The sequence below is a fragment of the Dendrobates tinctorius genome, unplaced genomic scaffold, assembly GCF_039654945.1.
Source record: "Dendrobates tinctorius isolate UK_male_01 unplaced genomic scaffold, ASM3965494v1 ptg000477l, whole genome shotgun sequence".
Classification (NCBI taxonomy): domain Eukaryota; kingdom Metazoa; phylum Chordata; class Amphibia; order Anura; family Dendrobatidae; genus Dendrobates; species Dendrobates tinctorius.
The window spans coordinates 159,499-221,775 of NW_027362139.1; the positions used below are offsets into that span (position 1 = coordinate 159,499).

The following is a 62,277-nucleotide window of genomic DNA, read 5'->3' on the forward strand; positions in this document are numbered from 1 at the left end:
ACAAGATGAACCATCTTAGAGAACCTATCACAAATCACCCAAATAACAGTCATCCTTTGAGAGACAGGCATATCAGGGATGAAATCCATTGAAATATGGGTCCATGGCCTCTTGGGGACAGGCAAAGGCATCAACAACTCACTAGAGCGAGAACACGATTTAGACCGGGAGCACGTCCCACAGGACTGCACAAAACTCCTGACATCACGAGACAAGGAGGGCCACCAAAAAGACTGACTCACCAGATCTCTAGTACCAAAAATACCTGGATGACCAGCCAAAGCAGAGCAATGAACTTCAGACATCACTCTCTTCTTCCACTGGTCAGGAACATACAACTTTCCACTGGAACAACGCTCAGGATTGTCCTCCTGGAACTCTTCCAGAGCACGTCTCAAATCGGGCGAGATGGCAGAAAGAACTACCCCTTCGCCTAAGATGGTAGCAGGCTTGGTCACCACAGGAGAATCAGCAAAGAAGCTCCTAGAGAGGGCATCAGCCTTGACATTCTTAGTTCCAGGAAGAAAAGAAACCACAAAATCAAAACGTGTAAAAAACAAGGCCCACCTAGCCTGTCTAGGGTTCAAGCGCTTTGCCGACTCTAGGTAAATCAAATTCTTGTGGTCAGTGAGGACCACGACTTGATGCTTAGCTCCCTCCAACCAATGTCTCCACTCCTCAAATGCCCATTTCATGGCTAACAGTTCCCGATTCCCCACATCATAGTTACGTTCAGATGGAGAGAACTTTCGGGAAAAGAAAGCACAGGGATTCATTTTAGATGTTACAGGATCCTTTTGGGACAAAACAGCTCCTGCACCAATCTCAGAAGCATCCACCTCTACCTGGAATGGAAGTGAGACATCAGGTTGCCGCAAAACCGGGGCGGAGGTGAATCTTCGCTTCAGCTCCTGAAAGGAAGAAACAGCCTCCGGAGACCAATTTAACACATCAGCACCCTTCTTAGTCAAATCAGTCAATGGCTTGGCAATACTAGAAAATTTTGCTATAAATTTCCGATAAAAATTAGCAAAACCCAAAAACTTCTGGAGGGCCTTCAAAGAAGTGGGCTGAACCCAATCGTAAATGGCCTGTACCTTGGCCGGGTCCATTTCAATAGTTGACGGAGACAAAATAAATCCCAAAAAAGAAATCCTCTGTACTCCAAAAAGGCATTTAGATCCTTTGACATACAGGGAATTCTCCCTCAAGATCCGGAACACAGTCCGAATATGTTCCACATGAGAATCCCAATCCTTGGAGAAGATCAAAATATCATCCAGATAGATAATCAAAAATTTATTGACAAAATCTCGGAAAATATCGTTCATGAAGCACTGGAAGACAGAAGGGGCATTAGTGAGCCCAAAAGGCATCACCAGGTACTCAAAATGTCCCTCCGGAGTATTAAACGCCGTCTTCCATTCATCCCCATGCTTAATGCGAATAAGATTATACGCCCCCCTGAGGTCAAGCTTGGTAAACCAGCAAGCACCTTTAACTCTGGAGAATAGATCAGAAATCAGGGGTACCGGATACTGATATTTAACAGTAATTTTGTTGAGAGCACGATAATCAATACAAGGTTTTAATGATCCATCCTTTTTGGCTACAAAAAAAACCCGGCACCTAAGGGTGACGAGGATGGTCTAATATGACCCTTCTCCAACGCCTCCTTAATATAGGACCGCATAGCCTCGTGCTCGGGTACAGATAAATTGAAGAGCCGACCTTTGGGAAATTTACACCCTGGGCTCAGTTCAATTGCACAGTCATAACTCCTATGAGGAAGCAGAGACGCAGACTCATTCTCACTAAATACATCATAAAAGTCCGCCAAATAATCAGGAACATCATGCGACTGAGGAGAGGTGGAAAACACCGGAGCCTCACTAAAGGCACACCGACAACCCCAACTCACCACAGACACAGATTTCCAATCCCAAACTGGATTATGAATTTGTAACCAGTTAAACCCCAGAACAATAGTATCATGCAGATTATGTAACACCAAAAACCTGCAATTTTCTTGATGGTCTGGGGCGACCCGCATTACCACCTGGGTCCAAAACTGAGGTTTATTTTTAGCCAAAGGAGTAGCATCAATCCCCCTCAAAGGGATAGGCGTCTGCAGAGGTGTCATCGGAAATCCACAACGTTTAGCAAAATCCAAGTCCATTAGGTTTAGAGCTGCTCCCGAATCCACAAAAGCCTTGGCGGAAATTGTGGATAGGGAGCAGATCAGAGTAATAGCCAGAAGAAACTTAGGTTGAACACCACCAACAGAAAACGTGTGTGCAAAGTGTTTCTCGCGTTTAGGACAGACAGAAATAATATGCGAGGCATCTCCACAGAAAAAACACAACTTATTACGCCTTCTGAACTCCTGACGCTGCTCTCCGGAAAAAACTCTATCACATTGCATAGGTTCAGACATCTGTTCAACAGGTGGCAACACCTCTCGTGCAGCTCTGCGTTCGCGCAAACGCCGATCAACCTGAATGGCTAAAGACATAGAATCGTCAAGACCAGAGGGAACAGGAAATCCCACCATAGTATCTTTTACGGCTTCTGACAACCCCTTCCGAAAGAGAGCAGCCAAGGCATTATCATTCCAGGTAGTAATTACTGCCCACTTTCGGAATTTTTGACAGTACAATTCTGCAGAATCACGACCCTGGTTCAATGCCAGCAGGGTCTTTTCAGCCTGATCAATGGCATTAGGTTCGTCATACAACAACCCAAAGGCCTGAAAAAATGCGTTCACATTAGTCAGAATAGGATCATCTGGTTTCAAAGAAAACGCCCAATCCTGGGGATCGCCACGCAGCAAAGAGATGACAATTTTAACCTGCTGCGCGGAGCTCCCTGACGAGTTAGGCTTCAAGGCAAAAAATAATTTACAATTATTTTTGAAATTCAAAAATTTAGACCGATCCCCAAAACATACATCAGGTGTAGGAATCTTTGGTTCAGCAGCATGTGAATGAGCAAGTTAGGCGGAAATTCCCCGCACTTCCGCAGCGAGCTGCTCCACACGATCAGACAATTGCTTTATCTCCATTGAGAGAAAAAAAATTCCCCCTACGGCCTCAGAGATATAGAGGAAAAAATATACACACTTTTTTTTTTTTTTTGTACAATTCTTTCCTGCAGTTGAGTACCCTAGGATCTGCGGTATGGCGGGTGATTCTGTTATGATTGAGTCACCGTAGGAGGCAAAAATAGAAATGCTAGCTAAGTCCAGAAAACCAGAGAAGTTGGCAGCTATCGGATTGCAGACCCCTGAACCTATCAACACAACTAGCAGTAGCCGTGGGGGGCTCCTACGATGCCCTAGGCCCCTCGATCACAGCCGGAGGACTAAATAGCCTAAAGACAGAAAGGGAAATCTAAACTGCCCCAGAGCAGACCCCAAAGCAAAAGGCAGCCCCCCACATATAATGACGGTGAAGCAAGAAGAAAGAACAAAACACAGACAGAAAGATAGACTGAGCAAAGATGGGGCCCAAGCTAGCTTAGATAGGAAAGGACAGGAAGGCTGCTGTCTGCAATCCGTGAAAAACCCTATGGAAATAAGAGCCAACAAACTGACAGTAAAAAAGGCCCTGAAGACGCTAGGCTTCAAAAAAGGCTATGTCAGTACTCAGGAATATTCTGAAGACAGAGCAACAGGCAAAAGGAGATTCAGCTCACCCCAGCAGGGAATGGCAGAATCCAGAAAAGCAAGGAAAACAAAACACAAATGCAAAAAGGCAAAGCAGAAATCTTAGCTTTAGATGAGCAGGAATCAGACTGGTTTCCTAGAAGTCCACAGAGAAATCACCCGCAGGCCAGAAGGGCGTCGGCAGCCTTATATCCAGTCATTAACTCCACTCAGCCAGTCATCATCATCAGCCCCAGGTGTTTGACAATCAGGCTCACTACCTTTCTTCACCAGAAGAGGGAGTTCCTCGGGCCTCAGTAGTGAAGGGGAAAATGAACTCACAACACCCATGGCCTTTGCTGCCAGAATATAAGTTTCATATGTGTGTCCTTCCACTGTTCTCAGATCTTCGAATGATGTAGCACCTGTAAACAACATAAAGAAAATAATTAAAAATTATAAAAAAGTCAGGATGATCTAATAACGTACAATTAGATGAATATAACTTACCCTTGCTATGCATTAGGTGTAGGCGCAGGGAAAATCTTTCCATATCTTGTGGAGAGACAGAGTACATTCTTGGAATGATCTTGTCAGCACCTCTTTTTCTTGTCTTCCAAAACTTATTTGTCCAGACATAATGGTAGGGTATTTCACAATATAAATACTGACGAGTTGATGGATCAGTTTGGTTTAGAACAAACCATTTCGCAAGTTTTGTTTTGTGCCATTACGCTGAGCTTTTTCCACAGAAAGCTGCTCCGTTCCATCCTCAAAGTAAACTGATTGTTGGAAAGGTAGGTGTACCGGAAGTCTTTCTACAGCATGGGAACGTGCAGACATCTCAAATTTTCACAGCCGCCACATTGCTTCAGGCGTTGCCAAATATCATGTATCGATGTAAGTCTTAATCTCGTCCCAGTGGTAGGTGCCGGTGTTGCTGACTTCGTTCACTTGAACAATGGCTGCATCATGTCCTTTGTACATTTACTTGAAAATATATTTGACGGTCTGGATGGAAGAGCAGATTTCCACATTTATGTGTGCGTTGTATTTCTGAGAGAGGTAGGGGTTGTATGGTACAACCCAACGGCTGTCAGCTTCCACATCCCTAATCTTGAGCTTAATGCCATCTTTTTCTCTGCAGTATACTGGATAACCATCCACATTAATATTTGTTTCTTCGCTGAAGTCTTTGGGAAACTTTTTGGAGCATGTCCGGATTCCTTTTACATCTTCCATACACGGTGAATTTCTATTTTGTTCTCCACAGAGCTCATGAATCATGCAGCTGGTGACAACATCATAAAGCTCCTTGTTAATATCCGGGTCAGGAATTTCTGCACAAACAGCATTGTCACAATCGATAGCTTCTCGAAACTTGTCTTCGTCGTCCAGAATTAAGAGCATATGGCAATGAGGAAGACCTGAAACAATAAAAGGATGCATTAAATGTGCATTATTAATCATTCCATTCTTAACATTACTGTTACGAACATTCAGATGAATGTACGTAATACCTCTTTTTTGAAATTCAATGACGTAGGTGTATGCCTTTACTTGTCCCATCACTCCTCATTTTTTTGCAGTCAAGTCATTTAGTAACTCTTGTAGCTTTAAGTGGAATATGGTAGATACCAAATCTGGGCAGTCTATTGCTGTTTCATGTTGTAAAAGGCCAGACTGAATTTCTTCCCACTTTAGGGGTCAAGTGATTGTAATAAATAAATCCGGCTTTCCAAATTTTGCTACCAAAGTCATCGCATCTTGGTAATTCTGTGTCATGGCACGTTTTCCACTGGTAAAAGAAGAGGGAAGTATGACGATGCGACCCGGTCTCAGATCTTGTTGTTCAGCCCTACTGTTGATATAATCTATAAGCCTGACATATAATTCTACTCTGAGCTTCTTTTGGTTTTGTATGTTCCAGTCCAGTTGCTGCGCTTCAACCTTTAGGTAGGCATCAATTATGTATTGTGTCAGTTTGCCAGAATGTGACAGCGGGCTGAAGGATTGTCGATCCTGAAGGTGGTACGCATAGAATTCCCTCATCGACACATTTATGTTTATTTTTTTTCTTGTTCCCCTGCATCGTGACTGATATCTTCCTGTCCTTCATCGTCACCTTCCTCCATTTCATGACTTCCTTTTTGCAGTTCTCCCTTGCTTCCATATTCCAGGTTGCCATTCGTGTTCACCATACAGAAAGAGGAGTGGATAGACCATTGGATCACAGTTTGGGCTATGGTACACAATATTCTGTAGTCCTCGCTGCCCAATGGGATGAACGGTAATGTCTCTTTTGATCAGCGGCTCTCCATCATCAGAGACAAACACAGCTGCAACTTCATTGGCTGTTGGCAAGTTGTATCGGTGAGGGTCGTGTTGTCTATCCTTGGTTATCCACATTTTGATTTTATGCTGGTCGTAGCCACCCTGATCAATCAAATCCTTCATCATCTTGAAAGCCTGAGCAAATGGGTTGATATCTCTGAGTAAACAGTCAATATTATTCATTATGTCCCTCTTGCATCCTTCATTTTGCTCGTTATTTAATCGTTGAATGTTTATATACTCAGGGTCCAATATGTAGAGTTGTGAATATGAAGGAATATCAGATCTAAAGAAAGCACAAATATATATTTTTAATTATTAAAAAAAGAGTAGGAATGAATTAAAAACGTATATTTAATTGTATTCAGGTCTTTTACCTTAGAGAAGTTGATGTACAGTGGTACACTTGTCCATGAATGACTAAAACGGGTGGGCCACTGGAAAATTTCATTGACTGAAATCCAAAGGATGCAAAGGCAAAAGCACTGTTGTACTTTCTGATGTTCTTTCAAAATTTTTTTGCCTCGTACGTATCTTCAGTTAACCATGCTTGAAACTGCTGAGGATATGCATTTACTTCACGTAAGTGTATGGTACCACTTCTGCAGCATGACGCAAACTTTGCACTGTGTAATTTTTCTTTCCAAAAGTGAGATGCACCGCAATCACTACACGTAACGTCTTGCTTTCCCACGTGGTGTTCACTGGGTATATTCTATGGATTTCTTGCTGAAAACCTCGAAGGTGGTGGCAGTTTACGTCGACGGGCATTGTTGTTTTCAACTTCCGCAGGTGTCAAATTCCTTCTTCGATGACGCTGGTTATATATATCAGCTTCCCTATTTTCTGTCACTCGGTTGATATAAACCTTGTGATATCTCTCTCTGTCCTTATCAGTCTGCTCAGGTGTTCGTTGTTGATAACCAATCCTACGATTTTGTCGATGTTGTTGTGGAGTAGCGACTGCATCATTGTCCGGATTTTCCTGCGGCCTGTGAGATGGACCTGGCGTCTCTTCTTGGCTCATTTTGTTTGGGAGAATGCGGATGCAATTAAATGTACGTTTACCTTGGCTGAAGTGGTTGAATTACATTGAAAGGAAGTGCTGCGTGTGGTAATGTGGGGGGGCGGAGCCTCATGTGGTAATGTGTGGGGACGGAGCCTCATTTGGTAATGTGTGGGGACGGAGCCTCATGTGGTAATGTGTGGGGACGGAGCCTCATGTGGTAATGTGTGGGGACGGAGCCTCGTGTGGTGATGTGTGGGGACAGAGCCTTGTGTGGTGATGTGTGGGGACGCAGCCTCGTGTGGTAATGTGTGGGGACGGAGCCTCGTGTGGTAATGTGTGGGGACGGAGCCTCGTGTCGTAATGTGTGGGGATGGAGCCTCATGTGGTAATGTGTGGGGACGGAGCCTTGTGTGGTAATGTGGGGGGATGGAGCCTTGTGTGGTAATGTGGGGGGACGGAGCCTCGTGTGTTAATGTGGGGGTATGCATCCTCGTGTGGTAATGTGGTGGGGGTGGGATTATGTGTGGTAATGTGGTGGGGGGCGGGATTATGTGTAGCAATGTGGTGGGGAGCGGGATTATGTGTGGTAATGTGGTGGGGGTGGGATTATGTGTGGTAATGTGGTAGATAGATATATAGATATATATTATATATATTCTTTATTACATATATAAATATATATATTATATGTTTCTAATATATATATATATATATAATTATACAGTATACATTACATATATTATATATAATGTATATATTTTATATATATATGTGTGTGTCACTGACATATGAATGCATATGAATGTACTCTGAGTATATATCTAGTGTTTTGTGAGCTCAGTGTTATTTTACTAAATCCGACAAATGAATTATCACCTATTCTGCTATGTATCGCTCTAATATATATATATATTCACCTATTCTATGTGTATACATGTAGTATATCTTTTGTATTAGAACATGTCAGTGTGATTTTAATGTCTAGCCGCATATGAATTACCAGCTTATCTATCTATCTAACAAAAATACATACATACATGTCAGTGACGCAAACAAACATATATATGTATTAGATAGATCGATAGATAAGCCGGCAATTCATATGCAGCTAGACAGTAAAATCACACTGACAGCTCAAAAAAGAATAGACAGAATAGATATATACACATAGAATACATATATATACACACACGTCAGTGACACACACATATATACAGTTGTGGCCAAAAGTATTGACACCCCTGCAATTCTGTCAGATAATACTCAGTTTCTTTCTGAAAATGATTGCAATCACAAATTCTTTGGTATTATTATCTTCATTTAATTTGTCTTAAATGAAAAAACACAAGAGAATGAAGCAAAAAGCAAAACATTGATCATTTCACACAAAACTCCAAAAATGGGCCAAACAAAAGTATTGGCACCCTCAGCCTAATACTTAGTTGCACAACCTTTAGCCAAAATAACTGCGATCAACCGCTTCCGGTAACCATCAATGAGTTTCTTACAATGCTCTGCTGGAATTTTAGACCATTCTTCTTTGGCAAACTGCTCCAGGTCCCTGATATTTGAAGGGTGCCTTCTCCAAACTGCCATTTTTAGATCTTTCCACAGGTATTCATGTCTGGACTCATTGCTGGCCACCTTAGAAGTCTCCAGTGCTTTCTCTCAAACCATTTTCTAGTGCTTTTTGAAGAGTGTTTTGGGTCATTGTCCTGCTAGAAGACCCATGACCTCTGAGGGAGACCCAGCTTTCTCACACTGGGCCCTACATTATGCTGCAAAATTTGTTGGTAGTCTTCAGACTTCATAATGCCATGCACATGGTCAAGCAGTCCAGTGCCAGAGGCAGCAAAGCAACCCCAAAACATCAGGGAACCTCCACCATGTTTGACTGTAGGGACCGTGTTCTTTTCTTTGAATGCCTCTTTTTTTCTCCTGTAAACTCTATGTTGATGCCTTTGCCCAAAAAGCTCTACTTTTGTCTCATCTGACCAGAGAACATTGTTCCAAAACGTTTTAGGCTTTTCAGGTAAGTTTTGGCAAACTTCAGCCTGGCTTTTTTATGTCTCGGGGTAAGAAGTGGGGTCTTCCTTGGTCTCCTACCATACAGTCCCTTTTCATTCAGACGCCGATGGATAGTACGGGTTGACACTGTTGTACCCTCGGACTGTAGGGCAGCTTGAACTTGTTTGGATGTTAGTCGAGGTTCTTTATCCAACATCCGCACAATCTTGAGTTGAAATCTCTTGTCAATTTTTCTTTTCTGTCCACATCTAGGGAGGTTAGCCACAGTGCCATGGGCTTTAAACTTCTTGATGACACTGCGCACGGTAGACACAGGAACATTCAGGTCTTTGGAGATGGACTTGTAGCCTTGAGATTGCTCATGCTTCCTCACAATTTGGTTTCTCAAGTCCTCAGACAGTTCTTTGGTCTTCTTTCTTTTCTCCATGCTCAATGTGGTACACACAAGGAAAACAGGACAGAGGTTGAGTCAACTTTAATCCATGTCAACTGGCTGCAAGTGTGATTTAGTTATTACCAACACCTGTTAGGTGCCACAGGTAAGTTACAGGTGCTGTTAATTACACAAATTAGAGAAGCATCACATGATTTTTCGAACAGTGCCAATACTTTTGTCCACCTTCTTTTTTATGTTTGGTGTGGAATTATATCCAATTTGGCTTTAGGACAATTCTTTTTGTGTTTTTTCATTTAAGACAAATTAAATGAAGATAATAATACCAAAGAATTTGTGTTTGCAATCATTTTCAGGAAGAAACTGAGTATTATCTGACAGAATTGCAGGGGTGTCAATACTTTTGGCCACAACTGTATCTGTGTATTCTATGTGTATATATCTATTCTAACATGTCAGTGTGATTGTACAGTAGCCGCATATGAATTGTCTGCTTTTTCAAAGGACACCGGTGCGTATCAATCGGACAGCACTCGCATGGTGTGAGTGCTGTCAGATTTTTTATCGCACCCATTGACTTGCATTGGCGATTTTCACCTGAAAATCGCAGCAAATCGCAGCATGCTGCGATTTTTTTTCTCAATCCGATTTCAGCTGAGAAAAAAAAAAATTGGTCAGAGTGCAATACGATTTTTAATCAGATTACACTCATCCGATTTTCGCACCAGTGAGTATGAGCCCTTAAAGGGCCATTATTAAACAGTGGGTCTACTAAACTGATATAGCCTATGCAGTGAGTGGATGGGCTGCCAAGAATTACGACGCACCCCTTGGGGATGTACATGTTTTTTGTATTTTGGTGATGGGCATCATAACACCCTTGCCAAAACATAGAGTGGCCGGAGCATGTCTGAATACGTTCACCCAGGTGTTCAAGTGGTGGTGGACGGTGAGGATAAGGAGGAGGAGGACGACGACAAACAGACAAAATCAGGAAGCGTATACCCATGTTTGGTTGTGAAGAGGTGCATGGGAATACACCTCCGAAAAAAACACTACATTGGAGTTTATGCTTCGCTGTCATCATTTGGTGGTGTCGAGAAAAGTCAGGCCCAATCCATCCCTTGTTCATTTTTATAAGAGCCAGCCTGTCTGCATTTTCCATAGAAAGGCAAATGCGCTTATCTGTGGTAATGCCACCAGCAGCACTAAAAACCCTCTCAGCCAAAACACTAGCGGTAGGGTAGGCCAGAACCTCCAAGGCGTAGAGAGCCAGCACATGCCACGTGTTCAGCTTGGATACTCAATAATTAAAAGGTGCAGAGGAATCACGGAGGATGTTGGTATGGTCAGCAAGGTACTCCCTCAGCATCTTAGAAAACATTGCATTCCTTGTGAGATTACCCCACGCCACAGTGCATGGGCGATGGGAGGGTCTTAGAAAACTGTCCGAGAACTTTGCCAGTGCTCCCCTGCCTCTGCTGGAGTGAATTTGTGTCTGCTTCGCCTGTCCTGCTTGGTTGGCCAATGAACTGTCATCTCTGCCGCCAGCATTTTGACAAGGGAATTTTTTTTAATAATTCTGCAACAATGACCCTATGGTACTGCACCATTTTGGTACACCTGTCTGCCTCTGAAACAAGAGATTGAAAGTTATCCTTGTAGCGTGGGTCTACAACTGTCACTAGCCAGTAATGACTGGTACCCATTATTTTGACATTATGAGGGTCACGGGAAAGGCAGCACAACATAAAGTCAGCTGTTGTGGGTTCATTTTCCCCTTCATTACTGAGGCCCGAGGAACTCCCTCTTCTGGTAAAGAAAGGTAGTGAGCCTGATTGTCAAACACCTGAGGCTGATGATTGTGACTGGCTGAGTGGAGTTACGGACTGGATATAATGCTGCCGACGCCCTTCTGCCCTGCGGGTGATTTCTCTTTGGGATCCTTGGAGACCAGTCTGAATTCCTGCTCCTCCAAAGCTAAGTTTGCTGCTCGACCTTTTGCTTTTGTGCTTTGACTTTGTTTTTCTGGATTTCTGCCATTCCCTGCTGGGGTGTGCTGAATTCATTTAGCTCTGTCTTCTGAAAATACCTGAGTGCTGATTCAGTTTTTGAAGCCTAGCTGCTTCAGGGCCTTTTTCATATCAGCTGGTTGGCTTATGTCTTTGATAGGGTTTTGGCAGATTGCAGACAGCAGCCTTCCTGTCCTTTCCTGTCTAGGTAGTTTTGGGGCCCCGTCTTTGCTCAGTCTATCTTTCTGTCTGTGTTAGTATTTTCATCTTGCTTCACCGTCATTATATGTTGGGGGCTGCCTATTGCTTTGGGGTCTGCTCTGGGGCAGTTTAGATTTCCCCTTTCTTTCTTTAGGCCTATGTATTTCTCCGGCTGTGATCGAGGGGTCTAGGGCATCGTAGGAACCCCCCACGGCTACTGCTAGTTGTGTTGATAGGTTCAGGGGTCTGCAATCTGATAGTTGCCAACTTCTCTGGTTTTCTGGACTTAGCTTGTGTTTCTGCTTTTGCCTCCAACGGTGACTCATTCATAACAGAATCACCCGCCATACCGCAGATTCTAGGGTACTCAATAGCAGGAAAGAATTGTAAAAAAAAAAAAAAGTGTGTATATTTTTTCCTCTATATCTCTGAGGCTGTATGGGGAATTTTTTTTTTTCTCTCAATGGAAATAAAGCAATTGTCTGATCGTGTGGAGCAGCTCGCTGCTGAAGTGCGGGGAATTTCCGCCTACCTTGCTCATTCACATGCTGCTGAACCAAAGATTCCTACACCTGATGTATTTTTTGGGGATCGGTCTAAATTTTTGAATTTCAAAAATAATTCTAAATTATTTTTTGCCTTGAAGCCTAACTCGTCAGGGAGCTCCGCGCAGCAGGTTAAAATTGTCATCTCTTTGCTGCGTGGCGATCCCCAGGATTGGGCGTTTTCTTTGAAACCAGATGATCCTATTCTGACTAATGTGAATGCATTCTTTCAAGCTTTGGGGTTGTTGTATGACAAACCTAATGCCATTGATCAGGCTGAAAAGACCCTGCTGGCATTGAGCCAGGGTCGTGATTCTGCAGAATTGTACTGTCAAAAATTCCGAAAGTGGGCAGTACTTACTACCTGGAATGATAATGCCTTGGCTGCTCTCTTTCGGAAGGGGTTGTCAGAAGCCGTAAAAGATACTATGGTGGGATTTCCTGTTCCCTCTGGTCTTGACGATTCTATATCATTAGCCATTCAGGTTGATCGGCGTTTGCGCGAACGCAGAGCTGCACGAGAGGTGTTGCCACCTGTTGAACAAATGTCTGAACCTATGCAATGTGATAAAGTTTTTTCCGGAGAGCAGCGTCAGGAGTTCAGAAGGCGTAATAAGTTGTGTTTTTTCTGTGGAGATGCCTCGCATATTATTTCTGTCTGTCCCAAACAAGAGAAACGCTTTGCACACACGTTTTCTGTTGGGGGTGTTCAACCTAAGTTTCTTCTGGCTATTACTCTGATCTGCTCCCTGTCCACATTTTCCGCCAAGGCGTTTGTGGATTCGGGAGCAGCTCTAAACCTAATGGACTTGGATTTTGCTAAACATTGTGGATTTCCGATGACACCTCTGCAGACGCCTATCCCTTTGAGGGGAATTGATGCTACTCCTTTGGCTAAAAATAAACCCCAGTTTTGGACCCAGGTGGTAATGCGGGTCGCCCCAGACCATCAAGAAAATTGCAGATTTCTGGTGTTGCATAATCTGCATGATACTGTTGTTCTGGGGTTTCCCTGGTTACAGATTCATAATCCAGTTTTGGATTGGAAATCTGTGTCTGTGGTGAGTTGGGGTTGTCGGTGTGCCTTTAGTGAGGCTCCGGTGTTTTCCACCTCTCCTCAGTCGCATGATGTTCCTGATTATTTGGCGGACTTTTATGATGTATTTAGTGAGAATGAGTCTGCGTCTCTGCCTCCTCATAGGAGTTATGACTGTGCAATTGAACTGAGCCCGGGGTGTAAATTTCCCAAGGGTCGGCTCTTCAATTTATCTGTACCCGAGCACGAGGCAATGCGATCCTATATTAAGGAGGCATTGGAGAAGGGTCATATTTGACCATCCTCGTCACCCTTGGGTGCCGGTTTCTTTTTTGTAGCCAAAATGGATGGATCATTAAGACCTTGTATTGATTATCGTGCCCTCAACAAAATTACTGTTAAATATCAGTATCCATTACCCCTGATTTCTGATCTATTCTCCAGAGTTAAAGGTACTTGCTGGTTTACCAAGCTTGACCTCAGGGGGCGTATAATCTTATTCGCATTAAGCATGGGGATGAATGGAAGACGGCATTTAATACTCCGGAGGGACATTTTGAGTACCTGGTGATGCCTTTTGGGCTCACTAATGCCCCTTCTGTCTTCCAGTGCTTCATGAACGATATTTTCCGAGATTTTGTCGATAAATTTTTGATTATCTATCTGGATGATATTTTGATCTTCTCCAAGGATTGGGATTCTCATGTGGAACATATTCGGACTGTGTTCCGGATCTTGAGAGAGAATTCCCTGTATGTCAAGGGATCTAAATGCCTTTTTGGAGTACAGAGGATTTCTTTTTTGGGATTTATTTTGTCCCCGTCAACTACTGAAATGGATCCGGCCAAGGTACAGGCCATTCACGATTGGGTTCAGCCCACTTCTTTGAAGGCCCTCCAGAAGTTTTTGGGTTTTGCTAATTTTTATCGGAAATTTATAGCAAAATTTTCTAGTATTGCCAAGCCATTGACTGATTTGACTAAAAAGGGTGCTGATGTGTTAAATTGGTCTCCAGAGGCTGTTTCTTCCTTTCAGGAGTTGAAGCGAAGATTCACCTCCGCCCCGGTTTTGCGCCAACCTGATGTCTCACTTCCATTCCAGGTAGAGGTGGATGCTTCTGAGATTGGTGCAGGAGCTGTTTTGTCCCAAAAGGATCCTGTAACATCTAAAATGAATCCCTGTGCTTTCTTTTCCCGATAGTTCTCTCCATCTGAACGTAACTATGATGTGGGGAATAGGGAACTGTTGGCCATGAAATGGGCATTTGAGGAGTGGAGACATTGGTTGGAGGGAGCTAAGCATCAAGTTGTGGTCCTCACTGACCACAAGAATTTAATTTACCTAGAGTCGGCTAAGCGCTTGAACCCTAGACAGGCTAGGTGGGCCTTGTTTTTTTACACGTTTTGATTTTGTGGTTTCTTTTCTTCCTGGAACAAAGAATGTCAAGGCAGACGCCCTCTCTAGGAGCTTCCTTGCTGATTCTCCTGTGGTGACCAAGCCTGCTACCATCTTAGTCGAAGGGGTAGTTCTTTCTGCCATGTCGCCCGATTTGAGACGTGCTCTGGAAGAGTTCCAGGAGGATAAACCTGAGCGTTGTCCCAGTGGAAAGTTGTATGTTCCTGACCAGTGGAAGAAGAGAGTGATGTCTGAAGTTCATTGCTCTGCTTTGGCTGGTCATCCAGGTATTTTTGGTACTAGAGATCTGGTGAGTCGGTTTTTTGGTGGCCCTCCTTGTCTCGTGATGTCAGGAATTTTGTGCAGTCCTGTGGGACGTGCTCCCGGTCTAAATCGTGTTCTCGCTCTAGTGGGTTGTTGATGCCTTTGCCTGTCCCCAAGAGGCCATGGACCCATACTTCATTGGATTTCATCTCTGATATGCCTGTCTCTCAGAGGATGACTGTTATTTGGGTGATTTGTGATAGGTTCTCCAAGATGGTTCATCTTGTACCACTCCCTAAGTTGCCGTCTTCCTCTGAGTTGGTGCCCCTGTTTTTACAACAGGTGGTTCGTTTGCACGGGATTCCTGAGAACATTGTATCTGACAGAGGAGTGCAGTTTGTGTCTAGATTTTGGAGAACTTTCTGTTCCAAGCTGGGAATTCAGTTGTCCTTCTCCTCTGCTTTTCACCCTCAGACCAATGGGCAGACAGAGAGAACAAACCAGACCTTGGAGTCATATTTGAGATGTTTTATTTCTGCTGATCAGGATGATTGGGTTTAATTTTTGCCCTTGGCCGAATTTGCTTTGAATAATAGAGCTAGTTCTGCCACTTTGATGTCACCTTTTTTTTGTAACTTTGGGTTTCATCCTCGATTTTCTTCAGGGCAGGTGTAGCCCTCTGCCTGCCCAGGTGTTGACACTGTGGTGGAGAGAATGCACCAGATCTGGGACCAAGTGGTGGATAAGTTATCTCTCTCCCAGGAGAAGGCCCAGCGGTTTTCCAACCGACATAGGACCATTGGTCCCCAGTTTAAGGTTGGTGATATGGTGTGGTTATCATCAAAAAATATTGCTATGAAGGTGGCTTCTCCTAAGTTTAAGCCTAGATTTATTGGACCTTACAAGATTGTGGAGATTATTAATCCGGTCTCTTTTCGTTTGGCTCTTCCTGTCACATTTAAAATCCATAATGTGTTCCATAAATCTTTGTTGAAGAGGTTTGTTGAACCTGTTGTTCCGGGGTTGGCACCTCCAGACCCTGTATTGGTTGAAGGTAACATGGAGTATGAGGTAGAGAAAGTACTGGATTCCCGTCTGGCTAGACGGAGACTCCAGTATTTGGTTAAGTGGAAGGGTTATGGTCAGGAGGATAATTCCTGGGTCTCCGCCTTTGATATTCATGCCAAACGATTGGTGCGTGCCTTTCATCGGGCTCACCCTGATCGCCCTGGTGGCATAGTTGAGGGTTCGGTGACCCCTCCTCAAGGGGGAGGTACTGTTGTGAGTTCATTTTCCCCTTCATTACTGAGGCCCGAGGAACTCCCTCTTCTGGTAAAGAAAGGTAGTGAGCCTGATTGTCAAACACCTGAGGCTGATGATTGTGACTGGCTGAGTGGAGTTACGGACTGGATATAATGCTGCCGACGCCCTTCTGCCCTGCGGGTGATTTCTCTTTGGGATACTTGGAGACCAGTCTGAATTCCTGCTCCTCCAAAGCTAAGTTTGCTGCTCGGCCTTTTGCTTTTGTGCTTTGACTTTGTTTTTCTGGATTTCTGCCATTCCCTACTGGGGTGTGCTGAATTCATTTAGCTCTGTCTTCTGAAAATACCTGAGTGCTGATTCAGTTTTTGAAGCCTAGCTGCTTCAGGGCCTTTTTCATATCAGCTGGTTGGCTTATGTCTTTGATAGGGTTTTGGCAGATTGCAGACAGCAGCCTTCCTGTCCTTTCCTGTCTAGGTAGTTTTGGGGCCCCGTCTTTGCTCAGTCTATCTTTCTGTCTGTGTTAGTATTTTCATCTTGCTTCACCGTCATTATATGTTGGGGGCTGCCTATTGCTTTGGGGTCTGCTCTGGGGCAGTTTAGATTTCCCCTTTCTTTCTTTAGGCCTATGTATTTCTCCGGCTGTGATCGAGGGGTCTAGGGCATCGTAGGAACCCCCCACGGCTACTGCTAGTTGTGTTGATAGGTTCAGGGGTCTGCAATCTGATAGTTGCCAACTTCTCTGGTTTTCTGGACTTAGCTTGTATTTCTGCTTTTGCCTCCTACGGTGACTCATAACAGTCAGCCATTCGTGCCAGACTGTAACAGGCAAGCCTTCCGTGTCCTCACCAACAGGTAAACTGACCAAGGTGTCCTCCTCCACGTTTGGATGACATGAGGTTGGGCTGTGTGAAATCACCCTGTATGGTTCCTTGATCCATATCCTCATGTTCCGCCTGCAATACATCCTCTTTCATTGCGAGCAGAGAGCTTTTCAGAATGCAGATGAGTGGGATAGTGATGCTAATTATGGCCTCATCGCCGCTCACCATCTTGGTGGACTCCTCAAAGTTTTGGAGGATGCTTCATATGTCTGACTTCCATGTCCACTCCTGAGGTCTTATGTGTTGAGGCAAACCTGAAAAACGACAGCCTTGTTGATGTTGGTATTCAACAACTGACCGCTTCTGCTCACAAATCCTTTCTAACATATGCAGTGTAGAGTTCCAACGCATGGGGACATCACACACCAGTCGGTGAGCTGGAATCTGCAATCGCTGCTGAAGCACGGCATGGCGGCTGAAGCTGTAGCTGACTTTCTAAAATGTGCACACGGGCGTCGTACTTTAACCAGCAGATACGGCAGCTCCGGATAGCTTTTTAAAAAACATTGAACAACGAGGTTCAGCACATGGGCCAGTCATGATATGTGTGCCAGTTCGCCTCGCATCAGAGCTGCCACCAGGTTTCTGCCATTGTCAGACACAACTGTTGTGAGTTCATTTTCCCCTCCGTCACGGAGGCCTGGTGAACTCCCTATTCTAGTGAAGGAAGGTAGTGAGCCTGATTATCAGGCACCTGGGACTAATGAAGACGATTGGCTGAGTGGAGTCACTGACTGGATTTAAGGCAGCCTACGCCCTTTCTGCCCTGCGGGTGATTTCTCTGTGGACTCTTGGACACCAGTCTGATTCCTGCTCTCCTAAAGCTAGGTTTTCTGTTTTGCCTTTTTGCATTTAAGATTTGTTTTTGTTTTTCTTGCTTTTTGGATTCTGCCACTCCCTGCTGGAGTGTGCAGTGTTCCGTGAGCTCTGTCTTCTGAAAGTACCTGAGTGCTGATTTAGTTTTTGAAGCTTAGTTGCTTCAGGGCCATTTTTATATCAGCTTGTTGGCTTTTGTCTCTGATAGGGTTTTGGCAGATTGCAGACAGCAGCCTTCCTATCCGTTCCTATCTAGGTAGTTTTTGGGCCCCGTCTTTGCTCAGCCTGTCTTTCTGTCTGTGTAAGTGTTTTCATCTTGCTTCACCGTCATTATATGTGGGGGGCTGCCTATTGCTTTGGGGTCTGCTCTGTGGCAGTTAGATTTCCCCTTTCCTTCTTTAGGCCTATGTATCTCTCCGGCTGTGATCGAGGGGTCTAGGTCATCGTAGGAACCCCCCACGGCTACTGCTAGTTGTGTTGATAGGTTCAGGGGTCTGCAATCTGATAGTTGCCAACTTCTCTGGTTTTCTGGACTTAGCTAGCATTTCTGTTTTTGCCTCCTACGGTGACTCAATCATAACACACAACCATGCCTGGCTAGAGATTCAGTGGTGTCAGCCACACATCTGCCTGCTCTTTCAGAGCTGTCGACAACTCTTTAGCATTGTGCGGTTTGTCACCTAAGAAAATTAGCTTCAGCACAGCCTGTTGCCGCTTTGCTTGGCAGTGCTGCACTGCCTCCAGCTTGTGAGTGATGTGCTCATTTTGTACATGGAGGCTGAAGAGGAGGAGGAGGTGGTGCGGGAGATGTACACAGTGGGGGCAACCCTGATTGAGGTAGGGCCCACAATCCTTGGCATCAGAAGAACGAGTTGCATCCTAAACTCTGACTGGGGCCCAGCTTCCACTATGTTAACCCATCGAGATGTACTGTCCCTGGCCACAAGCACTTGTCCATGTGTCCGTGGTTAGGTGTACCTTCCCAGTAAATGCATTGTTGAGGGCATGGGTAATGTTGAGGAACACGTGCTTGTGTAATGCCAGGACAGCACAGCGGAAGAAATAGTGGCGGAAAGCTTCTGTCTCCACGAGCCTAAAAGGCAACATTTCGACCGCAAGCAGACGAGAAATATGAGAATTGAGTACTGTGGCCTGTAGGGTGTTGGCTGCGTATTTATGCTTACGTTCCAATGACTGAGGTATGGACAACTGAAGGCTGCGCTGGGACAAGGACATGGATTTTCTTGATGATGGTGCTATTTGACTGTGGGCAATGCCAGGTGCAGGGCAGGAGGCATCTTTGCATGCACCATGGACAGGGGATTGGCTTGCACGCACAACACTGGAAGAAGCTGTGGTGTCACCCGCAGACACTGTTCCTGCAGCATGGGCTGGGGCCCAGTAAGTCGGGTGCTTTGCTGCCATGTGCCTGATCATGCTGGTTGTGGTAAGGCTGGTAGTTTTGCTACCCCTACTGATGCAGGCATGACAGGTGTTGCAAACGGCCTGTTTGGGGTTATCTGCAGAGTTTTTAAAAAATATCCAGACTCGGGAAGACCTAACAATCGTACTGGCAACTTCCGACAGGTTGGTGTTACGGAGAATGGTTCTACACCTTCTGTCTGCAGCCACCACACTGCTTCTTCCTGCCTGAAGTGGTGTGATGCCTACATCCCCCTGTGTGCTGCTGTCCTCGCTCTGCATGTCCTCCTGCCAGGTTGGGTCTGTTACTAGATCATTCACCACCTCAACTTCCACTTTCCCACCCTGGTCCTCCTCCTGACTTTCCGACAATTGGATCTCATCATTGTCCTCCTCTTGTGAATGTGGCTGCTCAAAGATTTGTGCATCGCTACATGGAATATCATCTTGCCCCGCTTCAAGTGGACCGGGCGAGAGGCACAAGTCTCCAAATGGAAAACTGAACAGCGCTTCGGAGTGTCCGAGTGTGTGATCAGTTGGCTCAGGGAACTCAGCATGTTGGGAGGAAGGAGGATCAGGGTAAGGAATATGTGGTCCAGATTCACTGCTACTGTGACTTGACCGTGTTGAAGACAGGGTGCTGGTGGATGAGTAACTGGAACCAACAACCTTTTCACACTGCTCAGGCTTCAACAGTGCTGTCTTGCCGCTGTCCCCTAGGACTTCAAACACTAAGGTCCAGCAAGAAGATGTGGGTGTTTTTGGTGGGCCAATTTCAGCTTGCCCACGGCCTCAGCCTGCACCATCACGTCCACTTCCCCATTCTTGCCACGCGCCTTGCTCATTGTAAATGGACTAGAATATTATACACGATCACTGCAAAAAAGTGATTTGGGAAGCAACTTGTATGTGATACGTGTGCTGGAAAACCACACTTCTACCTATCTGGACTTTAGGTAAAAATGTGTTTTGCCTTATCAGATTTAATAAGTACGTTAACAGACTGCAAAAAAATACAATGTGTAGGCCTAAAATGGCCAAATTTTTGGCAATGATAAATGAGGCCTCTTAGGGAGATAGCACAATGAAAAATGTGTGGCCTGTATTTTTATTTTTTGGCTAACTAGTGCTGTATATAAGTACTGTGACATCCAGGACAAAAAAAAAGGAAAACTGGCCTAAACTGGCCAAACTTTGAGCACGCACAGATATTACCTGGCATGGAGATACCACTACGGCAAATGTGTGGCCTTTTTTTGGCTAAATAGTGCTGTATTTAAGTACAGTGATAGAGTGATAGATACAGCAAAAATAAAATTGAATTTTGGGCTAAAAATACCAAAATTTTTTGCAGACGGATGGATGAGGTGTGTCACAGATATACCACACTGTAAAATATGTGGCCTGTATGTATTTTTTTTTTGGTAGGGGGGGGTCAGGAAAATAGTGTCAAGAAATTGTGTAAGACACTCAAAAAAAAAAAATCTACTCAACCGTACCACATAAAAATTAAATATTTCTCTGCGGACTCTAAAGGGATGTTTGGGACCCCTTTAAAATTGCTGGATTTTCATGCTGTGCTAGGAAAAGGATCTGGCTGTATTGTGCACTGTCAATAAGCATTTCGGGGAAAAAAGGGCTCTGGATTGCTTTGCAATAAAAAAAGCTCTATTAGCCCTGGCCAAAAAACATTTCAAAGCCAATTACACCTGGGCCTAGGTATATACGGCCAATATATCCTACAAATAGCAGCAGCAGCACCAGAACACAGGAAGGGATGGGCCCTCTTGATGATTGTAATGATCTATATACACATATACAGAGCCTGCAGGCCTTGCACAGATGTTTATAGAGCGACGTACACTACCCTGCCTACCTAACACTGGAACGTATATACTCTGGAATTAGTCCTTAGAAGGGCTGTTTGTTTATCTGGATTTGAGTAGTTTATGATGGTAGACCCCACACTGACTAATAAATCCCCAAATCTGACCCTATCTCGGCAGCAGCTCTCTCTACACGATCTCTATCCGGAGCAGAATGCGCCGAGCATGGCGGCGCCCTGTCTCTTATGCCCCAGTTGATGCTGTGCGGCCAGCCAATCACTGCACGACCACAACAAAGATGGCTGCGGCATTTCATGGCCTGGCAGGCAATCCCTGCAGCATGATTGGGCCTCTGAAGTCAGCCAAAAAGCTGGGTGGAGACCCGAGTTCCCACCGAGTAATACCGGAAATGCTCGGTGCTCGCTGAGAACAACGAGTACCGTGATACTCAGCCAAGTAACGAGTAGTTGCGAGCACGTTCGCTCAACACTAATAGATAAATCTATCTATCGATATACAGTATATCTATATACAAACAAATCTGACCAGAACCTCCTAATGTGAACACGTGCAAGCTGCCAAACTGTATTATATAGACAAAAGAAGGGCACAGCAGCACTATGCATGAATCTAGGCCATGTGAAAACACAGAAAAACATTAAAACATTTAATTTATATTTTACTACTCAAAAATATTTTTTTCACATTTTTTTTAACTTACAGTAATAGATGAAAATGAAGGTTCTGATGGGTCCTGCTCTACTGTATATGCCTCTCTGGCTCTATCAGCCTACTGTTATGGACACTCATGTCAATCCCAGGCTTAGCCTACAATTTATGGACAGGTAAAGCTGATTACGCCACCTGCAGGTCAATGGGAGGAGTGCAAAATCAGGCTGGAGGCAGCCAGAATCAATTGCTTAGGGTATGTACACACGTTGCGGATTTGGCAGTACCATGTAAACCTATGGAAAACAAAATCCACTGTGCACATGCTGTGGAAAATTCCACGCAGAAAGGCAGCGTTTTTTTCCCCAGTATGTCAATTCTTTGTGCGGAATCCGCAGCTTTTTACACCTATTCCATTTTAGGAATCCACAGGTGTAAAAACGCAGGCGAAATCCCCACAAAAACTGCAGAAAATCCGCAGGTAAAACGCCGGTCATTTTACCTGTGGATGCGGAAAAATCCACACTGAAATCCACAACGTGTGCACATACCCTAAATATACAGAAAACCTGGTGCTGCTGTGCTCTTTTTTTGTCTGTATCTATCGACATATCTATCTATCTATAGACATATCTACTTTATCTATCTATAGACATATCTATCTATAGATAGAAAAAAATCTGCGTTAGCCAGGGTCACACCTGCGAGAATCTCGCACAAGTCTCGGACCTCAATATCCGGCACTGCCGCCAGCACTCAGACCGGAGCGCATAGAAAAACATGCAGCCGCACACTCCGGTCCCGAGTGCAGGCGGCAGTGCCAGGAATTGAGGTGCGACACTCGTGCGAGTTTCTTGCAAGTGTGCCCCCGGTCTTAAACGCAATATCTGTTTAATTAAAAAAAGGGGGAAAAAATTGCGGCCCCTGGAGAGCGGTAACATCTCCCGATGTGACAGCTCTCAATGGGAGATTGTCGTGGGACACTCGGTATTAAATGGATTACGTCAGAACAGGGAGTATACTGTTGGTGGTTTTTTTTCTTTGCAGGGGATCGAGGGCATTGGGGATTAGCTGTATGGTGAGTATGTACTGTATGTGTGTATGTTTTTTTGTATTCAACTACTGTGCCATCATCGGCTAATGCTGTCACTGTAGCAAACAAAGCCGGATGGGACTAGTAGTCCCATCGGACGATGCCTGCCTACACACAAACCCGCACACACAGTCACCCGCAGGCAGAGACACATACAGTGGGGAAAAAAAGTATTTAGTCAGTCAGCAATAGTGCAAGTTCCACCACTTAAAAAGATGAGAGGCGTCTGTAATTTACATCATAGGTAGACCTCAACTATGGGAGACAAACTGAGAAAAAAAAATCCAGAAAATCACATTGTCTGTTTTTTTTTTCATTTTATTTGCATATTATGGTGGAAAATAAGTATTTGGTCAGAAACAAGCAATCAAGATTTCTGGTTCTCACAGACCTGTAACTTCTTCTTTAAGAGTCTCCTCTTTCCTCCACTCATTACCTGTAGTAATGGCACCTGTTTAAACTTGTTATCAGTATAAAAAGACACCTGTGCACACCCTCAAACAGGCTGACTCCAAACTCCACTATGGTGAAGACCAAAGAGCTGTCAAAGGACACCAGAAACAAAATTGTAGCCCTGCACCAGGCTGGGAAGACTGAATCTGCAATAGCCAACCAGCTTGGAGTGAAGAAATCAACTGTGGGAGCAATAATTAGAAAATGGAAGACATACAAGACCACTGATAATCTCCCTCGATCTGGTGCTCCACGCAAAATCCCACTCCGTGGGGTCAGAATGATCACAAGAACGGTGAGCAAAAATCCCAGAACCACGTGGGGGGACCTAGTGAATGAACTGCAGAGAGCTGGGACCAATGTAACAAGGCCTACCATAAGTAACACACTACGCCACCATGGACTCAGATCCTGCAGTGCCAGACGTGTCCCACTGCTTAAGCCTGTACATGTCCGGGCCCGTCTGAAGTTTGCTAGAGAGCATTTGGATGATCCAGAGGAGTTTTGGGAGAATGTCCTATGGTCTGATGAAACCAAACTGGAAATGTTTGGTAGAAACACAACTTGTCGTGTTTGGAGGAAAAAGAATACTGAGTTGCATCCATCAAACACCATACCTACTGTAAAGCATGGTGGTTGGAACATCATGCTTTGGGGCTGTTTCTCTGCAAAGGGGCCAGGACGACTGATCCGGGTACATGAAAGAATGAATGGGGCCATGTATCGTGAGATCTTGAGTGCAAACCTCCTTCCATCAGCAAGGGCATTGAAGATGAAACGTGGCTGGGTCTTTCAACATGACAATGATCCAAAGCACACCGCCAGGGCAACGAAGGAGTGGCTTCGTAAGAAGCATTTCAAGGTTCTGGAGTGGCCTAGCCAGTCTCCAGATCTCAACCCTATAGAAAACCTTTGGAGGGAGTTGAAAGTCCGTGTTGCCAGGCGAAAAGCCAAAAACATCACTGCTCTAGAGGAGATCTGCATGGAGGAATGGGCCAACATACCAACAACAGTGTGTGGCAACCTTGTGAAGACTTACAGAAAACGTTTGACCTCTGTCATTGCCAACAAAGGATATATCACAAAGTATTGAGATGAAATTTTGTTTCTGACCAAATACTTATTTTCCACCATAATATGCAAATAAAATGAAAAAAAAACAGACAATGTGATTTTCTGGATTTTTTTTTTCTCAGTTTGTCTCCCATAGTTGAGGTCTACCTATGATGTAAATTACAGACGCCTCTCATCTTTTTAAGTGGTGGAACTTGCACTATTGCTGACTGACTAAATACTTTTTTTCCCCACTGTATATATTCACCGCACACACATAGTCTCCACCCACACATTCATTCTCCTCCCTATCTGCAGCGTTTCTCGCACGAAACTCCGCAGCAAAACCGCAGATCTTTTTAAACCTGTGGTTTTGCTGCAGATTTGAGTGACTCAATGGAAGTCAATGGGTGCAGAAATACTGCAGATCCGCAAAAAAAAATTGACATGCAGAAAATAAAACGCTAGAAATCCGCACGCATTTTTCCACAGGATGTGCACACCAATTCTCAAATTCCCATTGACTAACATTGGTGGGGCGCTAAGCTGCAGATTTCATGCAATTCTGAGCGTCCAAAAACGCTGCGGATCCGCATCAAAATCTGCAGTGTGTGCACATAGACTTAGATTTTTAGGGGCAGAATCAAAGCTTTTCTGTACTATTAGAAAAGCGTTAAAAACTCTGCTTCATATCTGCCCCAAAATTGCCTCATATAAGGGGGAAAACACATAAAAGAAATGCAGCAAACACGCAATAATCAGAAAAGATTGTTATTGCGCTCTGTGGTGCGGAAACCTGCGGAAAGAAGGCAGCATTTACGCTACATGTGAACACGGCCTCAGCATTACAATATTTATGGGTTTAATAGAGAAAGATATCAATCACGTCAGTTACTGATCCCCGTAAATAATCTGATCGCTGTGATGTGCGGGTCGTCACAATTACAGTGAAACCAAATGTATCTGTGTTATGTGCTGAATAGTGATGTTTATTATGTTAAAAAAAGCATTAAAATTACTTTTTTTTTTCAGTTTCACGTTTTTCATCATTATTTTTTAGTAATTTCATAGGATGAAAAAAATTATTTTTCCCCCACTAGAATACAAATCCATCCATTATACACAGCAGTGTCTTTCTATCAGTATAATCTGCCTGTAGTACGGATCAAGGACACAGAATTCTCTCTGACCCTATCAGAGCTTGTGGTTCAGCAGCATAAAAGCCTGTGTGAGATGTCATATTCCTCTGGGTTTGACACCAGGAGACTCCATGAAAACATAAGTTCATTTTATTTGTAATTGCTTATTATTTTTACTACTTTTATAGGATCAAAAATGTTATTCTTCACCTCAGTATACAGGGACCATAAATATACATAGTTATACACAATGTATCTCTATGAACGTGGATAAGCTGCTTCTGGCTTCATTGTCTGCTGTACAGGACAAGATAACCATATTCTCCTCCCTCCATCATAGTGGGCTGTAGCTCAGTGGTAAAGCAACATCCAGGGTGCAGAGCGGTGAGTTTGTTCCCTGTGGAGACCCGATCACACCGTGTGATCTGCAATATTCACCCAATTTCAGGAAATAATGTGATTGGTCATCTGCAATTTCATTTATGCAGAGAGCAGCCCCGTCCCCGAGGAGGAGCCGTGTAGAGGGAGCGAGGAAACCTGCGTATAGAAGCTTGGAGAAAAACTGTGATGTGACAGTATTCGGGACTTCCTGCCGAATCCAAGATGGCTGGTAACCATACATCCATAATCCAGAGTGACATATAAGAGCTCGTACCTACAAATGTCTCCATGCTTAACTTTCTATAAACTTTAACCCCTTTACGACATGTGCCGTACATGTACGGCGCATGTTGTGTCTCTCCCATTGATGTGGGCTCTAGCGATGAACCCACATCTTTCCTGGCACATGTCAGCTGATTATTATTGCTGATATGTGCTCCTAACAGCTGCAGGTCTAATCACAATCCACTCGCAGCTGTTAGCATGTTAAATGTCACTGTCATTCTCTGACAGCGGCATTTAATGTGATTGCGCTGGATGTGTCACCAATCCTGCCCATTGGCGAAATATCACATGACTGCAGGTCGCCGATGGTTTAGCATGACCACCCAGGGTCTACAGGAGACCCCTGTGGTTGTCATTGCCAGATTGCTATGAGCACCGCCCAGCGGACCTGTTCTATGCAGCACAAGCGATCGGATGATCGCAGCTTCTAGTCTCACATGGAGACTATTGAAGACAGTGTAAAGTAAAAAGAAAATGTTTTTAAAAAATTCAAATCACCTCTCGTTCACCCCATTCACCCCATTCAAAATAAAACAGTTAAAAAAAATTAAAAATACTCATACTTGGTATCGCTGCATTCAGAATCGCCCGATCTATCAAGAGTTAAAAAGAATTAATCCAATCGGTAAACATCGTAACAAGAAAAAAAATCAAAACATCAGAATTATGTTTTATTGGTTGCCGCAACATTGCATTAAAATGCCATTACGGGAGATAAAAAGATTGTATCTACACCAAAATGGTAACACTAAAACTGTCAGCTCTGCGAGCAGGAAATAAGCCCTCACCCAACCCCAGATCACGAAAAATGGCGACTTTTTTCTTTACAAACTTTGATTTTTTTTCAGCAAAAATCAGTGGTGTCCTTCATAAGCACAACTGCTGGTCCCACAAAAAACAAGCCCTCATACGGCAAGATTAATGGAAAAATAAAAAAGTTATGGCTCTGGGAAGTAGAGGAGCAAAAAACAGAAACGCAAAAAGCAAAATGGGCTGCGGCGTGAAAGAGTTAAAGATTCTACAATATAAATGTAATAGAATATTGCACCAGGCCAGAAAATCCCTGACAGGCTGCAGTACACATCACAACCACTAGGTGACCACAGGAGAAGACACAGCACAGACATCACACAGATGAGGACTGCCAGCACTTCTCAAGCCACTCCAGCTCTGTCATTACTCTCCCCTACCTAATAGACAAACATCAGAAATAGAAACATCCCCTCCACTAATCCCCTCATAACAGGTAAAAATCACCTTTTCTCACGATTTATGTATTAACAATAATTTCAATAGCACAAACAATAAAGTAGAAAGTAAATAATGTATTTTATATAATGTTCCCATAGCAATAAAATCTAATAAATATATACAGTACACATATAAGTACATGTGACTGTATGGGAGCAGTGTGTGCACAGTACGTGATTTGGGAAAAGAGAGAGAGGACAGCACCTCCAAAAACCATACAGTGATCTAATGCCTCTCGGCAGAAATATCTAACTGAACATGAGGTTCTTAGATTAACATTCTGATCAGACTGTATGACGCCCACTGCCACATCACGGCAAACCTTGTACTGGGTCCGAGCGCCCTAACGGAGCGGAGCCGCGTGCCGACCACTGCCACAGCAGCACCAGCAGGGCCGACGGCCTGGTGCCCCACAGCCCACATGCTACAAGACTGAGACCCCAGGACTCCAGACCGCGCCGCCCCGCCAGCACAAAACCAAAGCAAAAAATGGCCGCCATACAGCACCCACACCAAATGAAAGAAGTACTGAAACTCACCTTCCTCCAGCTTCTCAGTGAGAGCAGAAAAAGGGCTAGACCCCTTACTTTGCAGTCTCCTGCTAATTAACATCATGCAAAATGTGAGTTGCATGGGGGCACTGTGTGTGCAGTATGTGATTGTATGGGAGCAATGTGTGTACAGTATATGATTGTATATGAGTAGTGTGTGTACAGTGTGTGATTGTATAGGAGCAGCGTGTGTACAGTATGTGATTGTATGCGAGCAGTGTGTGTACAGTATGTGATTGAAAGGGAGCAGTGTGTGTACAGTGTGTGATTGTATGGGAGCAGCATGTACAGTATGAGATTGTATGGGAGCAGTGTGTGTACAGTATGTGATTGTATGTGAGCAGTGTGTGATTGTATGGGAGCAGTGTGTGTACAGTGTGTGATTGTATGAGAGCAGTGTGTGTACAGTATGTGATTGTATGGGTGCAGTGTGTGTACAGTATGTGATTGTATGCGAGCAGTGTGTGTACAGTGTGTGATTGTATGTGAGCAGTGTGTGTACAGTGTGTGATTGTATGGGAGCAGTGTGTGTACAGTGTGTGATTGTATGGGAGCAGCGTGTACAGTATGTGATTGTACAGTATATGAGTAGTGTGTGTACAGTGTGTGATTGTATAGGAGCAGCGTGTACAGTATGTGATTGTATGTGATCAGTGTGTGTACAGTATGTAATTGTAAGGGAGCAGTGTGTGTACAGTGTGTGATTGTATGTGAGCAGTGTGTGTACAGTATGATTGTATGGGAGCAGTGTGTGTACAGTATGTGATTGTATGGGAGCAGTGTGTGTGCAGTATGTGATTGTATGGGAGCAATGTGTGTACAGTGTGTGATTGTATGTGAGCAGTGTGTGTACAGTATATGATTGTATATGAGTAGTGTGTGTACAGTGTGTGATTGTATAGGAGCAGCGTGTGTACAGTATGTGATTGTATGCGAGCAGTGTGTGTACAGTATGTGATTGAAAGGGATCAGTGTGTGTACAGTGCGTGATTGTATGGGAGCAGCATGTACAGTATGTGATTGTATGGGAGCAGTGTGTGTACAGTATGTGATTGTATGCGAGCAGTGTGTGTACAGTGTGTGATTGTATGTGAGCAGTGTGTGTACAGTGTGTGATTGTATGGGAGCAGTGTGTGTACAGTGTGTGATTGTATGGGAGCAGTGTGTGTACAGTATGTGATTGTATGGGAGCAATGTGTGTACAGTGTGTGATTGTATGGGAGCAGTGTGTGTAGAGTGTGTGATTGCATAGGAGCAGCGTGTACAGTATGTGATTGTATATGAGTAGTGTGTGTACAGTGTGTGATTGTATAGGAGCAGCGTGTACAGTATGTGATTGTATGTGATCAGTGTGTGTACAGTATGTGATTGTAAGGGAGCAGTGTGTGTACAGTGTGTGATTGTATGTGAGCAGTGTGTGCACAGTGTGTGATTGTATGGGAGCAGTGTGTGTACAGTATGTGATTGCATGGGAGTAGTGTGTGTACAGTGTGTGATTGTATGGGAGCAGTGTGTGTACAGTATGTGATTGCATGGGAGTAGTGTGTGTACAGTATGTGATTGTATGGGTTCAGTGTGTGTACAGTATGTGATTGTGTGGGTGCAGTGTGTGTACAGTGTGTGATTGTATGGGAGCAGTGTGTGTACAGTATGTGATTGTATGGGAGTAGTGTGTGTACAGTGTGTGATTGTATGGGAGCAATGTGTGTACAGTGTGTGATTGTATGTGAGCAGTGTGAGTACAGAGTATGATTGTATATGAGTAGTGTGTGTACAGTGTGTGATTGTATAGGAGCAGCGTGTACAGTATGTGACTGTATGCGAGCAGTGTGTGTACAGTATGTGATTGTAAGGGAGCAGTGTGTGTACAGTGTGTGATTGTATGTGAGCAGCGTGTGTACAGTATGTGATTGTATGGGAGCAGTGTGCGTACAGTGTGTGATTGCATGGGAGCAGCGTGTACAGTATGTGATTGTATATGAGTAGTGTGTGTACAGTGTGTGATTGTATAGGAGCAGCGTGTACAGTATGTGATTCTATGTGAGCAGTGTGTGTACAGTATGTGATTGTAAGGGAGCAGTGTGTGTACAGTGTGTGATTGTATGTGAGCAGTGTGTGTACAGTATGTGATTGTATGGGAGCAGTGTGTGTACAGTGTGTGATTGTATGGGAGCAGTGTGTGTACAGTGTGTGATTGTATGTGAGCAGTGTGTGTACAGTATGTGATTGTATGGGAGCAGTGTGTGTACAGTGTGTGATTGTATGGGAGCAGTGTGCGTACAGTGTGTGATTGCATGGGAGCAGCGTGTACAGTATGTGATTGTATATGAGTAGTGTGTGTACAGTGTGTGATTGTATAGGAGCAGCATGTACAGTATGTGATTGTATGAGTAGTGTGTGTACAGTGTGTGATTGTATAGGAGCAGCGTGTCCAGTATGTGATTGTATGTGAGCAGTGTGTGTACAGTATGTGATTGTAAGGGAGCAGTGTGTGTACAGTATGTGATTGTAAGGGAGCAGTGTGTGTACAGTATGTGATTGTATGGGAGCAGTGTGTGTACAGTGTGTGATTGTATGTGAGCAGTGTGTGTACAGTATGTGATTGTATGGGAGCAGTGTGTGTACAGTGTGTGATTGTATGTGAGCAGTGTGTGTACAGTGTGTGATTGTATAGGAGCAGCATGTACAGTATGTGATTGTATGAGTAGTGTGTGTACAGTGTGTGATTGTATAGGAGCAGCGTGTCCAGTATGTGATTGTATGTGAGCAGTGTGTGTACAGTATGTGATTGTAAGGGAGCAGTGTGTGTACAGTATGTGATTGTAAGGGAGCAGTGTGTGTACAGTGTGTGATTGTATGTGAGCAGTGTGTGTACAGTATGTGATTGTATGGGAGCAGTGTGTGTACAGTGTGTGATTGTAAGGGAGCAGTGTGTGTACAGTGTGTGATTGTATGTGAGCAGTGTGTGTACAGTATGTGATTGTATGGGAGCAGTGTGTGTACAGTGTGTGATTGTATGTGAGCAGTGTGTGTACAGTGTGTGATTGTATAGGAGCAGCGTGTACAGTATGTGATTGTATATGAGTAGTGTGTGTACAGTGTGTGATTGTATAGGAGCAGCGTGTACAGTATGTGATTGTATGTGAGCAGTGTGTATACAATATGTGATTGTAAGGGAGCAGTGTGTGTACAGTGTTTGTATGTGAGCAGTGTGTGTACAGTATGTGATTGTATGGGAGCAGTGTGTGTACAGTGTGTGATTGTATGGGAGCAGTGTGTGTACAGTATGTGATTGTATGGGAGTAGTGTGTGTACAGTGTGTGATTGTATGGGTGCACTGTGTGTACAGTATGTGATTGTATGGGAGCAGCGTGTACAGTATGTGATTGTATGGGTGCAGTGTGTGTACAGTATGTGATTGTGTGGGTGCAGTGTGTGTACAGTGTGTGATTGTAAGGGCGCAGTCTGTGTACAGTATGTGACTGTATGGGTGCAGTGTGTGTACAGTATGTGATTGTATGGGAGCAGTGTGTTTACAGTATGTGATTGTATGGGTGCAGTGTGTGTACAGTGTGTGATTGTATGGGAGCAGTGTGTGTACAATATGTGACTGTATAGGTGCAGGGTGTGTACAGTATGTGATTGTATGGGAGCAGTGTGTGTACAGTGTGTGATTGTATGGGAGCAGTGTGTGTAGAGAATGTGATTGTATGGGAGCAGTGTGTGTATAGAATGTGATTGTATGTGAGCAGTGTGTGTACAGAATGTGATTGTATGGGAGCAGTGTGTGTACAGTGTGTGATTGTATGGGAGCAGTGTGTGTAGAGAATGTGATTGTATGGGAGCAGTGTGTGTACAGAATGTGATTGTATGTGAGCAGTGTGTGTACAGAATGTGATTGTATGGGAGCAGTGTGTGTATAGAATGTGATTGTATGGGAGCAGTGTGTGTACAGTGTGTGATTGTATGGGAGCAGTGTGTGTAGAGAATGTGATTGTATGGGAGCAGTGTGTGTACAGGATGTGATTGTATGGGAGCAGTGTGTGTACAGGATGTGATTGTATGGGAGCAGTGTGTGTACAGTATGTGATTGTATGGGTGCAGTGTGTGTACAGTATGTGATTTGCTGAAAAGCGCGAGAGGACAGCACCTCCAAAAATCATACAATGATCTAATGCCTCTTGGCAGAAATATCTAACTGAACATGAAGTTCTTAGATTAACATTCTGATCAGACTGTATGACGCCCACTGCCACATCACGGCAAACCTCGTAGTGGGTCTTAGCGCCCTAACGGAGAGGAGCCGTGTGCTGACCATTGCCACAGCGGCAATGCATCGGCAGGGCCGATGGCCTGGTGCCCCACAGCACCCATGCTGCAAGACTGAGTCCCCAGGACTCCAGACCGCGCAGCCCCGCCAGCACAAAACCAAAGCAAAAATGGCCGCCATACAGCACCCACACCAAATGAAAGGAGTACTGAAACTCAACTTGCTCCAGCTCTTCAGTGAGAGCAGAAAAAGGGCTAGACCCCTTACTTTGCAGTCTCCTGCTAATTAAAATCATGCAAAATGTGAGTTGCATGGGAGCAGCGTGTACAGTCTGTGATTGTATGGGAGCAGCGTGTACAGTCTGTGATTGTATGGCAGCAGTGTGTGTACAGCATGTGATTGCATGGGAGCAGTGTGTGTAGAGTATGTGATTGTATGGGTGCGGTGTGTGTACAGTATGTGATTGTATGGATGCAGTGTGTGCACAGTATGTGATTGTATGTGAGTAGTGTGTGTACAGTATGTGATTGTATGGGAACAGCGTGTACAATATGTGATTGTATGGGAGCAGTGTGTGCACAGTATGTGATTGTATGGGAACAGCGTGTACAGTATGTGATTGTATGGGAACAGCGTGTACAGTATGTGATTGTATGTGAGTAGTGTGTGTACAGTATGTGATTGTATGGGAACAGCGTGTACAGTATGTGATTGTAAGTGAGTAGTGTGTGTACAGTATGTGATTGTATGGGAACAGCGTGTACAGTATGTGATTGTATGGGTGCAGTTTATGTACAGTGTGTCATTATATGGTAGCAGTGTGTACAGTATGTGATTGTATGGGTGCAGTGTTTGTACAGTATGTGATTGTATGGGTGCAGTGTGTGTACAGTGTGTGATTGTACGGGAACAGCATGTATAGTATGTGATTGTATGTGAGTAGTGTGTGTACAGTGTGTGATTGTATAGGAGTAGCGTGTACAGTATGTGATTGTATGGGAGCAGTGTGTGTACAGTATGTGATTGTATGGCAGCAGTGTGTGTACAGTATGTGATTGTATGGGAACAGAGTATACAGTATGTGATTGTATGGGAGCAGAGTGTGTACAGTATGTGATTGTATGGGAGCAGTGTGTGTACACAGTATGCGATTGTATGTAAGCAGTATGTATATAGTATGTGATTGTATGGGAGCAGCCTGTACAGTATGTGATTGTATGTGAGTAGTGTGTGTACAGTGTGTGATTGTATAGGAGCAGCGTGTACAGTATGTGATTGTATGGGTGCAGTGTGTGTACAGTATGTGATTGTATGGGTGCAGAGTGTGTACAGTATGTGATTGTATGGGAGCAGTGTGTGTACACAGTATGCGATTGTATGTAAGCAGTATGTATATAGTATGTGATTGTATGGGAGCAGCCTGTACAGTATGTGATTGTATGTGAGTAGTGTGTGTACAGTGTGTGATTGTATAGGAGCAGCGTGTACAGTATGTGATTGTATGGGTGCAGTGTGTGTACAGTATGTGATTGTATGGGTGCAGTGTGTGTACAGTATGTGATTGCATGGGAGCAGTGTGTGTACAGTGTGTGATTGTATGGGTGCAGTGTGTGTACAGTGTGTGATTGTATGGGTGCAGTGTGTGTACAGTATGTGATTGTATGGGAGCAGTGTGTTTACAGTATGTGATTGTATGGGTGCAGTGTGTGTACAGTGTGTGATTGTATGGGAGCAGTGTGTGTACAATATGTGACTGTATGGGTGCAGGGTGTGTACAGTATGTGATTGTATGGGAGCAGTGTGTGTACAGTGTGTGATTGTATGGGAGCAGTGTGTGTAGAGAATGTGATTGTATGGGAGCAGTGTGTGTACAGAATGTGATTGTATGTGAGCAGTGTGTGTACAGAATGTGATTGTATGGGAGCAGTGTGTGTATAGAATGTGATTGTATGGGAGCAGTGTGTACAGTGTGTGATTGTATGGGAGCAGTGTGTGTAGAGAATGTGATTGTATGGGAGCAGTGTGTGTACAGGATGTGATTGTATGGGAGCAGTGTGTGTACAGTATGTGATTGTATGGGAGCAGTGTGTGTACAGTATGTGATTGTATGGGTGCAGTGTGTGTACAGTATGTGATTTGCTGAAAAGCGCGAGAGGACAGCACCTCCAAAAATCATACAATGATCTAATGCCTCTTGGCAGAAATATCTAACTGAACATGAAGTTCTTAGATTAACATTCTGATCAGACTGTATGACGCCCACTGCCACATCACGGCAAACCTCGTAGTGGGTCTTAGCGCCCTAACGGAGAGGAGCCGTGTGCTGACCATTGCCACAGCGGCAATGCATCGGCAGGGCCGATGGCCTGGTGCCCCACAGCACCCATGCTGCAAGACTGAGTCCCCAGGACTCCAGACCGCGCCGCCCCGCCAGCACAAAACCAAAGCAAAAATGGCCGCCATACAGCACCCACACCAAATGAAAGGAGTACTGAAACTCAACTTGCTCCAGCTCTTCAGTGAGAGCAGAAAAAGGGCTAGACCCCTTACTTTGCAGTCTCCTGCTAATTAAAATCATGCAAAATGTGAGTTGCATGGGAGCAGCGTGTACAGTCTGTGATTGTATGGGAGCAGCGTGTACAGTCTGTGATTGTATGGCAGCAGTGTGTGTACAGCATGTGATTGCATGGGAGCAGTGTGTGTAGAGTATGTGATTGTATGGGTGCGGTGTGTGTACAGTATGTGATTGTATGGATGCAGTGTGTGCACAGTATGTGATTGTATGTGAGTAGTGTGTGTACAGTATGTGATTGTATGGGAACAGCGGGTACAATATGTGATTGTATGGGAGCAGTGTGTGCACAGTATGTGATTGTATGGGAACAGCGTGTACAGTATGTGATTGTATGGGAACAGCGTGTACAGTATGTGATTGTAAGTGAGTAGTGTGTGTACAGTATGTGATTGTATGGGAACAGCGTGTACAGTATGTGATTGTATGGGTGCAGTTTATGTACAGTGTGTCATTATATGGTAGCAGTGTATACAGTATGTGATTGTATGGGTGCAGTGTTTGTACAGTATGTGATTGTATGGGTGCAGTGTGTGTACAGTGTGTGATTGTACGGGAACAGCATGTATAGTATGTGATTGTATGTGAGTAGTGTGTGTACAGTGTGTGATTGTATAGGAGTAGCGTGTACAGTATGTGATTGTATGGGAGCAGTGTGTGTACAGTATGTGATTGTATGGCAGCAGTGTGTGTACAGTATGTGATTGTATGGGAACAGAGTATACAGTATGTGATTGTATGGGAGCAGAGTGTGTACAGTATGTGATTGTATGGGAGCAGTGTGTGTACACAGTATGCGATTGTATGTAAGCAGTATGTATATAGTATGTGATTGTATGGGAGCAGCCTGTACAGTATGTGATTGTATGTGAGTAGTGTGTGTACAGTGTGTGATTGTATAGGAGCAGCGTGTACAGTATGTGATTGTATGGGTGCAGTGTGTGTACAGTATGTGATTGTATGGGTGCAGTGTGTGTACAGTATGTGATTGCATGGGAGCAGTGTGTGTACAGTGTGTGATTGTATGGGAGAAGTGTGTGTACAGTGTGTGATTGTATGTGAGCAGTGTGTGTGCAGTATGTGATTGTATGGGTGCAGTGTGTGTACAGTATGTGATTGTATGGGAGCAGTGTGTGTACAGTGTGTGATTGTATGGGTGCAGTGTGTGTACAGTGTGTGATTGTATGGGTGCAGTGTGTGTACAGTATGTGATTGCATGGGTGCAGTGTGTGTACAGTATGTGATTGTATGGGAGCAGTGTGTGTACAGTGTGTAATTGTATAGGAGCAGCGTGTACAGTATATGATTGTATGGGTGCAGTTTATGTACAGTGTGTGATTATATGGTAGCAGTGTGTACAGTATGTGTTTGTATGGGAGCTGTGTGTATACAGTATATGATTGTATGTGTGCAGTGTGTGTACAGTATGTGATTGGATGGGAGCTGTGTGTGTACAGTATATGATTGTATGGGTGCAGTGTGTGTACAGTATGTGATTGTATGGGTGCAGTGTGTACAGTATGTAATTGTATGGGTGCAATGTGTGTAAGGGATGTGATTGTATGGGTGCAGTGTGTGCAGGGCCGTGATCGGGGCATTACAGCCCTGACTGGCATATGGAGCCTGTGAGAATCATGTGGGAATAGTGGATGAGGGTAGTATATCTCGCCCAGATTCCTTTCCTATGTGGCCTAGTCTGGTCAGTATCGCACCTGCTTGCTAATGAATAATGGGAGGTGGATATAAAAGGATGCCAGGTGGTTGTGTGAGTGTCTCAGCCTGGGAACACAGAGAGCCTGTCTGTGTGAGAGACACACGTGAGTGGAAGCAGTGCCCACTGCAACTGTGGTTTGGCTGGACGGGAGAAGCCCGCCAGTTGGTAGTTAGGTTGTCCATTGTTTAGTTAGTGCCGGACAGGCAAGGATTTGTTTTATGTTTTATTTCCTTTTGCATTGCTTTCACCATTAATAAACCTGACCCAGGGTCAGTTACACCCGAATCCCAGCTCTGCGCCTGAGTTTCATGCTGAACTCACGTGACCTTTGACCCCGGCAAAGCCGATCCCGGAGTGTTTTATCACAGGCCCGATCAGCAGAGGGGGCCTGCATCGGGCCCTGTCACCTCTACCCATCGAGCCCCACTGCCCGGTCCCCAGCGGCAGGATTCTGCCGATCAAACTGAACCTGCGTCCAGGACATAGGTTCAGTTAGTCTATTGCCGTGTGCAGCCGCATGGCCATAGTTAAAGCTGCCAGCCAATCAGAGGCTGGCAGCTGACGTCAGCGCACTTGTCGCCGGTGTCTGACATCATTGTCAGTCGCCGGTGAGTGCGCGCTTTCTTGTTGGGGTGAGGATCGCTCGCCGATGGAGCACGGCAAGCCAGGTGAGATGAAAGGTTGTTTTTTTTTTGGGGGGGGGTTTAGTTGAAAGCGGCAATGCCGGCAAGCCAGGCCCGGCAGGATGGAGACAGGGCAGGATGGAGATGGGGCAGAATGGAGATGGGGCAGGATTGGGGGCAGGATTGGAGACACTGTTGGCAGAATGGAGACACGGAGCATGATTGGAGGCACGGGGCAGGAAGAAAGACATGGGGGCATGATTGGAGCCACTGGGACAGGATTGGAGACACTGGGGGCAGGATTGGAGACAGATTATGCAGGATCATGGGGCAGGATGGATATGATGGACACAGATGAGACAGGATGGGGAGATCATATGGGGCAGAATGGATAACTCATAAGGGTGGGATAGGAGAACATATGGCTGAAGCCAGGAATGAGACACACGGGGGCCAGGATTGGGGATATTATTACCATAGGGGCTAATTAAGGGATATTATTACTGCAGTGATGTATTTTGAGTATGCTGTTTTAAATGGGGGGTAGTCCTGATACTGTGTAGAGTGATACTATGTTGCCTTTTTTTCTTCATGTGGTGTAATGTAGAAGTTGGGGAAAAAAAAAAGTAATGTGTTCTGCAAGCGGGGCTCTAGATAACTGTGTTATTTCCTGCAGAGACAAGTCCTACCCACCCATCTCTTGTGTGACATGCGCATAAAGAGCCGTCTACACCACGTGCCCACACCAGGAAGCGCCTGTCTGAATCCTGTTCATTTAGACACTGTTCATATGTTCAGGTTTTAAATGCATTAGATAGTGACTGCTCCACTAAGGTTTACCGTGACGAGGTGGAGTGGCTTGGTATACATTTTTTGCAAAAAACATATCGACTAAATACCCTGTATTTGTTATATTTTTTTACCAGCACTTGCTGACTACTATTATATTTTTTACTGCAGAGTATTTTTGCACATTTGTCATTCTGTGTTTTCGTTTTGTGTTTCAGTCAGTGGGTGGTGTGAACACTGTCCGACTGACTTGTTCACATTTGTGCATGTCACATGTGTTTTTAACCCCTTCACTACCAAGGGTGGTTTGCATGTTAACTCCCGGGCCAATTTTTACAATTCTAACCACTGTCCCTTTATGAGGTAATAACTCTGAAATGCTTCAATGGATCTTGGTGATTCTGACAATGTTTTCTCGTGACATATTGTACTTCATGTTAGTGGTAAAATTTCATTCAAATAACTTGTGTTTATTTTTGAAAAAAAACAGAAATTTGGCGAAAACTTTGAAAATTTCGCAATTTTCCAACTTTGAATTTTTATGCTCTTAAATCACAGAGATACAGCACACAAAAAACGTAATAAATAACATTTCCAACATATTTACTTTACATCAGCATAAATTTGGAACGAAAATTTTTTTTGTTAGGTAGTTATAAGGGTTAAAAGTTGACCAGCGATTTCTCATTTTTGCAACAACATTTTATTTTTACGGACCACATCACATTTGAAGCCACTTTGAGGGGTCTATATGAGAGAAAATACCCAAAAGTGACACCATTCTAAAAACTGCACCCCTTAAGGTGCTTAAAACCACATTCAAGAAGTTTATTAACCCTTCAGGTGCGTCACAGGAATTTTTTAGAATATTTAAAAAAAAATGAACATTTAACTTTTTTCACAAAAAAAATGCTTCAGGTTCAATTTTATTTATTTTAACAAGGGTAACAGGAGAAATTGTACTGCAAAACTTATTGTGCAGTTTGTCCTGAGTGCGCTGTTACCTGATATGTGGGGGGAACCACTGTTTCGGCGCATGGCAGAGCTCAGAAGAGAAGGAGCGCCGTTTGACTTTTGTAATGCAAAATTGGCTGGAATTCAGATCCGACGCCATGTCACGTTTGAAGAGCCCCTGATGTACCTAAACAGTGGAAACCCCCCACAAGTGACCCCATTTTGGAAACTAGACACCCCAAGGAACTTATCTAGATATGTGGTGAGATCTTTCAACCTGCAAGGGCTTCACAGAAGTTTATAACGTACAGTGGTACAATTAAAAAATCATATTTTTTCCACAAAAATGATCTTTTCACCCCCAATTTTTATTTTCCCAAGGGTAACAGGACCCTAAAAGTTATTGTGCAATTTGTCCTGAGTACGCTGATACCCCATATGTGGGTGTAAACGACTATTTGGGTGCATGGCAGAGCTCAGAAGGGAAGCAGCGCCATTTGACTTTTTTGGCTGGAATTGAGATCGGACACCATGTCGCGTTTGGAAAGCCCCTGATGTACCAAAACAGTGAAAACCTACCACAAATGACACCATTTTGAAACTAGACCCCCCAAGGAACTTATCTAGATGTGTGGTGAGCACTTTGAACCCCCAAGGGCTTCACAGAAGTTTATAACGCCCTGGCGTGAAAATAAAAAAATCGTATCTTTTCAACAAACATGATCTTTTAGTCCCCATTTTTTTATTTTCCCAAGGGTAACAGGAGAACTTGGACCTCAAAAGTTGTTGTCCAATTTGTCCTGAGTAAGCTGATACCTCATATGTGGGAGAAAACTACTGCATGGGCACACGTCGGGGCTCGGAAGGGAAGTAGTGACGTTTTGGAATTCAGACTTTGATGGAATGGTCTGCGGGTGTCATGTGCGTTTCGAGAGCCCCTGATGTACCTAAACTATTGAAACTCCCCACAAGTGACCCCATTTTGGAAACTATACCCCCCACGGAACTTATCTAGATGTGTGGTGAGCACTTTGAACCCCCAAGTGCTTCACAGAAATTTATAACGCCCAGGCATGAAAATAAAAAAATCATTTTTTTCCACAAAAATGATATTTTTGCCCCCATTTTTTTATTTTCCTAAGGGTAACAGGAGAAATTGGACCCCAAAAGTTGTTTTGCAATTTGTCCTGAGTAGGCTGATACCCTATATGTGGGGGTAAAACACTGTTTGGGCGCATGGCAGAGCTTGGAATGGAAGGAGCACCATTTGACTTTTTCAACGCAGAATTGGCTGGAATTGAGATCAGATGCCATGTTGCATTTGGAGAGCACCTGATGTGCTTAAACAGTGGAAACCCCCAGTTCTAACCCTAACCCCAACACACCCCTAACCCTAATCTTATTCCTAACTCTTGCCCTAACCCTAATGGGAAAATGGAAATAAATGCATTTTCTTTTAATTTTATTATTTTTCCCTAACTAAGGGGTGATAACGGGGTGTTTGATTCACTATTTATGGCGGTTTTTATGTTTGGCAGCTGTCACACGCTAAAAGACGCTTTTTATTGTAAAAAATAGTTTTTGCATCACCACATATTGAGAGCTATAATTTTTCCATATTGTGACCCATGTGAGGTCTTATTTTTTGCGAGACGAGTTGACGTTTTTATGGGTATCATTTTTGGGCACGTGACTTTTTTTATCGCTTTTTATTCTGATTTTTGGGACACAGAATGAACAAAAACCAGCATTTCATGAATTTCTTTTGGGGGGTGCGTTTACACCGTTCCGCCTGCGGTAAAATTGATAAAGCGGTTTTATTCTTCGTGTCAGTACGGTTACAGCGATACCTCATTTAGGTAATTTTTTTTATGTTTTGGCGCTTTTATGCAATGAAAACAATTTAACATAAAAAATTTTTTGCATTGCTTTATTCTGCGAGCTATAACTTTTTTATTTTTTTGCTGATGATGCTGTATTGCAGGCTCGTTTTTTGCGGGACAAGATGATGTTTTCAGAGGTACCATGGATATTTATATTCGTCTTTTTGATCGCGCATTATTGCTAGTGTTGAGCATTCCGATACTGCAAATATCGGGTATCGGCCGATATTCGCTGTATCGGAATTCTGATACCGAGTACCGATATTTTTTCAATATCGGATACCGGTATCGGAAGTCCCCATAATGCAATGAGCCACTGTTGTGGCTGTGATTGGCTGCTGAAATGATGTCATCATGATGCGCGGTCTGTGCCGACTGCGGGGGGTCTGTACGGGCCTCTCGGGGGCTTGTGCCGGCTGTCAGTGGTCTGTGCCGGCTGCTGGGGGCCTGTGCAGGCTGCCAGTGGTCTGTACGGGCCTCTCGGGGGCCTGTGACGGCTGCCAGTGGTCTGTACGGGCCTCTTGGGGGCTTGTGCCGGCTGTCAGTGGTCTGTGTCGGCTGCTGGGGGCCTGTGTCGGCTGCCAGTGGTCTGTACGGGCCTCTCGGGGGCCTGTGCCGGCTGTCGGTGGTCTGTGCGGGCCTGCCGGGGTTCTTGTGTGTGTGCAGGCATCGTCCGATGGGACTACAAGTCCCATCGGGCGATGCCTGCTGCAATGTCAGTGATTGACACATTAGCCAATGATGGGACAGTAGTAGTCCCAACATCCGGCTAATGTGTTGAATGTAAAAAAAAAAACATACTACATACATACTGCATATATGCTACATTCATACAGCATACATGCATACTACATACTACATACATGCTACATATATACTACATTCATACAACATACATATATACTACATATATACTACATTCATACAACATACATACATACTACATACATGCTACATATATACTACATTCATACCACATACATATATACTACATACATACTACATATATACTACATTCATACAACATACTAGGGAGAGACTAGGGACTATTTTTTTACAGAGGCGGAGGAATACAGTGCGGAAGGATACCTACCTTCTGTCATTGGATTCCTGGAGCCCTCTAGAGAGCGGTCGCATCAGCTGATGCTGCTGTTCTCCACGGGAAATCGGCATGGGACCCTCGTGGATTTCTGCGGATCATGGAGTATATCGCTTGTTTGTTATTTTCTAATTTATTTCATAGATGACACTGTATGTCTATGTATGTATTGTATGAATGTATTGTATGCAGTATATATGAAGTATGTAGTATATATGTATGTTGTATGAATGTAGTATATATGTAGCATGTATGTAGTATATATGTATGTTGTATGAATGTAGTATATATGTAGCATATATGTAGTATGTAGTATGAATGTAGTATGTATGTATGTTGTATGAATGTAGTATATATGTATGTTGTATGAATGTAGTATATGTAGCATGTATGTTGTATGAATGTAGTATATATGTAGTATGTATGTTGTGTATATGTATGTTGTATGAATGTAGCATGTATGTAGTATGTAGTATGTATGTATGTTGTATGAATGTAGTATATATGTATGTTGTATGAATGTAGTAAATATGTAGCATGTATGTAGTATATATGTATGTTGTATGAATGTAGTATATATGTAGCATGTATGTAGTATATATGTATGTTGTATGAATGTAGTAAATATATGCAGCATGTATGTAGTATATATGTATGTTGTATGAATGTAGTATGTATGTATGTAGTATGTATGTATGTTGTATATATGTAGTATGTATGTAATGTAGTATGTATGTAGTATGTATATATCTTTTTTTTTTACATTCAACACATTAGCCGGATGATGGGACTACTACTGTCCCATCATTGGCAAATGTGTCAATCACTGTCAGTGTAGCAGGCACCGCCCGATGGGACTTGTAGTCCCATCAGACGATACCTGCACACACACAAGACCCTCGGCAGGCCCACACAGACCACCGACAGCTGGCACAGGCCCCCGAGAGGCCCATACAGACCACCGGCAGCCCGCACAGGCCCCCGGCAGGCCCGTACAGACCACCGACAACCCGCACAGACCCCGCCCGCACACACAGACATGCACAGTGTCCGCCCACACTCTTCCCCCCTCCCGAAGGGGTTTTTTTTTAATTCCGATATTTCTGTCCCATTGACTTTAATGGGACTTCCAGTATTGGAATGGGAATCGGCGATACTTTTTTGTGTATCGGGTCGATCCATTCCAATCCAATACTTTTGAATATCGGATGGTATTGCTCAACCCTAGTTATTGCACTTTTTGTTCGGCGGTATGATAATAAATCATTATTTTTTGCTTCGTTTTTTATTTTTTAAGGGGTTCCCTAAAGGGGTTAACTAATGGGACAGTTTTATAGGGCGGGTCCTTACGGATGCGGCGATACCAAATATGTATACTTTTATTGTTTTTTTTATTTCCAAAAAATGAGTTTATTAGGGAATTTTTTTTTATTATTTATTTAGCGATTTTTTTAAAATTGTTTTTACACTTTTTTTTTAAACTTTATTATATTGTCCCAGGGGGGACATAACTGTCATGTGACAGATCGCTGAACTGTCACATCAGAGATCACTGTGACAGATCAGCGATCTGTCACAGGCACAGCACAAGGCTTCCTCGTGCCTGAGCTTTGCAGGCACTGAGGAAGCCATCTCCCTGCAGGCCCCCGAAGGTCCCCGTCGCCATCTTGGATCCGGGGACCTGCAGGGATGGAGCCCCCCACAGCAGCACTGCACATTGCGCTGCTGTGGGGGGCTCAGGGAAGCACGGAGGGAGCCACTCCCTGCCGATGCTTCCCTTTAACCCCCGGTACACCGCAATCGTGTTTGATCGCGGTGTGCAAGGGGTTAACGTGTCGGGGGTGGTCCGTGACCACCCCTGAGACACTGTGCCGGGTGTCAGCTGTGATAATCAGCTGACACCCGGACGCGATCAGCGGCGCTCACCACGTGGGCGTCGCTGATCGCTATGACGTAATATTCCGTCCATCGGAATTAGGTCCAGGGTTACATGGGCGGAATATTATGTCCATTGTAGGAAAGGGGTTAATCCATTTTTTCCTTGCTTATGCATGGTTTGGGAGACCCCACCCCTCTCGTGTGACATGCACATAAAGAGCGGTCTTACACCATGTGCCCACACCAGGAAGTGCCTGTCTGGACACTGTTCATATGTTCAGGTTTTAAATACATTAGCACTCAGCCTCCTACCATGTATATACAGGACTCGGCCTCCTACCATGTATATACAGTACTCGGCCTCCTACCATGTATACACAGCACTCAGCCTTCTATCATGTGTATACACAGCACTCAGCCTCCTATCATGTATACACAGTACTCAGCCTTCTATCATGTGTATACACAGCACTCAGCCTCCTAACATGTATATACAGTACTCAGCCTCCTATCATGTATATACAGCACTCAGCCTCCTATCATGTATATACAGCACTCAGCCTCCTATCATGTATATACAGCACTCAGCCTCCTATCATGTATATACAGCACTCAGCCTCCTATTATGTATATACAGTACTTAGCCTCCTATCATGTGTATACAGTAATCAGCCTCCTAACATGTATATACAGTACTCAGCCTCCTACCATGTATATACATCACTCACCGTCCTCTCATGTGTATACAGCACTCAGCCTCCTATCATGTATATACAGCACTCAGCCTCCTATCATGTATATACAGTACTCAGCCTCCTACCATGTATATACAGCACTCAGCCTCCTATCATGTATATACAGCACTCAGCCTCCTATCATGTATATACAGCACTTGGCCTCCTATCAGGCATATACAGCACTCAGCCTTCTATCATGTGTATACACAGCACTCAGCCTCCTAACATGTATATACAGTACTCAGCCTCCTATCATGTATATACAGCACTCAGCCTCCTATCATGTATATACAGCACTCAGCCTCCTATTATGCATATACAGTACTTAGCCTCCTATCATGTGTATACAGTACTCAGCCTCCTAACATGTATATACAGCACTCACCGTCCTCTCATGTGTATACAGCACTCAGCCTCCTATCATGTATATACAGCACTCAGCCTCCTATCATGTATATACAGCACTCAGCCTCCTATCATGTATATACAGCACTTGGCCTCCTATCAGGCATATACAGCACTCAGCCTTCTATCATGTGTATACACAGCACTCAGCCTCCTAACATGTATATACAGCACTCAGCCTCCTATCATGTATATACAGCACTCAGCCTCCTATCATGTATATACAGCACTCAGCCTCCTATTATGCATATACAGTACTTAGCCTCCTATCATGTGTATACAGTACTCAGCCTCCTAACATGTATATACAGCACTCACCGTCCTCTCATGTGTATACAGCACTCAGCCTCCTATCATGTATATACAGCACTCAGCCTCCTATCATGTATATACAGTACTCAGCCTCCTACCATGTATATACAGCACTCAGCCTCCTATCATGTATATACAGCACTCAGCCTCCTATCATGTATATACAGCACCCAGCCTCCTATCATGTATATACAGCACTCAGTCTCCTATCATGTATATGCAGCACTCAGGACAGTACTATATACAGGAGCTACAGTGCAGAACCGAATCCTCTGACCCACAGACACCACTGACTCCTGATGGGTGATACTGAGGGCAGAGGGACTTGATGGGTTCTCCAGAGTTTCCATCATTATGGGAGGGATAATCGCTGCAGGTAGAGCTGATTTATCCCCATGTATATGGATGTAATCGAGGTGGAGGCTCAGATATAGATGAGAATGGAGTCTGCTCTGATGTCTCATGAGAAATACAGAATTAGGAATATAAACTTACCAATAACTGAAGTTCAGAGTTGTATTAGATGTGATCAGATTATCATAATAATAATTATATTCATCATCAGCAGCATCTTCCATTCTGAGGAGTCACCTACAGTAATAATAATACAACAGACCATGTAATCTCTGTATCTGGGCAGTAGGATCTTGTGGTAAAGGAGCTCTCCAGCCATTGTTTGCTCATTGTCCCCCTGTTAGTTATCAGTAATGTGTGTAGCGAGTGTATTACATTACTGACCAGTCACTGTCTTTTGCCATTTCCAGCTTTCTTTGCCTCGTTCTGCGTCTCATAGACTAATACTGAAAAGTGACCTCCGGCCACAGAGAAGTGGAGTGGAGTTGGAGTAGACTGGAGCAGCGCTGGAAACGGCAGATGAAGGTGGCTGGTAAGTAATGGAATACACTCTCTACACACATTACTGATCGTTAACGGGGGGACAATAAGCACATCGGGGGCTCCTGTGATCACACGTAGCTCCAGCTTACACTATGGGGGGATTTATATAAAGCCGGCTGGAGTAAGATGAGCTGCACGCTGCATAGTTATAGTTCATGGGAGCAGGATCCAAAAATATTGGTGCTGGGGAAATCTCAGAAAATGTGTGGAATATTAATATTTTCTTAATTTATATGAGGGGCAGGGACAATTTACCACAAATCTACCAATACAGTGTGCAGCAAACAGGTCTCCAAGTAAAGGAACCGGTTATTATAAAGTTGTATCCCACCACTGATAAAGACATCACTATCTGCTGTGGAATGACTTCATACAGATTTATCATTATCGCTCAGTGTCGGACTGGGGTGCCAAGGGCCCACCAGTAACACTGACTTTGGGGGCCCACTTGCATACAAATATTACACTACCCTCGTTCACAAATTTACCTATATCACTATTTAATAATAAACTGGGTAGTTTGATTAATGAATGATGAGATGCTGCCTTTTTCTATACAGGATCAATTGAATTATGCCAAGTACTTCTCATACAGTGGGTTTCGGGGCCAGATCTGCACAGGGGCCCACCGGGGGATTCCCTTGTTACCCTATGGGACAGTCCGAGCCTGTTATCACTCATCACACGAGACATAACACCCGAACCAATCAGGGCAATATCTTCTGGAGATGCCTCATGGGAATCTGTCAGCACAAACCTCTCCCCAACTGTGTATATGGTCGTGTTCCTCTGTGACAATACTGAAAGGACACAACACGACCATATACACAGATTGGGGGAATTGTGCCGACAGATTCCCTATAACAAAGAAAATTCCATAAGGAGCAAATTACTGTTATAATAAACTGCTGATAGGTAAAAAATACAATAAAGGTAGATAATAGAGAGATAATAGATAGATGATAAATAGATATATGATAGATAGATAGTAGATAGATAGTAGATATATAATAGATATATAGATAATAGATAATAAATAGATAATAGATAGATATCATTACCTTCCTTTCTTCTCCACCAGGATCCCTTCCCTTTGGTCAGTGAGTGCAGCGGATCCTCTGCCCATAACCAGCATTGCTGCTGTATATACTGTATATATATATATATATATATATATATATATATATATATATTCACACTTCTCCACCCCAATCCATCAGATGCTTCTGCTAAGTGCAAACAGTTATAAATTTCAAAATAATTGTTTTTTATCTCATTTATTTAGTTGTTATTGAAACATCCGAATATATTACTTTATACATATTTTATACATATAATTATTAATGCTTTTTCTTGACTCTTACCCAATTATCTGCTCTTTCAATCCATTATGTGAAAAGCGTAAAGCAAATGTTTTTATTGTTGTATTTAAAGTGGACGTTCTACCAAATTTTTCATCTCGAGCTGGACACACAATGTAATCGCAGCTGCAGAGTGTAATAAAATATATATTTTTATTTTGCCTCTCCGTTGTGGAGATATTAGCAATCAAAGTATATGGCACCTAATGAGTAAATTTTTGTTAAGTTCAAATGGGTGTTAGCAATAGCTTGCACTTCTCTCTGTATGATGCTGATCAATCATCAGCAGGCAGATGAGCAAATCATCAAGATCCTCTGCTGGCAGCTCCCTTTGCAACTGACATCATTGATGTCCCACATGTGCTCAATGGGAAACAAGACCAAAGACAGAGCAAACGACCAAGATACAATCTGAACTCACTGTTGAATAAGTTAAACCCCCATTCTAGACTCCATTTATCTATTTCAACCCCCATTTGGAAACCACATGAGCAATGTATTGAAGAGGACAACACGAGTGAATGGCACACAGATCCTATTGCTGTGATTTTGTTGTAGGGTGAGCTTACAGAGACTACTCTAATTTTTTTTATATTAGGAGAGGAGGGATTGTAAGATGGCCTTACATCAGCCTTCTGAAATATGGCTATGACACTGATCTGTTTTCCTTTGTCTGTGGCAGGAGATGCCAGACTGGAGAAGGGATATTTGGGTTCAGATGTAACCATACAGAAGAGCTTTTTAACTTGATACAACTATGCATGCAAAACAATTGAATAAGTGTAATTTCTGATAGAGATGGAAACTCTCCAGTAGCAGATGCTGAACAAAGTTTCCCATACCGGTATGACACCTATCCCACTCTCCCAGCAACCTCACTAATCTCATCTACCCTAAGGCAAGAGCCTATTGGAAGTGAATTTGTCACTTATTATTATTATTTATTTATATAGCACCATTGATTCCATGGTGCTGTACATAAGAAGGGGTTACATACAAATTACAGATATCACTTACAGTAAACAAACTTACAATGACAGACTGATACAGAGGGTAGAGGACCCTGCTCTTTCGGGCTTACATGCTACAGGATGGAGGGGAAGGAGACAGTATGTTGGTGGGTTGCAGCAGTTTCAGTGTTGGTTGAGGTGATGTCTCCGGTAGTGGTGAGGAGGTAGTGGGGTCATTGCAGGCTGTAGGCTTTCTTGAAGAGGTGGGTTTTCAGGTTCTGTCTGAAGGATCCGAATGTGGTTGATAGTCGGACATGTTGGGGCAAAGAATTCCAAAGGATGAGGGCTATTTGGGAGAAGTCTTGGAGGCGGTTGGGTGAGGAGCGAATAAGTGTGGAGGAGAGAAGGAGATCTTGGGATGAGCATAGATTACATGAGGGTAGGTATCGGGAGATTAGTTCAGAGACATATGGAGGAAACAGGTTATAGATGGCCTTGTAGGTCAGTATTAGTAATTTGAACTAGATACGCTGAGGGAATGGAAGGCAGTGAAGAGATTTGCAGAGGGGAGAAGCGGAGGAGTAGCGAGGAGATGAATTAGTCAGGCAGCAGAGTTAAGGATGGACTGGAGAGGTGTGAGGGGGTTAGCAGGGAGACCATAGAAAAGGATGTTGCAGTAGTCGAGGTGGGAGATGGTGAGGGCGTGCTGTTATGAATGGGTCACCGTGGAGAAAAAAGCAAACAAGCTAAGCCACAGAAAACAGAGTGGTTGGTAACTATGCAGATTGCAGATCCCTGATCTTACCACACAACTAGCAGTAGCCGTGGAGCGTGCCTACGATGTTCCTAGATGCCTCGTCACGGGACTACAAAAGCCTAAAGCAAGAAAGGGGAAAACTAACTGCCCCAGAGCAGACCCCAAAGGAATAGATAGCCCCCACACATGTATAAACAAGATGAAGGCACAAACACAGGCAGGAAAATAGGCTGAGCAAATGATGGGGCCCAATGTTATGAATGAGTCACCGTAGGAGGCAAAAACAGAAATGCCAGCTAAGTCCAGAAAACCAGAGAAGTTGGCAGCTATCGGATTGCAGACCCCTGAACCTATCAACAACAACTAGCAGTAGCCGTGGGGGGTTCCTACGGTGCCCTAGACCCCTCGATCACAGCCGGAGAACTACATAGCCTAAAGACAGAAAGGGAAATCTAAACTGCCCCAGAGCAGACCCCAAAGCAATAGGCAGCCCCCAACATATAATGACGGTGAAGCAAGAAGAAAAAACACTAACACAGATAGAAAGATAGACTGAGCAAATGATGGGGCCCAAGCTAACTAGATAGGACAGGATAGAAAAGCTGCTGTCCGCAATCTGCTAAAAACCCTATCAAAACAAGAGCCAACAGACTGACAGGGAAAAAGGCCCTGAAGACGCTAGGCTTCAAAAAGACTATGTCAGTACTCAGGAATTTTCTGAAGACAGAGCAATAAGACACCAAGGAATTCAGCTCACCCCAGAAGGGAATGGCAGAATCCAGAAAAGCAAGGCAAAATAAAACCAAAACACAAATGCAAAAAGCAAGGCAGAAAACTTAGCTTTTGAGGAGCAGGAATCAGACTGGTCTCCTAGAATCCCTCAGAGAAATCACCAGCGAGGCAGAAGGGCGTCTGCTGCCTTATATCCAGTCAGCAATTCCCGTCGCCCAGTCATCCTCTACCAGCTCAGGTGTTTGGTAATCAGCCTCACTACCTTCCTTCACCAGAAGAGGGAGTTCATCAGACCTCAATGGCGAAGGGGAAAATGAACACATAACAGTAACTCCCCCTTGAGGAGGGGTCACCGAACCCTCATCCATGCCACCAGGGCGATCAGGGTGAGCCCGATGAAAGGCACGCACCAATCTTTTGGCATGAATATCAGAGGCAGAGACCCAGGAATTATCCTCCTGACCATAACCCTTCCATTTAACCAAAAACTGGAGTCTCCATCTAGCCAGACGGGAATCCAGTATCTTCTCTACCTCATATTCCATGTTACCTTCAACCAATACAGGGTCCGGAGGTGCCACCCCAGGAACTTCTGGTTCAACAAACCTCTTCAACAAGGACTTATGAAACACATTATGGATTTTAAATGTGTCCGGAAGAGCCAACCGAAAAAAGACCGGATTAATGATCTCCAAAATCTTGTAAGGTCCAATAAATCTAGGCTTAAACTTAGGAGAAGCTACCTTCATAGCGATATTTTTTGATGATAACCAAACCATATCACCCACCTTAAACCGGGGACCAATGGTCCTATGTCGGTTGGAAAACCGCTGGGCCTTTTCCTGGGAGAGAGATAACTTATCCACCACTTGGTCCCAGATCTGGTGCATTCTCTCCACCACAGTGTCAACACCTGGGCAGGCAGAAGGCTCCACCTGCCCTGAAGAAAATCGAGGATGAAACCCAAAGTTACAAAAAAAAGGTGACATCAAAGTGGCAGAACTAGCTCTATTATTTAAAGCAAATTCGGTCAAGGGCAAAAATGAAACCCAATCATCCTGATCAGCGGAAATAAAACATCTCAAATATGACTCCAAGGTCTGGTTTGTTCTCTCCGTCTGCCCATTGGTCTGAGGGTGAAATGCAGAGGAGAAGGACAACTGAATTCCCAGCTTGGAACAGAAAGTCCTCCAAAATCTAGACACAAACTGAACTCCTCTGTCAGATACAACGTTCTCAGGAATCCCGTGCAAGCGAACCACCTGTTGCAAAAACAGGGACACCAACTCAGAAGAGGATGGCAACTTAGGGAGTGGTACAAGATGAACCATCTTAGAGAACCTATCACAAATCACCCAAATAACAGTCATTCTCTGAGAGACAGGCATATCAGAGATGAAATCCATTGATATATGGGTCCATGGCCTCCTGGGGACCGGCAAAGGCATGAACAACCCACTAGAGCGAGAACAAGGTTTAGACCAGGAGCAAGTCCCACAGGACTGCACAAAATTCCTGACATCACGAGACAAGGTGGGCCACCAAAAAGACCGACTCACCAGATCTCTAGTACCAAAAATACCTGGATGACCAGCCCATGCAGAGCAATGAACTTCAGACATCACTCTCTTCTTCCACTGGTCAGGAACATACAACTTTCCACTGAGACAACGCTCAGGTTTGTCCTCCTGGAACTCTTCCAGAGCACGTCTCAAATCGGGCGAGATGACAGAAAGAACTACCCCTTCGCCTAAGATGGTAGCAGGCTTGGTCACCACAATAGAATCAACCAAGAAGCTCCTAGAAAGAGCGTCAGCCTTGACATTCTTAGTGCCAGGAAGAAAAGACTACAAAATCAAAACGTGTAAAAAACAAGGCCCATCTAGCCTGTATAGGGTTCAAGTGTTTGGCCGACTCCAGGTAAATCAAATTCTTGTGGTCAGTGAGGACCACGACTTGATGTTTAGCTCCCTCCAACCAATGTCTCCACTCCTCAAATGCCCATTTCATGGCTAACAATTCCCGATTCCCCACATCATAGTTACGTTCAGATGGGGAGAACTTTCGGGAAAAGAAAGCACAGGGATTCATTTTAGATGTTACAGGATCCTTTTGGGACAAAACAGCTCCTGCATCAATCTCAGAAGCGTCCACCTCTACCTGGAACGGGAGTGAGACATCAGGTTGCCGCAAAACCGGGGCAGAAGTGAATCTTTGCTTCAGCTCCTGAAAGGAAGAAACAGCCTCCGGAGACCAATTCAACACATCAGCACCCTTCTTAGTCAGATCAGTCAATGGCTTGACAATACTAGAAAATTTTGCTATAAATTTCCGATAAAAATTAGCAAAACCCAAAAACTTTTGAAGGGCCTTCAAAGAAGTGGGCTGAACCCAATCATAAATGGCCTGTACCTTGGCCGGGTCCATTTCAATAGTTGACGGAGACAAAATAAATCACAAAAATGAAATCCTCTGTACCCCAAAAAGGCATTTCGATCCATTGACATACAGGGAATTCTCCCTCAAGATCCGGAACACAGTCCGAACATGTTCCACATGAGAATCCCAATCCTTGGAGAAGATCAAAATATCATCCAGATAGATAATCAAAAATTTATCCACAAAGTCTCGGAAAATGTCGTTCATGAAGCACTGGAAGACAGAAGGGGCATTAGTGAGCCCAAAAGGCATCACCAGGTACTCAAAATGTCCCTCTGGAGTATTAAACGCTATCTTCCATTCATCCCCATGCTAAATGCGGATAAGATTATACGCCCCCTGAGGTCAAGCTTGGTAAACCAGCAAGCACCTTTATCTCTGGAGAATAGATCCGAAATCAGGGGTAATGGATACTGATATTTAATAGTAAATTTGTTGAGGGCACGATAATCAATCCAAGGCCTTAATGAACCATCCTTTTTGGCCACGAAAAAAAACCCAGCACCTAATGGTGAAGAGGATGGTCTAATATGACCCTTCTCCAACGCCTCCTTAATATAGGATCACATAGCCTCGTGCTTGGGTACAGATAAATTGAAGAGCCGACCCTTGGGAAATTTACACCCCGGGCTCAGTTCAATTGTACAGTCATAACTCCTATGAGGAGGCAAAGACGCAGACTCATTCTCACTAAATACATCAAAAAAGTCCGCCAAATAGTCAGGAACATCATGTGACTGAGGAGAGGTGGAAATAACCGGAGCCTCAGTAAGGGCGGTGTGCAACCCCAACTCACCACAGACACAGATTTCCAATCCAAAACTGGATTATGAATTTGCAACCAGGGAAACCCCAGAACAATGGTATCTTGCAAATTATGCAACACCAAAAATCTGCAATTTTCTTGATGGTGTGGGGCAACCTGCATTACCACCTGGGTCCAAAACTGAGGTTTATTTTTTGCCAAAGGAGTAGCATCAATCCCCCTCAAAGGGATAGGCGTCCGCAGAGGTGTCATAGGAAATCCACAACGTTTAGCAAAATCCAAGTCCATTAGGTTCAGGGCTGCTCCCGAATCCACAAAAGCCTTGGCGGAAAATGTGGACAGGGAGCAGATCAGAGTAATTGCCAGAAGATACTTAGGTTGAACACCACCCACAGAAAACGTGTGTACAAAACGTTTCTCTCGTTTAGGACAGACAGAAATAATATGCGAGGCATCTCCACAAAAAAACATAGCTTATTACGCCTTCTGAACTCCTGACGTTGCTCCCTGGACAAAACTCTATCACATTGCATAGGTTCAGACACTTGTTCAACAGGTGGCAACACCTCTCGTGCAGTCCTGTGTTCTCGTAAACGCCGATCAACCTGAATAGCTAATGACATAGAATCGTCAAGACCAGAGGGAACAGGAAATCCCACCATAGTATCTTTTACGGCTTCTGACAAACCCTTCTGAAAGAGAGCTGCCAAGGCATTATCATCCTGGGGATCCCCACGCAGCAAAGAGATGACAATTTTTACCTGCTGCGTGGAGCTCCCTGACGAGTTAGGCTTCAAGGCAAAAAATAATTTACAATTATTTTTGAAATTCAAAAATTTAGACTGATCCCCAAAAAACACATCAGGAGTAGGGATCTTTGGTTCAGCAGCATGTGAATGAGCAAGGTAGGCGGAAATTCCCCGCACTTCCACAGCGAGCTGCTCCACACGATCAGACAATTGCTTTATCTCCATTGAGAGAAAAAAAAATTCCCCCTACTGCCTCAGGGATATAAAGGAAAAAATATACACACCTTTTTTTTTTTTTTCCAATTCTTTCCTGCTATTCAGTACCCTAGGATCTGCGGTATGGCTGGTGATTCTGTTATGAATGAGTCACCGTAGGAGGCAAAAACAGAAATGCCAGCTAAGTCCAGAAAACCAGAGAAGTTGGCAGCTATCGGATTGCAGACCTCTGAACCTATCAACAACAACTAGCAGTAGCCGTGGGGGGTTCCTACGGTGCCCTAGACCCCTCGATCACAGCCGGAGAACTACATAGCCTAAAGACAGAAAGGGAAATCTAAACTGCCCCAGAGCAGACCCCAAAGCAATAGGCAGCCCCCAACATATAATGATGGTGAAGCAAGAAGAAAAAACACTAACACAGATAGAAAGATAGACTGAGCAAATGATGGGGCCCAAGCTAACTAGATAGGACAGGATAGAAAAGCTGCTGTCCGCAATCCGCTAAAAACCCTATCAAAACAAGAGCCAACAGACTGACAGGGAAAAAGGCCCTGAAGACGCTAGGCTTCAAAAAGACTATGTCAGTACTCAGGAATTTTCTGAAGACAGAGCAATAAGACACCAAGGAATTCAGCTCACCCCAGAAGGGAATGGCAGAATCCAGAAAAGCAAGGCAAAATAAAACCAAAACACAAATGCAAAAAGCAAGGCAGAAAACTTAGCTTTTGAGGAGCAGGAATCAGACTGGTCTCCTAGAATCCCTCAGAGAAATCACCAGCGAGGCAGAAGGGTGTCGGCTGCCTTATATCCAGTCAGCAATTCCCATCACCCAGTCATCCTCTACCAGCTCAGGTGATTGGTAATCAGCCTCACTACCTTCCTTCACCAGAAGAGGGAGTTCATCAGACCTCAATGGTGAAGGGGAAAATGAACACATAACAGCCCAAACTAACTAGACAGGAAAGGAAAGGCAAGTCACTGTCTGCAACCTGCAAAAAACCCTACAAAAATAATGTCCAACACTTCTGATAGCAAAATTAACCCTGAAGTCACTAGACTTCTCCCACTATATCAGCACTCTGAAACTCTGAAATATTCTGAGATAGAGCAAAAAGAGACCGAACTAGTAAGGGACAAAAAGCCCATTGGCAAAACTGATAAATAAGAGTGGAAATTCAGCTCAGCCCCCAGCCGGGGCTGGCAGACCACACAAAAAACTGAATAGACCAACAAAATCAAGTGTGAATATTATCAGAAAAACTTAGCTTTAAATGATTGGAATAGAGCTGAAAACCAAGAGCTGACAAGCCAGAAGGAATCACCAGCAACTGAATAGGGTGTCGGCTGTCTTAAATCCAATCTGAGAATCCTGAGATCCAATCGTCATCCTCATTCTCATGTTGCAGATCTCCACCAATCAAACCAGCCGCACCACCTCCCGTCACCACCAGAGGGAGTCCAGAAGGGGAACTCACAACTGGTGAGAATGAACTCACAACAGCGTGCACAAGCATTTTAGAAGATTGAGGGTTGAGGAAAGGACGGATTCTGGAAATATTTTTGAGCTGGAGGTGACAGGAGGTAGAAAGAGCTTGGATATGTGGTTTGAAGGACATGACAGAGTCAAGGGTTACTCCAAGGCAGGGGACTTTTGGTACTGGGGAAAGCATGATGTCATTAATTGTGATAGATAGGTCAGGTAAGGAAGATCTGTGGGATGGAGGAAAGATGATGAGTTCAGATTTGTCCACATTGAGGTTGAGGTAGCGAGAGGAGAAAAAGGAGGAAATGGCTGATAGACACTCCGGGATTCTGGACAGCAGAGAGGTGACGTCTGGGCCAGAGAGGAAGATCTGAGTGTCGTCAGCATAAAGGTGGTACTGGAATCCATGGGACTTTATGAGTTGACCCAGGCCAAGGGTATAAATTGAGAAGAGTAGGGGTCCTAGAACAGAGCCTTGGGGGACTCCAACAGTGAGAGGGTGGGATGAGGAGGTAGTGTAGGAGTGGGAGACGCTGAATGTGCGGTTTGAAAGGTATGAGGAGATCTAGTATAGGGCGAGGTCTTTGATGCCAAAGGAGGAGAGGATCTGTAGTAGGAGGCAGTGGTCAACTTTGTCGAATGCAGAGGACAGGTCTAGAAGCAGAAGTATAGAGTATTGTCAGTTTGCTTTGGCTGTAAGTAGGTCGTTAGTAATTTTGGTCAGGGCTGTCTCAGTGGAGTGATGGGGATGGAAACCAGATTGTAGATTGTTAAAGAGCAAGTTATATGAGAGGTGGGAGGAAAGTTCAGTGTGGATGTGCAGCTCCAGGAGTTTTGGAGTGAATGGGAGCAGTGATATTGGGCGATAGCTGGACATAGCGGTTGGGTCGAGGGTTGGCTTTTTAAGGATAGGCGTGATTGTGGTATGTTTAAAAGCAGAAGGGAAGGTACCTGACATTAATGATAGGTTGAAGAGGTGGGTTAGGCATGGGTTAAGTGTGGTGGTGAAGTTGGGGAGGAGGTGGGATGGGATGAGGTCAAGTGCACAGGTTGTGAGGTGCGATTTGGAAAAGAGGCGATTAAGCACCCTTTCAGTGATGTTGGAGAGGGAGGTTATGGGGTTTGGGCATTGGTCTAGTATACAAAGGGGTTGTGGTGGTTGAATAATGAAGACTTGACTTGTTTGGTCGATCTTTCTTTTGAATTGTGTGGCAAAGTCCTCAGCAGAGATGAGGGAGCAGTGGTGGGCGGAGGAGGAAGTTGAAAGTTTTGAATAACTGTTTGGGATTGTAGGATAGGGAAGATACGAGGGTTGTGAAGTAGGCAAATTTGAAAGCGAGTGTTGCCTGTTTGAATGCAGTGAAGTCATCTTGCGAATTTGTTTTTTTCCAACACCGCTCTGCAGCCCTGGACACTTGCCGGAGCTTTTTAGTGGTGTTATTGTGCCAGGGTTGTCTGTTGGTACGTCGCATTCTGCCATGAACGAGAGGGGCGACCGTGTCAACAGCTGATGTGATAATGGCATTGTAGAAAGCAGTGGCACTGTCTGTGTCTTGGAGTGAGGATATGGATGCCAGTGGTAGAATAGAGTCAGAGAGCGTGTGGGTGTCTAGGTGTGCAAGGTTTCTGTGGGGGGTGCGCATATTGCTGGACATGGGTGCCAGGAGAGGAGGACAGGGATGAGAAAGTGAGTTGATGGTGGTCAGATAGAGGGAGAGGGGAGATGGTGAAGTTAGAAAGAGAGCAGAGGCTGGTGAAGACCAGGTCTAATGTATGTTCATCTGTGTGGGTGGGTGAGGAGGACCACTGAGTAAGTCCAAAGGATGAAGTAAGGGACAGGAGTTTGGAGGCTGCTGACTGAAGGGTATCAGTGGGGATGTTGAAGTCACCCATGATGATAGCGGGGATGTCAGTTCAAAGAAAGCAAAGAAGCTAGGTAGAGAATTGGTCAATGAAAGCAGTGGTCGGGCCTGGAGGTCGGTATATGATGGCCACTTAGAGGTTGGAGGGAGAGTAGATGTGGACAGAGTGAACTTCAAAAGAGGTGAGTATTAGGGAGGGAAGAGGTGGGATTGTGCTGAAGGTGCAGTTGGAAGAAAGGAGAAGACCCACTCCTCCACCGTGTCTGTTGCCAGGGCGAGGAGTGTGGGTGTAGTGAAGGCCGCCGTAACACAGCGCAGCAGGGGAGGCGGTGTCAGAGGGTGTCAGCCAGGTTTCTGTGAGGCCGAGAAAAGCAAGATTGCGAGAGAGAAAGAGGTAATAAATCACATGAAGCGTATTGCATTCCAAATTGCTCCAGAGAGAGGGAGCAGGGGGTTGGGTGTCAATGGCACGGGTTTTAAGTTGGAAAGATTGTGGTAGTTTTTATTAGATAGGGAGCGGTAGGAAGGGGTAGTAATGGGGGTTATGAGCTGTGGTGGTCCAGGATTGGGAGATATGTCGCCAGCAGTGATGAGAAGCAGAGAAAGGGAGAGCAGATGGGAGAAGGAGAGTGGGCAGCTTGTTTTAGGTTTCATTAGGACAGATTTGAGGTTGAGGAGCAGTTCAGCAGAGGAGGTCAGGTGGGGAGGAAAGAAGAAAGGGGAGATGATTATTTTGTTAGAAGGTGCTGAGGTTTGGGGATAGCGAAGGTGAGTGAGGATTAATGGAGCAAACACTGTGAGGGTATATGTAAACATGGTGAAGGAGTAGGAGGGTTAATCGAAAAGATAGATACAATTAATAAGTGCTTACTTAGCAGACATACCCAAGAGAGACAGATGCATAGTGTGGGGTCCTGACTCCTGTCATGACTAACTGCCGTTGTAATAACTGCATCTTCACCATACTTTTACTGCAGGGAGACACGTGCCTGACGCACACACGTGCCCCCCTTAGGAGGCATTTAAATATATAGGACTGAGTAGAGGATCAGGTAAGAGGGATTGTGGGAACTGATTTGGGATAAATTACCAATTGCCTAGCACACCAGGGGAGGTTACACAATCAAAGGCACAGGGCCTGACTACATCCATATGCTAGTAACACCTTGCACCTGATAACATCTCTGCTGGCCCCAACATGGGTACACAGCAGTAAGTATTGAGTTCAATGCAACAAATGAATTTAGCAAACATTCAGTAGGCACTGTTATATACCATTAAAGGAAATATTGCACTAGATGACAGCAAGCAGGGATTGTAGCAGTAGCAGAGATTGTACCATTTGTACCACTTCTTCATCTTACACAAGAACATCAGAAAATTCCAACTTTCCTGATTCTAACAATACGAAAAGATCCAATTTACCGATACACCATAAGCTTTCAGATTGTGGCATGAGTCACATGTCTATGCAAAGCTATCTTAATGTAGACGAGCATCTTGGACTTGGCCAAGCCTGTGTGGTTGGGAACACAATAAAAAGTGAAGAAATAAAAGCATTTAGTAGTATACAATCTGGAGATTTAAATGGAGCCATATGGGACACTGGTTATGACAGTGATTACCGTCATGAATCCTCCTGTGAGAGAAGAATGGGGTATGAAAATGTTTCAGCTATTCCAGGAGTGTGTCTTAGGTCCCGGAGCATGTTGGTTTCGTTCAGTAGCTCCGAGTCACAAAGCAGTGATAATTTAACACCTGATATATGAGGATGTGTTAATAGCAAGGCATCGTCTCCATCTATCATTGAGCAAAATATGGCCTTCATGAAGGAAGACAGTAGTTCATTAGCAGTGTGAAATTGTCAGCATGTGCTCAGGGTCGGCAGTAAGCCATTAGAATTCCGGCACCTCCCGAGAAGAGATTGTGTGAATTCAGGGCAAGCATCTAGCCTTTAGAATTCTGGGACCTTCGGAAAGGAGTTTGTTTGAGTGCATTCACTGTAGTGTGTTTACTGCTCGCCTCCTTGCCCCGTGTGAGGAGTGCATCTCCCTCTGAGGTTAACAGGGGATTGAATCTAGTGCCATACCTATTGACTTGGCATCAAGCTGCATCGTTCTGACTTTATCTCCGTGTGCACCCCTCTTAGAAGTCATCAGAGTTGGGTAATTACCTTTCTGTCCACACGGGGTGACGTTTAACCCCATTTTTAGAGATCGTTCGCCGCAAAGTTCCACCATTACTCACTAGCAGCAGGTTAACATCTCTGCACGGTGGACCCCGGGTTGAAATCACACTTTATTATTTTTTTTTATTTAGTGTAATCCGCCAACCCTAACACGGTCTTCTTGTGCTACTTGAAATAAGATGCCAACCCATGACATGAGTACCATGAACTTTGAGTGCTGACTAGAATTGTTGTTCACTATATAAATTAGGATGTTTCTTATTTTTCAACTTCAATTTTTTCATCTAATATTGAAACACAAAGAAGTCAAATTTCATGATGTTTAGTGTACGTTAACCCAGAGTTCTACTGAAACATGTTAGTACTTGCATACTTAGGAGCACGTGCGCGCGTCCCCGGCCATACCTCTTAATTATACTGTAAGTGTTTTTGATAGAGGACAGATTGTTTTCAGTGAAACATTATGCTAATGGATTTCGCATTGGGGGATGTAAGTTATCAAATAGCGGGATCAAAACTACCATCAAAGCTTCAACTTCTAACAGTTTTATTTCATAATATTCATGAAGTTAAGTAAATTTTCAGTGAAGGCGCAATTCTCGCTATTCGCGAGTATATTATATTTTGGGGAAAGGCAAGAATACTTACAAAATATTTACTTAATTGTGTAAAAAAGCTAGTGAATTTGCATCACGTTTGGAGGGACTGCAAAAATATGCAAAGAAAATGCATGACGTATTCGAGCGTTGTAGAGAAGAGTTTTCAGTCAATTTGGATCATCTATTTGACATTGCACACGTCGATGCACTTCAGACTTTGAAAATAGAAGAAGACAAGATCTCTTTGCAGCTACAGAGGGAGCCAGGCTGGCCCAGTAACTTACAGTAGCTGGAGTAGATAGAAGACTTGCTGAAAAAGAGGAGTGTATGAGACAAAGGGCTACAGAAGAGGAAAATCAGTAAATAAAATATCTCTCTAGAGCATCAACATCTTTGGCAGCATATGAAATTACAAACTTACCCCAAGATTTATCTTCATGATTCAGTTCAGCTGATAATATTCCGAATTATAAGAATAAAGCTGATCCCTGTCAGTTTAGAGGGATCAGCTTTCATCTCATTTGCACAAGAAAAGACTAGAAGCAATGGAACGAAACTGAAAAGGAGGAGATACAGATTAGATATTAGAAAAAACATTTTGACAGTGAAAAGTGATCGAGTGATACAGGCTGCCACATAGGTGATGAGTTCTCCTTCAATGGAAGTCTTCAAACAGAGGCTGGACAGACATCTGTACAGTTGTGGCCAAAAGTATTGACACCCCTGCAATTCTGTCAGATAATACTCAGTTTCTTCCTGAAAATGATTGCAAACACAAATTCTTTGGTATTATTATCTTCATTTAATTTGTCTGAAATGAAAAAACACAAAATAGAATGAAGCAAAAAGCAAAACATTGATCATTTCACACAAAACTCCAAAAATGGGCCAGACAAAAGTATTGGCACCCTCAGCCTAATACTTAGTTGCACAACCTTTAGCCAAAATAACTGCGATCAACCGCTTCCGGTAACCATCAATGAGTTTCTTACAATGCTCTGCTGGAATTTTAGACCATTCTTCTTTGGCAAACTGCTCCAGGTCCCTGATATTTGAAGGGTGCCTTCTTCAAACTGCCATTTTTAGATCTCTCCACAGGTGTTCTATGGGATTCAGGTCTGGACTCATTGCTGGCCACCTTAGAAGTCTCCAGTGCTTTCTCTCAAACCATTTTCTAGTGCTTTTTCAAGTGTGTTTTGGGTCATTGTCCTGCTGGAAGATCCATGACCTCTGAGGGAGACCCAGCTTTCTCACACTGGGCCCTACATTATGCTGCAAAATTTGTTGGTAGTCTTCAGACTTCATAATGCCATGCACACGGTCAAGCAGTTCAGTGCCAGAGGCAGCAAAGCAACCCCAAAACATCAGGGAACCTCCGCCATGTTTGACTGTAGGGACCGTGTTCTTTTCTTTGAATGCCTCTTTTTTTCTCCTGTAAACTCTATGTTGATGCCTTTGCCCAAAAAGCTCTACTTTTGTCTCATCTGACCAGAGAACATTGTTCCAAAACGTTTTAGGCTTTTCAGGTAAGTTTTGGCAAACTTCAGCCTGGCTTTTTTATGTCTCGGGGTAAGAAGTGGGGTCTTCCTGGGTCTCCTACCATATAGTCCCTTTTCATTCAGATGCCGACAGATAGTACGGGTTGACACTGTTGTACCCTCGGACTGCAGGGCAGCTTGAACTTGTTTGGATGTTAGTCGAGGTTCTTTATCCAACATCCGCACAATCTTGCATTGAAATCTCTTGTCAATTTTTCTTTTCCGTCCACATCTAGGGAGGTTAGCCACAGTGCCATGGGCTTTAAACTTCTTGATGACACTGCGCACGGTAGACACAGGAACATTCAGGTCTTTGGAGATGGACTTGTAGCCTTGAGATTGCTCATGCTTCCTCACAATTTGGTTTCTCAAGTCCTCAGACAGTTCTTTGGTCTTCTTTCTTTTCTCCATGCTCAATGTGGTACACACAAGGACACAGGACAGAGGTTGAGTCAACTTTAATCCATGTCACCTGGCTGCAAGTGTGATTTAGTTTTTGCCAACACCTGTTAGGTGCCACAGGAAAGTTACAGGTGCTGTTAATTACACAAATT

At 44.1% G+C, this 62,277-nt stretch overlaps 1 pseudogene; it reads left to right on the plus strand.

The window, feature by feature from the left end:
- The first annotated feature begins 6,526 nt into the window (after positions 1–6,526).
- On the plus strand, positions 6,527–59,257 carry LOC141077942 (fibroblast growth factor receptor substrate 2-like; annotated as a pseudogene).
- The last annotated feature ends 3,020 nt before the right edge of the window (positions 59,258–62,277 follow it).